Below are 67,891 nucleotides of genomic sequence, written 5' to 3'. Positions count from 1 at the left end.
GAGGCAGGAGGGGAACCCTAAGCTACATGACTCTGCACCTGGAGTCTGATACAGGATGGTTTATTGTAGCCATACGCACAATTTTGGGGGGAAACCATTCTGCTGATAATTAACCCAACTGTGTACAAGGAAGCTTAAGCCATGCTTATACTGAAGCTCTTTACTGAGTACATATGGTCACTTCCATAAAGATGGCTCAGTCCTGTTGACCAAGAGGAAAATGTCCACAGGAAGGACTGACCGGCCTTGCCCTGCAGACAACACAGGTCACCAAGCTGTTAACCACATCCACATTCTGGGTAGGAAACAGTCATACACAGCTTCTGTCCAAGACACTAGCTCACTGTTTCACATTTCCTGAGTGCTTCTGAGTACAGGCACTCTAGTTCTCTATAAAACCCCATCCTGGGTGGCAGCACAGCCTCTGCCGCCCCAACACTGGGGATGCAGAGGCAGGAGGATGACAGTTCCAGCACAATCTAAGCTACACTGGCTGAACACACAAAGATCATAGCTCAGAACTGCTTTGCCTCTAAATTCCCCAGGAACTAGAAACTGGGTTTGCGGGTCTGAGAGTGGGCAAAGGCTCAATGCTGCCAGAGTTCAATTGTCAGTCTTAACCTGATAACCTCAGTGACTCTCAGTGTCCCCTGCCACCCAGCCCATCCCCTGGTCTTTGCTTGGCCAGCAGCCTGGTGCGCAGCCCTCCTCCTTCCTGTGGGAAAGAATGGAGTATGCCCATGGCACAGTCTTCATGGGCCCTGTAGCCATCACAGGGAGTCAGGAAAGGGGTCACTGGAGTGCAGGACCTGGGCATTTCTGGTGTGTCAGACATTTGTAGGGGACAAGCAGCAGGTGGAGCTGACCTCAGAGACTGGGGCACTTGGGGGATGCAGGCTGCTCCAGCATAGAAGCATTAGGACAGCAGAGCTCAATTGTGGGGTGTCATATATTGGGGACCTTGGTGCTGAGGGCTGCATGTCTGAGTCTCTAGGGATCGTGGGGGTTATGTGTGTGTCACTGGCATTTCGGAGACATTGGGGGTCTCCCAATATCTTTGAGGGCTTTGGGGTCTCTGAGAGTCGTTGGATATTTTGGGGTGTCTATGAGCATGCATGGTTATTTGGGTACTCCTAAGGGTCATTGGGAAGTTTGCTATGTCTGGGTATATGAGCCGAGGGCTCTTCTGGCTTCTGGCTGTGATTACATTCAAAGATTTCTGTAGACTGGTTCTTGTCACCATCCATGCCTGACATCTGAGGTCATCCTCTGAGAACACACGGGGGAAGGAGAGAATAGACTCTTGTCAGCTGTCGTCTGTCCTCTGTGTCTGTCACCTCTGCTCCCAGAGTATTCCACTCCCCCAAAAGGAGCCTCAGGTCATGAGCTGAGGCTGCTGGAGCCTAGGGAAGGGAGGCTGCTCATGTCACATCATTGTGTCTGACTTTTTTTTTTCCTTTTTCTTTTCTTCGGAGTTGGGGACAGAACCCAGGGCCTTGCGTTTGCTAGGCAAGCGCTCTACCACTGAGCTAAATCCCCAACCCCTGTGTCTGACTTCTGTCACTCAGTGTCATGAGTCTGGGTTCATCCACATGAGGCATCATGTAACAGACGTATGGGCCGCTGGTGTGAGGCCCACGATTGAGCTGAGCCCAAGCTCTCTCAATTGCTGGGCATTCTCTCCAGCCGCACAGTCTCGCCAGGATCAGGAATACACACGACCCCAGATACCAGCATAAGCCAGGTCCCCATTACCCCCTTCAGTGCTAGGGTTCCTGTACCCCACGGCCCTGCCAGCCTATGTGGTTAGCATCCCCAAGGGGGTCAAGGAGAGAGCTGGCCCCCTGATCCTGTGAACCCACACAACCATGCCACTTCTTTCAGTCTACCTGGATGGGGTCCTCTCCCACAGCCTGGAATGTCTCTCTGCCTCAGGGATCCGGATTCTGTCTTCACACTCCCTTCCCCTGAGCACACACCAGCTGGGCTCCCACTGGTCCTGGGACTTGCTGGCTTGCCCATTTACACCAGTGGGAGGACAACACTTCCAGTTCCTCCTTCAGTTTCCTCTTACCCAGCTGCTCCTCAGACCTCAGGGTCTTAGCTCCTGCTGCCTTGCTGAGGACCGCTCCTGCCTGCCAGGTATTTATCAGCTATATGCCTTCCCTGAGCTGGTCCCCACAGCCCCTCTCCAACAGCCTGCCACAGAAACTTCCACAGAGCTCGGAGAATTAAGGACAGGTTTTAAGACTCTGTGGCAACTCCTAACTATGTGTTGAAGCCCTAACCTTTTTTTTTTTTTTATAAATCTTTTTTTTCCTTCTTTTTTTTTTTTGTAGCTGGGGACCAAACCCAGGGCCTTGCACTTGCTAGGCAAGCGCTCTACCACTGAGCTAAATCCCCAACCCCTTGAAACCCTAACCTTAATGCCTCCTCTTCTAGGATGCCTTGTGAGAGTCTGTCCCTTCTTTCTGTCCTGCCTCCATGCGGACAGACTTCTGATCACTTCTCCATTCGGGGGTTGGACTTCTGATCACTGTCCAGTTCTGATCTTTCCCAGGACCAGATGGCCCCTGAGTACCTGCCCAGAGCTGAGGCATTTTAAGTGATCGTTCGTTGAGTGAATATTTGTAGAGCCCAGCAAAGGTCAGGAAGCGGGTGGAGGGGAAGCTGCGGGCCAAGGAGCTCAGAGTGAGGTCACAGCAAGAGAGAAGTGGGACAGTCCGGCCCCTCCTCCTCTCGTGAGAGCCTGAGGCTCGCAGAGGTCTCTCTGCTGACCCCTCTACTCCTACACCTGCTCCTCTTCCCTCAGGTGCTGGACTCACAGGTGGAGAGCGCCAGAAGCGGTGAACCCCAACCCCTAGGCCCTTGAGGCTTGGGACACCGCAAAGATCAGGAGGTGAGACCCAGGGCTCAGGCAGCTGGCACGGATCCTTCACAGCATCATGTCTGCCTCACTCCAGGGTTGGGCGATGTAGAATAGCAGGGTCTGCAGGAAAGATGGCCAGGACCTGGGCTAGGCTGTTTCCAGGACAACAACTCATTTGCACATAGTTGCGCCTTGGCCAATAGGAGTGTTGCAGATGGTGGGAAGCCCGGGCAGGTAGTCTAGTCTTGTGGGCAGGTGCGGGATGTACCCATTTCACAGACCAGTAGTTGGAGACTCAGGGACCAGGGAAACAGCTCAGCCAGGGGTCATGAGCTTTCATGTCAGGAAACTGATTGGGGTGTTTTATTTGAGCTTTGTTGGGTCTTACTATGTAGACCAGGCTGGCCTCGAAGTCACAGAGACCCACCTGCCCCTGCCAGCCGAGTGCTGGGATTAAAGGTATGCGCCACCACATATAGCCTGGTTTGAATTATTAATTAATCTGTACTTTTTTAAACCCATGGTGTTTAACTCATTTAAACCCACAGTGTTTACCACACAGGTGGCTAGAATGGGGAGCACGGGAGCTGGGCTGCTGTGGTCATGCCTCCCGATGCTGTTGGCCCTCCTGCACGAGTCAGGGAGTCAAGATCTTACCTGCACGGTTTACGCAAGCAACGTGGACTGGACTCAGACATTTAATGACACCTGCCTCAATTTCAGCGGCCTCGGCCTGTCCCTGCCACAGAGTCAGCCCTTGAAGGCCAGGCATGCACAGGTCCTGGACCTGTCTAAGAATAACCTTCGGGTGCTCCCTGGGGTCTTCTTTGCCAACCTGGAAAAGCTGCAAACCCTGATTGTCACCCACAACCATCTGGACAGTGTGGACGGGTCGCTGGCCCTACGCTGCGACCTGGAGCTCAGGGCAGACTGCAGCTGTGGTCTGGCCTCCTGGCAAAATGTTCGGCAGAACAACTGTTCTGGGCAGCAGCAGCTGTGTCTACACCCAGTTACGGCAGCTCCCAGGAACCTCTCCACCTTCCTCCAGGTCAGCTGTCCCCCAGGCTGGGCCCCGGGGTCCATTGGCGCCCTTGTTGCTGGGACTATCTTCCTGGCTTTGGCTGTTGGTGGATCTGTGCTGGCCTGGAGGCTTCGTCGCCGACATGTCGGTAAGCAGGGTCTCAGCAAAGTCCAGAATTCACACGATGGCCCCACACCAGTGACAGACTTCTTGCCAAGGTACAGCAGCCGGCAGCCTCGTCCCAAGGCCCCAGACTTGCCACCCAACAGGTCCACGATGGATTATGAGAATGTCTTCATTGGCCAGGCAGCCGAGGATTGTTCATGGTCTGCAGCCAGGTGAGTGACCCCTGTCCACAATGAGCAATTACTCTGCTTTAGAGAGCATGGAGGCCTGAGAGAGTGGAGTCACCATGAGTATATAGTTGGCCTGAAACTGTCAGCTGGGCCTCGTGAAGCTTCACATGTTCAGATGAGGGCTGCAGGCCTCACCTCACCTCCAGAGGTAGGAGAATAAGAGTTTGGAAAGTTCCCAAGGGGCCAGCCGCCATCTTGTGAGCTGTAAACCCAGCTCATACCTCTGAAGGAACCAGGGTTCCAGGTCAAGTAGGACTTGGCAAAGGGTCAGCAGTCCAGTCTCCTGGCTCACAGATGTCTGTGTCCCCATGCTAGAGGACAACACCCTCATCTCCCTGTGACACTTGGGATGCACAGTAGGTTAAAACTGAGTAGGTGAGTAAGGATGGTGTGCCCACCTATCTTCCCAGCCCTGTGGGGTGGAGGCAGAAGGATTCTGAGTTGGGGACCACAAGAGACTCTGTGGTCTGTGTGTGTGTGTGTGTGTGTGTGTGTGTGTGAGAGAGAGAGAGAGAGAGAGAGAGAGAGAGAGAGAGAGAGAGAGAGAGAATTGGGAAGTTTGTGGGGGGACTGACCAAGAATATGGAATAGGGAAGTCTGCTGGAAGCTGAGGTAGGAGATTTGTGTAACTCGGTTGAGAAGAAATGTATGCAAATGATATGCAAATATTGAGAAAGGGGAAGTGACCGGTGGAGGGGGATGGGGAAGGTCACCAATGTAGGCCGAACCAGTTAGTCAGGAAAAAGGAGAGATGGCCCCACCCTGGCTTCACTGGCCCTGTTCTAGGCCCTGCTCAGCTTCCCAAAAACCGAAAACTGGGGTTTCTTTCTTCCTTGTACTTCACGGAGCCTGTCACAACCTCTTCTGCGATCACAGGCAAATGATAGTGAAAAAAGTTAAAAGTAAACCGGAGGTGGGGCTGGATTGGAGCTGGAGTGCTCTCCCAGACATCCCGTCCCCGCCATCCAGACCATCTGGGGTGAGGGTGGGGGATGTAAAATCCGAGTTCAGGCTAGCCTGGCCTACACAAGACCCTGTCTCAAAACGCAAGGACAAAGGGGTTGGGGATTTAGCTCAGCGGAAGAGCACTTGCCTAACGAGCGCAAGGCCCTGGGTTCGGTCCCCAGCTCCAGAAAAAAAAAAAAAAAGAAAAAAAAAAAAACCGCAAGGACAAGAAGCTGGGTTCTGCACTGGAAAGAAAATATTGGCACATGTGCATGCACACATGAGTATACCCACACAGGCACGTGCATGTGCATGCCCAGACACACATACATGCAGGAGCCATACTAGTACATATGGATGCACACTCACGCGTGTGCGCGCACACACACACACCCACACACGCAAGCACAGACACATATATGCACTCACATGCACACACATGCATGAATTATTCATGCACTCACACGCACAAATACGTCCACACACATACATGGACGCAGACACACATAAATGCACGAACCATACATGCACATATACACCCATGCACACGCACAGACAACACAAATACACACGCTTACATGCTTGCACACACATGCATGCACACGCACACACTCATACCCATGCTTACACGAGTGCACATATACAAGTCAAATCAGGTGTGTGTCTTCCACACATATTTTAATCATGCTGAATCGGTGACTTTCAGAGGAGTGGGAGTCACACAGGAAGTTGGAAAAACAGGTAGGAGCGGAACAGGAGCATATTATCTGTGAGAGCCAGGCCAGCCTGGGCTACACGATGAGACCCTGTCACTGGCCCCTGTCTCTTCGCCTCAGTCACCCGCCTCTGATGTACATCTGCCTCCGCAGAAGCTGCCCTTCTGGAGACAATGACTGCTACATGAACTACAGGAGTGTCGACCTGGACCCTCAGCCCGTCTATTGCAACCTGGAGTCCCTGGGGCGGGCCCCATTGGAGGACGATGAGCGTGTGGTTTCCTGGCGCTGAGCCGGGTCTGGCCCACAGGGACAGACATTTAACCTGAGAATCCGTTCCCCGCAGTACCCCCCGCCCCGCTCCCGCACGCCCAACATCACGGGGAGCAGGAAGACTCCCAAAGAGGAAGAAAGATCAGCAACAACCCTCCGGTCAGTGCGCATGCAGATGGTGCTCCATAAATGCTCTGGGCCACGTGGAACTCTGAGCAGGACTGACCGGTGATTTCCGGAAAGTCCGAACTTTATCTGAATTCACAGTTCTGCTCGCTCTGTGTCCCCTCTGCCTGCTGCTCACCCACCAGCCACTCAGACTCCATAGGAGGCATTCCTGCCTTCTCAGCCCTTAGGGATCTTTCCCCTCCCTTCCTCTCCGCTTCACTCCCCTCCTCTCTCCTACTCGGGTCATCCGGAAGCCCCGAGAGGTCACAACATGGTCTTCATCCGTTCCTCCTCCCACCCCTTATCTTCCTTCCCTTCCCCACCCTCAAGATTCCCGGGTTCCCGATCCTAGGTCTGGGCTCCAGCCTATGTGGCTCTCCCTGCCTCTCTGTCTCCCTGTGTCCCCTTTTCTTTCCTTTTGTCCTTCCCACCAGGATTTACTGCTCACCAGAGTACACTTAAGGCTCCTTCAGTGCTGTGGTGGCTCCAGGTTGTTACTTTGACAGAATCTGGATTTAAACCCAAAACTGGAGGGCGCACACACACCTGTGAGCGACTTCTGCTTACTTTAAAATGGGAAAATCTCTTCTCTCTCTCTCTCTCTCTCTCTCTCTCTGTGTGTGTGTGTGTGTGTGTGTGTGTGTGTGTGTGTGTGGGTGTGTGTGTGTGTAGCCCTGGGTGTTCAGGAACTCACAGAGATCGTCCTGTCTCTACTCCGGGCTCAGACTAAACTGACGGTGGAAGATGCACTTCTTGTCTGGACCTTTGAGAGAAAGCATATGCCCTGCTTTTGATCCTGAATTTTTAAAGTGGGCAGACTCGCCTTTAATCTGGGCCTCACCCTCGGCTGGGAACCTACATAAGGACAATGGAAGAAGAGCTTTTGCGCTTTGCTTGCTGGCACATCCATTCCTTCACTGGCACTGGAGCTCCCTTCAAGACTCCAGCACATACTGAAGAGCAGCCGAGACACCCAGTCTTGTTGACTGAGCAGCCACTGGCTTCTTACACTTTTCATTCCCAGCCAGCCGTTGTCGGACTATCTGGATTGCAGAGGCCCCCTGATTCTGGGATGTTAGGCCTGGCTTGAAATGGGGATGGGAGGAATGTCCAGAGGGAACCTAGAAGGGCGCTGAAGCAGAGGCTGCAGCAATGAACTGCTGACTGTCCTGCTCCTCCTTGCGGCTCAAACATGGCAGGACCACCAGGCCCTGGCTGGTCACTCACATCAGCTGTCAGTCAATAAAATCACCCCAGGCCAGCCTAATGGAGGCCCGTCCTCTGCTCCACTTCTCAGGTGACAAGGGAAACTGAGGCTAGGGTGATGGGAATCATGCCGAGATCACTGAGACGCCGCATAGAAACCAAGCTCACCTTTATTAGCAGAGTTTTAAATAAATACACAATCCACCCACCCAGCCCAACCCCAATAAATTAATAATATTATTAAATAAAAATATAAATAGCATCATGGAAGGGGAGTGTAGGTAAGGAGCAGGGCCCAGTGCTCAAGCGCAGTGGCAGCCCTGGGCTACCAGATCATCATAAGTCTGCAGTGACACGCCGCTGTCTGTCCTGTGCATAAGAACCACCGGGGTGTAGCTGGAGGGGACACAGCACGGGGCCGGCACTCTGTCGGGCTGCAGGCCATGCAGGCGTGCTTTGATCTGCGCATGCGTGTTGGCCGACCGGTAGAGGTGGGGGCACTCGCCCACGCACATGCTCAGTTGCAGCTGACGCGGGGACAGTACCCAGTCGCTCCAACCTAGGTCCTCGAGAGTTGCCTGCACAGTCTCCAGGTGACAGCAGCGCCCGGGACCCAGCGGGCACGAGTCTCTTGGGTGCAAATGCGCGCTTCGGCGCCCCCTGCCGGCGGCCGATCGTAAGTGCAGTTCCAGGCGCGCGCCGCCAGAGGGCAGCACGGCTAGGTCGGGAGGCGGCGCCAGGCGCAAGCGCAGTGCGCGAGCGTGGGGTCCCTGGAGGCTGATCGCACGTTGCAGGGGCCTGGTGATGTCCCAGGGCCTGGACGAAGGCGTCAGCAGGAGCAGCGCTCGGTGCACGCGGTAGGCTTCGGGGAGACCCTGAGTCAGCGACGCCCGGTTGACGCGGAGCAGCAGCCGGCCGTGGGACCCCAATCGCACTGCAGAAGAAACCAGAACGCCCGTTACTCATGTGCTCAGTATGTGCCAGGCACAGGTGTGTCCGTGTGCAAATGTGCCACTCCCACCCACCACAGGGCCTTTGCACAGATGTTAAACATATGTAGCCCAAGGTCTCTCAGGGTAGCCCTGGTTCTCAGTGTAGTTAAATAAATGTAACTCTCGATGTAAGCCAGGCTAGCCTCGAACTCAGAGATCTGCCTGCCTCTGTCTCCCAAGTGCTGGGATTAAAGACTTCCACCAGCACCTTCTGGTTAAAAGCTGATTTTGCTCTTAGCAACAGGGAGATCTCTAAGGTCTGCCCTGTGGAGTACTTCTCAAACCTTTCCCCAAACCTCTGAATAAAGTGTTTTAACAAACAAAAGTTGATTTTCTTTAAAGCAGTGTTTGGTGGCCACCTTTTCACACTTGGGAAATGGAGGCAGAAGGATTGCCCTGAGTTTGCAGTCAACCTGAGCTACAAAGTCCCTATCTCAAAAAGAAAGAAAGAGAGAGAGAGAGAGAGAGAGAGAGAGAGAGAGAGAGAAAGAAAGAAAGAAAGAAAGAAAGAAAGAAAGAAAGAAAGAAAGAAAGGGGGCTAGAGAGATGGCTCAGAGGTTAAGAGCACTGTCTGTTCTTCCAGAGGTCCTGACTTCAATTCCCAGCAACCACACATGATAGTTCACAACCATCTGTAATGGGATCTGATGCCCTCTTCTGGCCTGCAGACAAACATGCAGGCAGAAAGCTGTATGATGTATACATAATGTTAGAAAGAAAGGAAGGAAGAAATGGAAAAAGAAAAAGAGGAAAACAATGAATGGGACGGGGGCTGCAGAAATAGCGCAGCGATTAAGAGAACGCACTCTTCTTCCAGAGGACCTGAGTTCAAATCCCAGCAACCACACGGTGGCTCACAACCGTCTGTAATGGGATCTGATGCCCTCTTCTGGTGTGTCTGAAGACAGCTACAGTGTACTTACATATAATAAATAAATCTTAAAAAAAAAATTGGGACAGGTTCTCACTATGTAGTCCCAGCTGGCCTTGAACTCACGGCAATTTCCCTGCCTCAACCTCTGGAGTAGTTACCATATCCAAGTAAGACTTTGCAGGTCGTCAGAGTGACAGTTCACTGGGATTCACACAAAGCTAGCGGATTTGTGAAGGGGCGTGCCCAAGCGGATTTGTGAGGGGGCGGGGCCAGATCGGCCTGGGTCCTAACGCGGAGCCGAGGCCCAGGGATCCTCCTCCCTCCCATCCAGGCCACTGTCACTTGTTACAGTAGCAGATTCTTGACCAGCGATTGCGTCAGATTCCGGATCCAGTTCCCGCAGGTTCTTTTCCCTCTGGCTCTCAACCTGGCTCTCTTTCCTACCTCCCCTCTCCAGTACCCTCTAACCATCCCCCGTGTCCTCTCCCACTAGAGTGCTGTGCATCTCCAGGAAAGACCTCGACCTCTCTGGACATCATTTGTCCAGCTCCGGTCTGAGGACGGTCGTCCTTCCTACTCTGGCTGAGCCCACTGCACGGGGGACTGCTGGCAACTCCAGAGGTCACAGCAGGGGAAACTGAGGCTCGGAAGCTGGACTGACTGGGTCTCGTGGACTTGAGTGTGTTGGTTAGAGCTTGGAGAGGGTGTTGCTGAAGTGGGTCCCCAGCTGCCACTTACCCTCTGGACTGAGTATCCGGACAGCTGGGTCAGGGGTTGGTTCTGAGTTCGAGTCCTCCCGGCTCTGGTTGGCATGCAGTCGGCTCAGCAGGTCCTGGAAGCGACCCCGTAGCTCGTCCGGGTTGAGTTGGGACTCAGAGAGGGAGCGTCGCTGCTCAGGCACTGCCAGGGCGTCCCCCTGAGATGGCCATGACAGCAGAAGCAGCAAGAGCAGCAGGAACAGCAGGAACCTCAGCTGAGGACCGCCTGTAGGCTGGGCATGGAGCGCGCGCAGGGCCATGTCGCTTGTGTCCTGAGTGTGACTTTGCGTTAAGCCTTCGCAGCTGCCTTTATACCCACTGGACTCTGTCCGCCCCGCCCCCTTGTGCGATGCCAACTCGGGTGACCAGGCTAATCCGGGCGGGAATCCCAGGGCTCCGCAGGGGGGCGGGGGCGGAACCTCTCAGCTCACGAGGGAAAATGCGGGGACTGTGACCTGAGTGAGTGCTGACTGTCCCCACAGAACATGTGATGTAGTCCAGACTGAAGTTCAAGTGGCTTCTTCCTTCCCCTTGGGACCAGGGCTCTCTCTCCCTTTCTTCCTCTCTCCCTCCCTCCCCTTCTCCACCCCCATCGAAGGTAAAGAAGCCAAGGAAAATCTAGAAAAGGCAAGTTCAGGCAAGTCACCCTACGTCTCAGTGTCCCAGGAGTAGACTTTACAACCCTGTCTAAATGGGCTGGGACAGAAGAGCAAACCAGGGAGTACTGCACCCATTCAAGGTTCTCTTCGGAACTCCTACTAATGCTTCAAAACCCTGTGCGAACAGCTCCTGCTTCAGGAACCTTCACTAGATTTCCAGGATGACTGGGTGCTCACACACGCCTGCCCTGTGCCTGCCTCAGTATCCCCAGACCAGGGGTCTCTATTGGGGAGAGAGGCAAGAGGAAATCTGCCCATGGGTCTCCTTCCAGTCGGGAGTCGGTAGGTGGCTGGAGGGTGAGGGCAGTTGGTCTCAGGCTCCAAAGGAAGATAGATGAGGACGAAGTCGCCAGGAGCCCTGTCCACAGTCAGCCTGAGCCTCCGAAGGGTAGTGGCTGTAGCCGGGACTTCTGAGTGAGACCAGAGTGAGCATCTAGGGCACCAGGTGTCACCAAGTTCTCCTGCTGGGATCTGGAGCACCTAGGGTTCCCTCCCAATATCTACGTACTGCTGGGTGGCCTCTGACCTGTGGGGTGACTCCAAGTTATGACTGACTATGGGGCTCCATGTCCCCCTGTGAAGGCCAGGTAGGTGCATGGTAAGTCTTCACCCGCCGCCATCCCTTCTGTCCCTCTGTCCTGGTGCTCACTGGACAGGAGGTAGAAGCCCGGGCTGACCCCAGAACCCACCCCCTGCTGATCCCAGACCCCCCCCCTCAGATCTAAGCCCTGCCCCTTATGCACTAGTCCCCCTCCTCCTGTAGACCCAAGACCTGCCCCCAAAGTTACCTGTCTGGTCTAGGACCCTTTGTCTAAATGATCAGTATGAAGGGAGGTGACCCTGCCCTTGTGCTCCCGTGGGGAGGGGCAGCTTGGTGGACACCCAGCCGGTGAGAGTGGGGATTATTTTCATCTCTGAACGTTTTTCCCCCAAAATTTTTTTTTTTGGTTCTTTTTTTCGGAGCTGGGGACCGAACCCAGGGCCTTGCGCTTCCTAGGTAAGCGCTCTACCACTGAGCTAAATCCCCAGCCCCGTTTTTCCCCCAAATTTAAGTCTCAGAGTCAGATTCTCTGCTGTGGGCAAGCTGCTGACCTCCGATCGGTGGCCTGGATCTCAGGCCAACCATCGACCATCAGTCCCTGTGAAAGGCTACTGTCGTCTACATCTCCAGGGTGGGAGTATGGGGTGGGGGGCGGTGCAGGGGACTCACGATACAAACTGAGGGACTATCCGATGGTCCCATGTGACCTCGAGCAAGTTCCTCAGCCTCTCTGTACTACAGAGCAAAAGCCAGGGATTAGGAGACTGCTTTCTCTCTGCGTGAGATGAGAGGTTGAGGTAGGACCCCTATGAGTCACAAGTGGGGAAACTGAGGCTGGGGGATGGCCCAGGGTCTCTTGGAATACAGGCTGTGTGGCTGCACAGATGTGGGGCATGGGAATGAGCCAAGCGGCTGCTCAGGTCCACGGGGTGGGGGAGCCATGTGCGGTGGCCCTGGGGCCCACCTTTTGAGGCAGATGGTGGGGACATGCCTTGATGTTCTCAGCACTTCTGTGCCCCACCCAACCCTGAAGGCTGCAGATGCAACTTCAGCCAGCCCAGGTTGCCTCTCTGACCCTCGGCGTCTCCTTGTGATGGGCCCCAACTTACCTAGCATACATTGGCCCCTTCAAAAAAGTCGCTGGGGCTTCCTATTTAGGCTCTCTCTCCCTCAGGCTTCCATCCTCCTTCAACACACAGCCGCTGCTCTGTGTGACCAGCCATACCTCCAGCTTCATCCCAACTGGGCCACTACAGGCTATGGTAGAGAACTAAAGACGCCCATGTGACTTGAGTACACAGTAGGCGCTCAGTAAATGCACCTATGCACCTTGATGCCCTTCTAACTCACAGCTGCTTGTTGATGGAGACCCAGGTCCAAAGTCTCAGGGTGTCATCTGGGGGCAGAAATACGTATGTCAGAGGCCTAGGGGACAGTTCTTCCAGGTCCATAACACTCTCACTTTGTGAATCCAAATCCATAATCCCCCTGCCTCGGTCTCCTGGGTGTCAAGATGACAGAATGAGCGGCCAAGCTCTTCCTTGCTATATAGCATTCCACGATTCCTACATTGTGACGACTGTCTCTTTAAGATCAAGATCAATCAGCCATTTACTTTATTCATGGAATGTTCTCCAACAGCAAGACAGGGTCCCCCATCCTCTGATAAGCATCATCACCCCCGAAACACAGATTTCTGGTTCACAAAACTCTGGAATGTGGCATTGTGCCAACTTGGCTCCTCTTTCCTCAAAATCCTCAGCTGATGACCTCATAACCGGTCCCGGGGCCAGAGCCGTGTAAGGGTGGCCTGATTGTGGGCTTCCAGCCAACCATGACCTCAGCAGGCTGGGACCCTGACCAGCTGCTGGGCCAACCCCATCCTCGTGAACACGAGAAGGCACTGGCCTTCCTGCCCCAAGGACAGCACCTTGTGACCCCTGCAGATCAATCTGAAACGTTATGTATGACAGTCCCCAGAGGACAGGGTAACCTGCTGACCTCTTCCCATGATGACCTCGGGGAGTCAGCAGAATCCTAGATTATCTCTGCTTCCGGGGGAGTAGCTGAGGCTTCAATGGCGCTGCTAGCCCAGGATTGACTAACTAAGGTGATTAAAGTCTTGGCAATGATGTTGGTTTCAGGCAGTCAGAGTTCAGATAGGTTTGGGCAAACTCCATGTTGAATTTCTATTCATCTCTTAAGCCTCACTTTCAGTGCCCCTTCCTGTCTAAGCCTTGAGAGTTTTGCTCCTCAGTCCCCTCCAGTCGAGGGGACTCTCTCTGCTACTGAGCCCCATCCTGAGCTGACTTCCTGAGGCATGGCTTTACTTACTGAAATTGTTTTGTTGTTCTTAAGCACACGACACATAAATGTACTATTTATGTAATGCAGACATCTCCCCTCTTGGGTTCTAGAATATTCTATCCCATAGAAAGAACAGCACTCTCATCCTGCCTGCCCACCACTGCCTGCCAGGCTCCTCCAAAGCTGGTGCCCTCATGTGGTGACAATTTTGGTTTCTTTGAAAACCACAGAAATATTGTAAGAATATGTTTCGTTTTAATCCCAGCCGTGGGAGATCAGACGGCTTCCACATATGGTTCCTGACTTCCTCTCCACAGACAGCATTCCTGGGTCCCAAGGCCACACTCTGGGGCAGGTGAGCTGGGACCAGCCCACAGATTGTCCACAGCAGCTGACCATGAATTTGCCCTGTGTCCTGGCAGGGGTCTGGTTTTGCAGCTGCAGATAAGTGTCTGTGCCTGTGTGACATTTGGAATTCTGGGGACCCTTCACAGGGTATAAAAATGCTAGGGTCCAAGAGTAGGTTTTTGGTTGTCGTTGGTCGTGGTTTTGTGTAAAGAAGAAACACCAAGAAAAAGAAATTAGATATCCTGACCACAAAGATCAACCTTGCCTCAATGAACTCAATGCCCCTAACCAGCAGGAAGTAGTCTAACACGATCACCCCATTCCTCACTATCTCTTTCTCTCTCCTCTCTGGTGTTAGGATAGAAGAAAAAAGAACCCACAAAGTAGCCACAGTCCAGCCACACTGGTCCTCTGGCCCTTTTGCCTGCTCTGTCCCCCCAGAGCGACATAGCCACTGTCCCTGTGGGGATTGTAGTGCCCAGCCTTCCTCCAGCCAGGACACCGTGAGTGTGAGCCTACTCCTGTGCTGGGCACACTGAGGGGGAAAATGCTGTGTCATGAGGAGACGGAAGAACTGTTGCCTGCTGCTCCTGTGAAAGCACCCAGGCATGCAAGAGTGAACAGTTAGAGAAAAACAGCCCCTAGGAAGAGAGGAAGGAGGATTGGGGCTCAGCCAGGTCACGCATAGTACCTAACCTACAACATCTTGTCTCAAAATAGACTAAATAGAAGGTTGGAGCTCGCTGGTACAGGGCCTAGAGCTCAGTTTGAATTGTGGCTCTGTTGGAAGGGTGCTTGTAGCTCAGTTGGAAGGGTGCTTGTAGCTCAATTGATACGGGGCTTGTAGCTCAGTTGATAGGGTGCTTGTAGCTCAGTTGATAGGGTGCTTGTAGCTCAGTTGATAGGGTGTTTGTACCTTAGTTGATAGGGTGCTTGTAGTTGAATTGGAAGGGCGCTTGTAGCTCAGTTGATAGGGTGCTTATAGTTCAATTGGAAAGGTGCTTTGCTCTAAGTCTCAGGCCCTCCAGAAATGAGCTCAGGATAGAAGACAGGCCTTCTGGCTGGTAGACAAAAGCCAGGGTTCCTTAAGAACTTGTAAAATGGGTCTTCTGTCCCCAAAAGGAGTCCCTTATAATCGCCAGTTTGCCCACTCGAGCTCGTGATCTCTTGCACAGCCCTGGCCAGGGATAGATTTCTTTCTCTCTGCTCTGCACTCTTCCTGATGCCTCTGGATATATTTTCCTTTGCCCACAATACAAACCTGCCCCCCATAACAAATCAGCCATTTGGCAGTTTCTATACTGCCGTTTCTTTTTTTTTTTTTTTTTTTTTTTTCTTTTCTTTTTTTCCGGAGCCGGGGACCGAACCCAGGACCTTGCGCTTACTAGGCAAGCGCTCTACCACTGAGCTAAATCCCCAACCCCTATACTGCCGTTTCTATACCCCTCTTACTGTATACACTGTATACAGCTCTGGGTAGAGTGCTTGCCTAGCATGCACAAGGCCATAGATTCTATCCTCAACACCACATAAACCAGGATTAGTCCTGAAGACCTGTCACCACAGCACCAGGGAGGCTAGGCTCAGGGATCAGGAGTACAAGGTTATCCTTGGACACTGAGTGAGTTGGAGGCCAGCCTGAATAGTATCTCAAAAAAAAAAAAAAAAAGGAGACATCAGAAGGTGGAGGCTGAGGGTGCTTGTTGGTTATGTTTATTTTATTTCAGTGTATGTTGGAGTCCTGTGTACATGTCTGTGCACCTCATGCGTGTCTGTGTCTCAGCAAGAGCAAAAGCATCAGGCTCCCTGGAGCTGGGGTTATACTTGTGGGAGGGGGAAATTGAACCGGGGTCCACAGGAGGGTACCTTACCTAGCAGAGGGAAGGCGTGTCAACATGTCTGACAGCCCCTCCCCCACGTCTCTATGAAAATAAGGCCCATGTTTCTACCAATTACACAACAGCTATCACGCAAAGGCTCTCAGACCAGGCCCTGTACCTTCTCTTGTGGGCGTGACGCTTTCTGTGGACTGAAAGCTGGGGGCAGGGGAGTGGGGCAGGGAGACACGGATAGAAGCAAAGGACCCAGTACACAATTGCAGGGCAGGCGGGGCCCTGGGCTCACTGGGTAGCAATGTAGGCAAATGGAAGAGTCCAGCCTCAGAGTGGGGCTTCAGCCATGGTTCAGTGGTTAAGACTGCCTGCTGCTCCTGCTGGGACCAAGGTTCAGTTCTCAGCACTCACAGGCGGTCACAACCGGCTGTAACTGAGACCCTTTTCATGTCTCTGTGGGCATTGCTCATGCACATGGAGCACGGACATGCACACAACACTCATCAGATAAAGTAACATGTAGAAAGAGGTAAAGACAACCGCTACCCAAAAGTCTGTCTTCCCTGGGAGTGTGTACCCAGGAGGCCGAGGAGCAGCGCTGAGAGTCCGAGGCCTTGAGATTGACTCAGAAAATAAGCCACCAACTCAAGACGGATGATCAAAATGTGAATGCTTCACTCCTTCTTTAAATGAGGAAAAAGAATACCCTTGGCAGGGAAGAGAGAGGCAAAGATTAAAACAGAGACTGAAGGAACACCCATTCAGAGTCTGCCCCACATGTGGCCCATACATATATAGCCACCCAATTAGACAAGATAGATGAAGCAAAGAAGTGCAGACCGACAGGAGCCGGATGTAGATCGCTCCTAAGAGACACAGCCAGAATACAGCAAATACAGAGGCGAATGCCAGCAGCAAACCACTGAACTGAGAATAGGACCCCCGTTGAAGGAATCAGAGAAAGAACTGGAAGAGCTTGAAGGGGCTCGAGACTCCATATGTACAACAATGCCAAGCAACCAGAGCTTCCAGGGACTAAGCCACTACCTAAAGACTATACATGGACTGACCCTAGACTCTGACCTCATAGGTAGCAATGAATATCCTAGTGAGAGCACCAGTGGAAAGGGAAGCCCTGGGTCCTGCTAAGACTGAACCCCCAGTGAACTAGATTGTTGGGGGGAGGGCGGCAATGGGGGGAGGGTGGGGAGGGGAACACCCATAAGGAAGGGGAGGGGGAGGGGGATGTTTGCCTGGAAACCAGGAAAGGGAATAACACTCGAAATGTATATAAGAAATACTCAAGTTAATAAAAAAAAAAAAAAGAAAAGAAAAAAAAAAAATAAGCCACCAAGGTTGGCAGAGACCGGAGAAACCTGCATGCTAGGCTTACATTCTTTTTTTTTTTTTTAACGTTTATTTATTTATGATATATAAGTACACTGTAGCTGTCTTCAGACACACCAGGAGAGGGCCTCAGATCCCATTACAGATGGTGTTGAGCCACCATGTGATTGCTGAGATTTGAACTCAGGACCTCTGGAAGAGCAGTCGGTGCTCTTTTACAGAGCTGGGGACCGAACCCAGGGCCTTGTGCTTGCTAGGCAAGCGCTCTACCACTGAGCTAAATCCCCAACCCCGCAGTCGGTGCTCTTAACCACTGAACCAACCCCTCCAGCCCTAGGCTTATATTCTTATTTGTTTTCTTTTTTGGCGTCTGGCATTTGTAGAAACTCTCTGTGGAAACATTAACTCCTCAGGGCAAAAGGACCAGAAATATCCGTGACCAAAGCCAGCCGGGCACAGCCTCTATGGCCTGAAATCCTGTCTGCGACCGTGGACCTGTGAATGTACATACCAGTAGACATCGCAGCCCTCATAACACACCAGATCGGCCCAGATGGCGCGCTAGGACTGCGCATGCGCACCTGGACTCAGCCCTAGACCTCACGGTGGAAGCAAAGAACCTACTTCTGCGAGTTGTCCTCTGATCTTTACATCTATTTCATGGCAAGTTTTCCGCCAGGCCAAATAAATGTAAGGGAAAAGTTTGTAAGTTGTAGGCCAGCTCAGTGGGTAGAGTGCTTGTAGCTAGCTGGCTTGGTGGAGTTTTTATAGCTAAGTATTTACTTTAGCCTGCACAGGGCCTTGCCAATCCTCTGTTATTGCAAACAGGGTGTGGTACACTCCTGTCTTTTATCTCGGGAGAGCGGATGCAGGGGGGGTCACGGGTTCATCCTCCACAGGCACGCTAGGGCCTGGAGGAACCATGCGGCAGTTAGGAGCACTGGCTGCTCCTGCAAAGGACAGGAGTTTGGTTCTCAGCACCCACATCAAGTGGCTCACACCCCCTGCAGCTCCAGCCCCAGCAGATCTGACACTTCTAGGCACTCTGACGCTCTGAGGACACCTGCACTCATGGCTCCAGTGCACTGATCTGCACAGACACACAAACTAACCCACCTAATTAAAAATAAATAAAAACAAACACATACGCGGTTACTAGGGCCTTCTATTGAGAGCACACTCAGGCCTGGAGGGAGAAAATAAATAGTTCTACTCATACTGAAGGCTTCAGCCTCTTACGTTTACACTGCCATAGGGTATCACTCTGTAGACCAGGCTAGCCTCTTTCTCACAGAGAGAGCCACTGCCTCCCAGGTGGTGATCTATAACTCCAAGCCTATTGTTGTTGCCTTGGTGTTTGCATTGTTTTACTGAGACAGGATTCTCCTTATACAGTCCAATCTGGGTTCAAGTTCACCATCCTTCTACCTCAGCCTCCTGGAAGTTGGGAGACATCCCCCCACCCCCACATGGTTCAGCAGTATATCAGTTATTTTCTTTTTTTCTTTTTTTTTTTTTTTTCGGAGCTGGGGACCGAACCCAGGGCCTTGTGCTTGCTAGGCAAGCGCTCTACCACTGAGCCAAATCCCCAACCCCCAGTTATTTTCTTTTATGTTTACATATTTACTGTGTGGAGAGGTGCATGTGTGGATTCAGAGGTCAGTGCTCAGGCTAGGATCTCTCGGGTCTCTTCATGGGTCAGAGTCTGGTAGAGGAGGCCACCGATATCCAGTCAGATGTAGGAAGCACAGGCAGGCTCCAGGAACTTGGAATGTAAGGAAAGGATGCAGGAGTGGATGAGGTTAACAGCCTGGTGACCTTGGCAGGAGACCACACTGGACCCTCCCTCCCCAGACCCTTACCATGAGCTTGGTTTCCTCAGTAGATAGCAGCCCTCTTTATGGAAGGTGTCACATGTACTTTACAAAGAGCTTCGATGTAATCACACCTGACCTTTACAGCTTTGGTTTACTGTGTCTTTATTGGGCACACAGAACTGAGTTAGTGATCACCAGGAAAGTTTTCCATAAATTGTGCTCATACATGCCTAAAATAAAGCACTGAGAGTCAGACTCCAAAGTCTGAGCCAAGTACAGAAACACCCTCCCTCCTTCCCTCCCCTCCCCCTCCCCTTCCCCGGAAGATCGTTACTGAGCTGGCCCTGTGGTCACAGAGACAGTCGCAAGGTGAGAGCCTGACACACATCCAGAACCTCCCATGTATCAGAGAGGAGCACCTACGCTTCCTCAGGGCACACAGTACATTCTCCAGGGGTGACCACGAGTTAGGCCATAAAACAAGTCCTAATAAATTTAAAAATAGCAAAATCATAGGAAATATAGTCTCTGGTTTCAACTGAATGAAACCAGCAGAAGGCATGGTGGTGCATACCCAACACCTGGCACTTTGGAGTACAGGTAGAAGATCTGGAGTTCAAGGTCATCTTCAGCTACATAGGGAGTCTGAAGCCAGCCTGGCCTACATGAGACCTTGTGTCAAAAACAGAGAGGGTTGGGGATTTAGCTTAGCGGTAGAGCGCTTGCCTAGCAAGTGCAAGGCCCTGGATTCGGTCCCCAGCTCCGAAAAAAGAAAAGAAAAGAAAAAAAAAACCAGAGGAGCGAATACAACGTTCCACAATACCTGAATAGTGCTGTGACACTGGAAGGAGGGTCTAGAGAAATCATGAGGTAGATTGGAAAGGATTTAACTATGAATGAAAACAAACTCAGTCCAGGTGTGGTAGTACATGCCTTTATCCTCAGGCTTTGAGGAGCGGAGAGGCAAGAGGATCTCTGAGAGTTGGACACCAGCCTGGTCTACATAGGAAGCTTCAGGCCAGGCAGGACTACACAGAGAAACCCCGTCTCAAAAACAGCAGCAACAAACATGTACGTTACTGAATACAAGTATCACAGGTGTTACAGGTGACACACACAGGTGTTACAGGTGACACGCACAGGTGTTACAGGTGACACGCACAGGTGTTACAGGTGACACACACACAGGTGTTACAGGTAACACAGCACAGATATTAGAAGAGATCTGAAATCTGTGGCCTGACCTGTTATCTAGAGGAAGTGGAAGGAGAACCAGGAGAGAGAGGAGACTCTAAAGATCCTGTGGGAGACACAGCAGAGCCACCCTACAGGCAGTGTGGGGAAACAGCTGTAGGAATGGAAGCCTAGGGTGCCAGGCTCAGGAGGCTGAGACAGGAGGATCAGAAGTTCAAGGTTATTCCCTTATATATAGTGACAGGGGCCAGGCTGAGCTACATCTGACCCTGTCTCAAAAACACACATCAGACAGCTAGACCAGTACTGAAGAGAAGGAAAATGTACAACATAAATTATAACTAGAGTTACAACTAGAGTCATGGAGACAGGGAGCCAGCACTAGCGACTCTATAGGTGAGAAAGTGGGAAACCCTAAGACTGGAAGGAAAAAAAAAAATCAGGATGCAGCAGACACAGCCCTGGAAACTCTTGTTACCTAACAGGACTCAGGGAAAAAGGGAAGGGTTTCCTGAGAAGCTCTAGAAAATAGAGCTGGGATCACAGACCAAGATTCTAAAATGCCAGGCATAGCCTAGTGGCCACACCTCCAACCCCAACACCCTGGAACAGAGACAGGTGGATCTCTGTGAGTTGGAGGTCAGCCTGATTTACATAGAGAGGTCTGGGACAGTCAGTTGCACCCAGAACTCTCTATGTAAATCAGGCTGTCTCCAAAACAATAAACAAATAAACAAATCTAAAATCTCAAGGCCTGTATCGAAACAAATACAGGGCTGGAGCTGATAATCAAGATCTGAACCCTGGGCTGAAACTCTAACTTGGTTGGTAGCGTGTTTATAGATCAGCAGAGTGCTTGTAGGTCCGTTGGTAACGTGCTTATAGATAAGTAGAGTGCTTGTAGCTCAGTTGGGAAAGTACTTAAAGATCAGTAGAGTGCTTGTAGCTCAGTTGGGAAAGTACTTATAGATCAGTAGAGTGCTTGTAGCTCAGTTGGGAAAGTACTTATAGATCAGTAGAGTGCTTGTAGCTCAGTTGGGAAAGTACTTATAGATCAGTGGAGTGCTTGTAGCTCAGTTGGTAATGTGCTTATAGATCAGTTGAGTGCTTGTAGCTCAGTTGGGAAAGTACTTATAGATCAGTAGAGTGCTTGTAGCTCAGTTGGGAAAGTACTTATAGATCAGTAGAGTGCTTGTAGCTCAGTTGGTAATGTGCTTATAGCTCAGTTGGTAACGTGTTTATAGATCAGTAGAGTGCTTGTAGCTCAGTTGGGAAAGTGCTTGCTTCACATCCAGGAGGGACTGCATTCAATCCCTAACACTGTCTGAGTGTGGTGCACCCTTAGCTACACATTAAGTTCAAGGGCAGCCTGTGCTACATGAGAACCTGTCTCACAGAACAGAAATGTTGAAATTTCAAAAGTATACTTAGAGGAGCTAGAGAGATCGCTCAGTAGTTAGGTGAACTCACAGCTCTCTCTGGGACCCAAGTTTATTTTTTAACAACAGGTCAGGTAGCTGGCCACCTGTAACTCTAGCTCCAGGAGACCCAGTGCCCCCTCTTGGCCTCTGCAGGTACCTGGGCTCACACATACACACACATATATATACACAGAATTACAAATCAAGTGAGTCTTAACATTTTTCTAATATCTTGAGATCTATAATAAATAAAGAGCTGGAGTCACTAATCAAGAATCTCTCTGTGGGAAAAAAATCTCAAATAAGAATGGTTTACTGGGGGCTGGGGATTTAGCTCAGTGGTAGAGCGCTTACCTAGGAAGCGCAAGGCCCTGGGTTCGGTCCCCAGCTCCGAAAAAAAGAACCAAAAAAAAAAAAAAAAAAAAAAAAAAGAATGGTTTACTGGTGAATTTTACAAAACCTTTACAGAAGAATTAATATCCAGTCTTTGACTGAACTCTTTTCAGAGGGAAACTCAAACAAAGCTGCCACTACCTTTCTTCCTTTTATTTCATTTGAGACAGGGTTTCAGCAAGTAGCCCAGTCTGGTCCAGAACTGGTCATCCTCCTGCCTCAGCCTTCCAAGTGACCACAGGTGTGGACTACCATCATTGCTCTTATTTTCAAGCTAGAAGAAAGACAGGGTGGCATGGAGGTGTGGATCAACGCCCCCACCGCTAGCAATACAGGTTTCCTAAACCAGCCACCAGCGCACCATTGTGTGCTGATTAGTGTGCTTGATTAGTCCCTAGGACCCAGGATCCATCACCCCAGGAATTCAAAAGTGAGTCACCGTTGAAAATCAGTTACGATCATGCAGCCCTTAATACCACAAAGGAGAACCTCACATGACCACATTAATTGACGCAGAAAGGTTGGTCATAAAATCCCAAATTGTTTCCTGTTTTAAAAAATGCATTCAACTAGGAAAAGAAGAAAATTCTGTTCATACCAGAAAGTACATTTATGTCATCTGGGGATGGTGGGTACTGATTCCCCAGCACCACACAAATGGGGGAAACTGAGCCGTGACTGAGGCTGAAGCTCACTGGGCAGAGTGCTTGTATCTCAGTTGTTACAGTGCTTGTGACTCAGTTATTAGAGTGTTTGTAGCTTAGTTGTTAGAGTGCTAGTCTGCCTTAAACCCTGGGTTCCAGCTCCAGCACTGCAGATACCAGTCCTGATGGTGCTCACCTGTCATTCCAGAACTTGCAAAGTGGAGATAGGAGGATTAGGAGTTCAAGGTCATCTTCAGCAATAAAGTGAGTCTATAGCCAGCTGTCTCACAGAAGGGGAAAAAAAAATCAGCGACGGGCCATAAAGGAAAGCCAGAGCTACTGTAAAAGATTATGTCTCCCCTGGAGTAAAAAAAGAGTTATTCTGTTTGCTCTAATAAACTGTGAGAGCTTCTGCTCTGGGATCTTCTGGGCACTTTTACTGCTTCTCAGTGGCTCTGCTGACTTCTTGGGAGTTAGGAGGGATTGAGCTCTCCAGCAGGGAGGGAGCTCAGGGCCTGCCCATCAGACTCCTTCCCCGGGCTGTGGGTGACTCAGCAGAGACTCTGGGGAAAGTGGCCTAGCCCCTGTCTCAGAGGCCATTGGGGAACGGTCGCCGCAGATCCCCACATGCCTCCTGCTGGAACCCTCAGCAAAGCATTTCCCAACATCAGCCCCCCATTCCCTGACCCTGGTTCCCATGGCCACTCCTGTACTCTTGCTGTGCACCCTGTGAAGTGCATGCTGGCAATGGGCTGTGGCTGAACTCAGCGACACCTCAGCAGGCAGATGTATGCTCAGTGGTTATCAGGGAAACTGAGACCCACAGCAGGCCAGACCTGACCTGGGTCACCCCTCATCCCACATCCTCATCTCGACTGACAGGGCTCCCTCTGCCCCTTGGTGTCCTTTAGGTAAAGTCAGACCTTACCTCAGACTTGGCCTGCAGGCAAACGGAGGTTTATAAATGGTGATAAAGGAGAACCCCTGGGTTCATATGAGATCTAATTTTAATTGGGTGTGTTAGTTAGGTGAGCCAAAGGGGCTTTTGGTTGCTGGACTTCCATATTTGGTAGCATTGACCTTGGTGGTCAGCCTCAGGGGAGGAAGTGGCCCAATAAGGGGAGATAAGGGGAGAGACCTTGGGGGTTCACCTTAGGAATGGAATCTAACAATTAGCAAGGGGTAACTGGGAAAGGAAGACAAGGGCCCCCAGGCTGGCTAGAGCCCTCACTAGGACTGTCACAACCATTGTAACTCCAGCTTGAGTATCCAACGTTCCCTTCTGGCCTCCATGCAGGCAAAGCACCCACACCCATAATACATATATAAAAAGTTTAAAAGTCATGAAATCCTTAAGATAAATGTCTAAGACATCCTCCTGCTCTCTCTGCCTTCCCAACTCTGTCTCTGGCTCGATTTTATTGTGCCCCCCCTCCCGCAACCCCCAACGGCCCTTATCAGTATCTCGCAAGGCGAGGCCAGGGCTATCTGGCCCCAACTCCAGTTCCTGGGCACCTGGGACATGTCTGGGCAGGTCTGAGACACTTGAAAAGGATGCATACTCCTTGGAAACAAGTTTCCAGAGGCAGACGCCTGAAGGTGAACTGTGGGGTGGAGGGAGGACTGTTTTAGGTCCATGGGAAGACTGTTTGTCCCCCCTCGATCCCACTCCAGCCAATCACATTAAACAAGTCCCCTTTGTGGCCCTTTCCCTCCCAATGGGGTTTTAAGTGTCATACAGAAGTTTACAGTGTGAACCTGTGTTTGAGAGAGGGTCTTGGCCAGGCATGGTGACACACACCTTTAATCCCAGCACTCAGGAAGCAGAGGACTTCTGTGCATTCAAGAAGAACCCAGGGTAATTCCAGGCTTTGTTCTGCACTCCATTTTACTGCAAACCCTCAAACCCTGGCCTCTTCTCAGCTTCAGAAAAAGCGCCTCGCCTACCTCAGAGAAAACCTCTGCCTTGGCAGAGCAGGCTTGAGCTCCCATTGTACACGGTCTCATCCCAGGACTAGCCCTCCATTTACAAATTTCTTTAGTTTACACTTCAAAAGAGACTGCTCCTGCCCGTCCAGGCCTTTGGACCTCAGGACCCTAGCCAGTGAGAAGCGTTTCCTCATGGTGAACAGTTGCTTTTGGTTTATCTCTGAGGTTCTATGTCCTTTCCTCATTACTTGTGTGCCCGGTGACCCCAACACTCACTGGGGTTCAAATTCAGATTCTCACCTGTTGGGCCATCTCACTGGCCCAAGATTTATTCCATATGGGGGCGGGGGACACAGAGGCACAAGGCACCCCAAGTTCTTTTTTTTTTTTTAAAGATTTATTTATTTATTTATTATATATAAGTACACTGTAGCTGTCTTCAGATACACCAGAAGAGGGCATCGGATCTCTTTACAGATGGTTGTGAGCCACCATGTGGTTGCTGGGAATTGAACTCATGACCTCTGAAAGAGCAGTCGGGTGCTCTTAACTGCTGAGCCATCTCTCCAGCCCGCACCCCAAGTTCTTAATGTGAGGCTTTGGGCTAAGTATGGATGGAGAGTGTGCCTGGCCACACAGTGCCAGCCAGACGGACACCCTCCATCATTACTAACCTATCACTCTCAGCTCTTCTCTCCAGCAAGATGGTCTGACCGGATGTTGGAGCTGTGTGGAAAGTTTGCCAGAAGCAAGTTAAGTTCCTGCTCCAACTGCCCGGGGCTTCACCTTCCTCCTTACAGTATGAGACTCCTGGGGAACTTCTAATGTTTTGGGGTCCCTTGTTTACTATTCTGATAGAGGCCCAGGTGCCCTTCACACATTTCTACCCAAGTCTCACAATGTCTGATGGCCCAGCTGGGAACGTAAGCAGGCCCCTGTAAACCCAACCGGAATCCTTCCTGTGTCCCTACCGCTGACTGTTAGTTTATGACTTCCTAGTTTATGACTTCCTATGACTATAAAAGTTTGCAGCGCGTGACAGGGTGACAGGAATCTGTGTTCCCAGGCCAGGGTCACAAGCCCTGGCTTGGCAAGAAACACCCCGTTTCTTCCTTTTTGTCAGGCAGGGATCAGCTGACCAGAGAAATTTCAGGCAGTGAGGACCATAGGATATGGGGAAGCTGAGGTCTGGCTTCCACCTCGGGATTCTCCAGACCCTTAGAATAATGCTAGGTTTGTATAAAGCTGGGGGTCCATCCCAGTCTACTCCAAAAAGAAGTTAGGGGTGTTGGTTCACACCTTTGACGGCAGGCCCAGGAGAGCTGAGGTAGGAAGATAGCTTTAGGCCAGTAGTCAGAGTCAGCTGTGGTGAACGTAGAGGGATCCCAGTCGTTTGAACCTGCTGTAAGTCCCCCGTGGGTGACACTGGATGCACAATGACAGGTTTCAACAACTTTATTGGTTTCTGGGTAAAGAGTATGGAGTTTCCCAGAGTGCAACCTGGCAGGCCCTTCTCCCTTCTATTCCCAGGGTCCCAGACCCATCAGGGTGTTTGGTGGGTGCTTTGGGGTCAAACAGAAGGCACACTGGGCAAGAAGGGTCTCAGAGGGCAGAAGAGCCCCTGTTGAGAGGATAAAATACCTGAGGTACTGAGGGGTCCCATAAACCAGCCAGGCCCTGAGGGGAGGGCAACCAGGAAGCACTTCCTAAGGTGTGGCTGTAGCTGCCCTGGGTGGGGCCACACCCACCGGGCTTTGAGGGAATAGTGCCACCCAGCACTGGTGAAACCTCTTTTATAAAAGAAGAGCAGAGGTGGTAGCACAGGCTAGCTTTCCTCTACCCTGAGGGCAGAGGCAGGAGGGCTTAGGGGCTTCAAGGCCTACAGAGTAAAATCACTAAAAAACTTCAAAACACAACCAAAATCCTAACCTCTAAACCCAGCTCTGTAAGTCTCCGGAACCAGACCGGGATAGGAAGGCTGTGCTCCAGGGTGACAGGGAGACTGGCCGCCACCACTGCCCTGTGGTAGGGGGCAGCTCACCTCCCAGCTTTTAGGTTTGGTGGCAGCTGACTCCCCACTGAGCTACCCCCCCCACAGCTGGGGACCAAACCCAGGACCTTGCTCTTGCTAGACAGCCGCTCTACCACTGAGCTAAATCCCCAACCCCCCACCACCTCTCTTTCTTACTCTCTTCCTGATGTTTTGTTTTTTAAGACAAAGTCTCTCAGATCCCAACCTGTAGGGGAGGCTGGCCTTGAACTCCTGAGTCTCTGCCTCCACTTCCAGTGCCTGGATGATGTAATCCTTACAGCTTGTGACCAGTGTCCCTGACACTAGGCACAGGCACCACCAACAGGCATGTTTAGTGGCTGTGGCTGCTCAAGATTTAGCTTTTCTTTTTTTTTTTTTTTTTCTTTTTTTCGGAGCTGGGGACCGAACCCAGGGCTTGCACTTCCTAGGCAAGCGCTCTAACACTGAGCTAAATCCCCAGCCCCAAGATTTAGCTTTTCAAACCCAGACACAGACATTGAGATGGTTTGGTTCCCCTACTGCTGCATACAAAGAAAGGGAAAAGAGCCATCTGCCCTCTCTCCTCACAGACACTGTACTTCTTGTGTGTGTGTGTGGGGGGGGGGGATACCAAACCCCTTCTCTTTGTTTGTTCCCTCCAGCCTGTGGGTGCAGAGAGATGGTAGGCTGGGGAGGGGGGCAACCAGCCTGGGCCTGCATTTGAGAAGCCATTGGCACTGGCATAGGGACCCCCACAGCTCCCACACAGAGAATAAGGCTTTGTCTCTTAAGTTCCCAGAGGAGACTTCTGGGCTCAGACACTCCGAGGGGTAGAGAGGTCAAAGGTAAGCTGTCTAGACAGTGGGAGGGAGAGGGGCAGGATGGAGGCACTCTGCTAGCACACAGCAAGGTCATGCCTGGGGCAAAGGAGTGAGCAGCCTACACACTTACACACACACACACACACACACACACACACACACACACACACACACACACACACACACACACACACACGGCAGCTGGCCTGCCTTCCAGCCGAAACTCCTCACACAAAAGCACCTAGAGTCGGCTTCTCTAGCCTTCCCCCAGCCTCCTTTCCTGAAGGTTTCCATGCCAGCAAGTGCAGCACACGAGATTCCCCATTTTCGCTGAAGCTATTAATTTAACTTCAAAGATCTGCCTCCAGAGCAGGCTTGGAGGCTTAACCCTGTCATCCCTGGGACTGACAGTAGGCAGGGGATTCAAGGTCACCCTCAGCTACATAGTGTGAAGCCAGCCCAGACTACACAAGACCCTGGGTCACCAACCACCCCCCCACCCCCGCGCCCACCCAAATCCAAAAGATTGGTACCCACTGTGGTGATTGCAGTCTGGCCCTCCTCATGGCCTTGGGGAACACTGGAGTGGCCCAGGGCACAGCATGTTAGTCTGAAAACTCCATTCCCACGCCTAAGTTGATAGGCGTAAATCACTTTCTCCGGCTGGCTGAGATCCTAGACACCACCTTCGCTGTCCCTGCTCATGGCTTCAGGTTTATGCCAGTGTTGCCTCTCTTCCTCTACTGGCCTAGCTTTCTATTTTGCCATTGCTGGTAAGGGTCAGCCAGGCCCAGGTCAGGCCCCGCCCACACAGTGATCTACCCCTCGAAGCCCCACCCACCTCACCACAAAGGTAAGAATGTGAAACGAAGGTCAGGGTTGGGGTGACCTGGACCTTAAGGGTCAATGTGACCAGCCTAGGCTGACACTTGGCAACTACAGACCCTGAGTCCCAGCAGCCAAGAAACGAGGAGAGAAAACAAAGGGTTTTGGGTCAGGGCAAGGGGTGTGTGTGTTTACACAATGCTTAAATAAATACTACGAGCCCAGCCCCGTGCCCAGGATCCCTCTCAGATCAACAGTGGGAACTAGAAAATGACAATACGCCCTCCCTGTGACCACCCTTCCTGGAGGTCTCTGTCCTTGAGCTGAAGAACATGGTACTCCCAGCAGGGCTGGACCAATGAAAGCCAGAGCTGTGGTGCGGGGTGCAGTGGCTGTGCCCTCCCAGCCCTCCTGCCTCCACCCCCCCTGCCTCCTCTCCAGGGTCCTGCCCGGGACTTTAAGAAAATTGAGAGCGCAAGCGCAAGGCCCTGGGTTCAGTCCCCAGCTCCGAAAAAAAAAAAAAAAAAAGAAAAGAAAATTGAGAGCGGAGCACAGCCCATCGTCCTCCTGTGGAAGTCGTGCCAGGTCCTGGGTACATCTGAGGCAGGAGGACTCAAAACACAAAAAAACCAAGGCGTATTGGAACCAAAATCAGACCCATCTCTGTCATCACGGGGAGGCTGAGGCTAGAGGGCCAGGAGTTCAAGGCCTGCCTTGTCTACATGATGTCTCCAAAGCCCAGGGCCCCACAGGCAGAAGAGCCATACTCCTGCACACAGCTAGCTGGGAAGCTGCAGGGCCTCTCCCTCTGGGAGAAGGTGTTAGCACAGGACTGGAGTGGAACTGCTGACCACACCCATGCTGGGATGATAGTTTGCCCCACCATGCCTGATCTTTCCAGTCATTGTTTATACTAAGCAAGCTATTGTCTTCTTCATCCAAAGATTTTAAAGATTTATTTATTTTATGTGAGTACATGTCACTGTCTTCAGACACACCAGAAGAGGGCATCAGATTCCATTACAGATGGTTGTGAGCCACCATGTGGTTGCTGGGATTTGAACTCAGGGCCTCTGGAAGAACAGTCAGTGCCCTTAACCGCTGAGCCATCTCTCCAGCCCCATCCAAAGATTTTAAACATGGTTAGACATTCTTATACTCAGCTTAATGAAGTGGGGTCGGGGGACATCAAGACATCGTTTCTCTGTGTAGCCCTGGCTTTCCTGGAACTCAGACCATCTCTTGAGTGCTGCGATTATAGTGTGTGCCACCACTAACTAGCTTTGCAGTAATTTCATAAATAGTGAATAGTTTCTTGTTGCAGTAATATTAAAAAGTGGAGGAACCGGTTCCCGGGAGTCCTCATTCAGCGCAGATCTGTGGGAGCCGCGCGCTCCAGCTGTTTCTCTGCCAGCCGCTTTCACACACTGTCCCCTCGGTGAGTAAAGTCAAAGTTCCAGAAACTTGTAATTTAGCAATTAGATTCATATGTTAAATACTCAATCCACAATAGATCCACACAATAAATTCACTGCCAATTAATAAAGACTTAAACCGCCCACCTAGACAAGGTAAAATCGACCCAAATCGACCTAGTCCGCCTGGATCTGGATCGTCTCCATCTTGATTTCTCTCGCTCCTCCTCCTCTTTCTCCCTCCTCCTCCTCTCTCCTTCCTTTTCCTTGACAACCCTTCCTTCTCATCCAATAATAGGCTTCACCTTATCCTGGATCTGCCTTGCTGCAAGCCTTAGTAAGCATTTTATTGTTGTGAACAGACACCATGACCAATATAAGTTTGTTTGTTTTTTTTTTTTTTTTTGCTTTTTTTTTCAGAGCTGGGGACCGAACCCAGGGCCTTGCGCGTGCTAGGCAAGCGCTCTACCATTGAGCTAAATCCCCAACCCCCCAATATAAGTTTTATAAAGGACAACATGTAATTGGTGCTGGCTTACAGGTTCAGAGGTTCAGTCCATCATCATCAAGGAGGAGCATGGCAACATCCAGGCAGGCATGGTGCAGGAAGAGTTGAGTTCTACATCTTCACCCAAAGGAAGCCAGGAACAGACTGAGCATCCTCAGGCAGCTAGGAGGAGGGTCTCCAAGCCCACCCCACAGTGACACACCCTCCAACAAGGCCACACCTTCTAATAGTGCCACTCCCTGGGCCAAGCATATGCAAGCCATCACATTCCAGTCCCTGTCCTCCCTAGGCTTCTTCAAATACAGGAGTCTATGGCGGCCATACCTAAACATAGTATAATGCAAAATACATTTAATCCAACCATCAGTTTCCACAGTCTATAGCAGTATCAACAATGTTAAAAGTCTAAAGTTCAAAGTCTTTTCTTAGATCCATCCAATCACTTAACTGTAATCACCGAGTTAAGACAGGCAACAAACTGGGCACATTCCAAACTCTGCCATCTCCATATCTGATGTCAAAGTGGTCTTCAGATCTTCAACTCCTTTTTCATCTTCGTTGACTATAACAAACTTCTTTCTCCTGGGCCGGTTCCACTCCCTGTTAGCAGCTTTCCTCAGCAGATAGCCGGTGGCTCTGGCATCTTTAACATCTTTGGGTCTCCAAGGCAGCTTCAATGTTACAGCTTCTTGTTTCAGTGTCTGGGATCCACACAGGATCCTCCAAAGGGCTGGCTTCACTTCTCCAGCTCTGCCCTCTGTGACACTCAGGTTGACCCACTCCACTGCCTCAGCTGTTCCTGGTGGTCATCCCAGGGTACTGGCCTCTCCAATACACTGGGGTCTCCCATTGCAACCAGGCTTCACCAATAGCTTCTCATAGGCTCTCTTCATGGTGCCAAGCCTCAACTCCTTTGCGTGACCCCTTCAGTCCTGGGCCATCAACTGAGGGTGCACCTTCACCAGTGGCCTTCCATGGCCTCTCACAGTGCCCAGCCTCAGCTGCTCTTCATGACCCCTTCATGCCTTCAAAACCAGTACCACCTGGGTGATTCTTACACACAACCAAGTCAAACCACAGCATGAGTTACAACCTTGGCATCTCTGGAACACAGCTCTCAAAAAACACTTCCCAGAAGATTTCCCCTCAGTGATGCTTATCTCTTTCTTAGCTTCAGCTGACCAGCATCAATTGTCCCAGTAGCCCCCTTCTCCTCTTGAATATAAAGCCAGAGACACATGGCTGAAGCTGCTGAGTTCTGCTGCTTGCAGGAGCTGGAACATGGCCTCCTTGTTCCATTACATTATCACCAGCTTCTTCTTTTCTAACTCCTTCACTGCCTAAGCTTGGCTGTCCTGGATCTTGCTCTGTAGATTGACCTTGAATTAGAGAGCTGTGTGCCTGTCTCCCGGGAGTAAAGGTTTGTACTAAGTTGCCTGGAGCTGACTTAGCTGCGTGAGATCTGTCCCCAAGGTCATTACTCCCTTAATTCAATTTAATATTCTTGAACACAGGATTCAGCTGTGTCCCTTTAAAACTCGAACCATATGTTTTGTATTTTTTTTCTCAACTTCCCTTTTTTCATTAAAATGATCTTCATGAGACTTAACCAGAGAACAAAGTCTATGATGGGCATTTCTGAGACCTCCTTGTCAATGCACTTAATCTAAGTCTTTTCACCTTAGCTTTAGGCAGACACTTCAAAGAAGGGCAAAAAGCAGCCACATTCTTCACCAAAACACCACAAAAGCAGTCTTTACAGCACATACCAAAATTCTTCTCCTTGGGGTTGGAGATTTAGCTCAGTGGTAGAGCGCTTGCCTAGCAAGGGCAAGGCCCTGGGTTTGCTTGGGGGGGGGGGGGTTCTTCTCCTCTAAAACCTCTTGGGCCAGGCCTGCACAATTCAAATCACTCTCAATAACAAAGACTTCTGCATTCCTACTAAGATAGCCCATTAAGCCCCATTTAAATCGTTCCACTGCTTTCCAAATCCAAAGTCCTAAAACCCACTTTCTGCCAAACAGAAGCACGGTCAGGCCTATCACAGAAATACACCAGTCCCTGGAACCAACTTCTGTCTTAGGGTTTTATTGCTGTGAACAGAGACCATGACCAATGTAAGTTTTTGGTTCTTTTTTTTTTTTTTTCCGGAGCTGGGGACCGAACCCAGGGCCTTGCGCTTCCTAGGTAAGCACTCTACCACTGAGCTAAATCCCCAGCCCCCAATGTAAGTTTTATAAAGGATGACATTTAATTCGGGCTGGCTTACAGGTTCAGAGGTTCAGTCCATTATCGTCAAGGTGGGAGCATGGCAGCATACAGGTGGGCATGGTGCAGGAGGAGCTGAATTCTACATCTTCACCCAAAGGAAGCCAGGAACAGACTGAGCATCCTCAGGCAGCTAGGAGGAGGGTCTCCAAGCCCATCCCCACAGTGACACACCCTCCAACAAGGCCACACCTTCTAATAGTGCCACTCCCTGGGCCAAGCATATGCAAACCATCACAGTGCGTTATGACATCATCCTACATTTTCTATCACTCATTTTAAAAGAAATACTTTTAGTTTTTCTCCAGTCAGTATAATGGATTCTGTAGCTCCTTTTTTTTATTGGTTATTTTATTTACTTACATTTCAAATGTTATCCCCCTCCCAGTTTGCCCTCTGAAAATCCCCTAACCCATCTTATCGCCCTCCCCCTGGTTTTATGAGGCTGCTCCCCATCTATCCATCCACTTCAGCCTCGCTGCCCTAGCATTCCCCTATGCTGGGGAATCAAGCTTTCCCAGGACCAAGGGCCCCTCTCCCATTGATGCCAGACACTGCCCTCCTCTGCAGCATATGCAGCTGGAGCCATGGATCCCTCCATGTGTGCTCTTTGGTTGGTGGTTTAGTCCCTGGGAGCTCTGGGAGTCTGGTTGGTTGATGTTGTTGTTCTTCCTATGGGGTTGCAAACCCTTTCAGCTCCTTCAGTCCTTCCCCTAACTCCTCCATTGGGGTCCCCATGCTCGATCCAATGGTTGGCTGCAAGCATCCTCATCTGTGTCACTAAGGCTCTGGAGAGCCTCTCAGGGGACACCCATATCGGGCTCCTGTCAGCAAGCACTTCTTGGCGTCCATAGTAGTGACTGGGTTTGGTGGCTGCATGTGGGCCACAGATGTTTCTGTGGGGACAGCAAGTCACCCCGGGGCACTCCAGGGTGCCCTTACCCCTGAGACTGCTCAGATCTCCATGTGACGACAGACACAGGATCGACAGGAAGATGACATGAAGAGACCGCTTCTGAACAAGGAACGTTAGAGCTTAAAAAGTAGCCGGGCCCAGCACACATGCGATCATAAGCCCTGCACTGGGTAGGTCGAGGGAGGAGTCAGCCTCAGCTACACAGTGACTTGGAGGCTAGCCTGGGCTATAGGAGACCCAGTCTCACAAACAAAAAGATCCAGGGATGAGAAGTTGCTTCAGAATTCACATCCATCAATCCCATGGGGACAGCGAGGCCTCCGACCACCCATAAAAGAAAGGTGGTGTCTACAATACTGTGGCTTCACTGGCAGGGACTAGACTTGGTCTTGGAAGGAGTCCAGGTCACATGTCACATCCCACCCTTCCTGAGAGCCCCTCCCTCCTGGCCTGGAAGTTCAAAGTCAGCTGGAGACAAAGGCTGGCTGGCGTCCCAGACACACTTCCAAATGCACTTCAACCGATATCCCTGTGGCCGATGCGACATGTTGGGACATGCCTGGGCACCTCAGCTCTGGTCCTAGGTCCCTAACAGGATATTAGAGGCTGTCTACCTCAGGATGCAGAACATCCACAGAGCCTGGGTGACGGTTCACTGTAGGTTCTAGGTCCCCGGTGGGCCATGTGTGTGGCAAACACCTGTCCGACTCCCAGCACTTAGGAAGCTGAGGCCAGAGAATTAGGAGTTCACATGAGGCCAACCTGGATTACAGAATGAGTTCAAATGGCCAGCCTGAGCTACCTGAGACCCTGTCTCAAAAAGAACAACAACAAATACTCTCAAAATTTTAGAGTCTCTAAATTTTTAGTCTAAAAAAAATCAGAGTTCTGGACAGCAGCACGTGTCCTGACGAGCTCTCTCTACCCCCAGTCAGCCAGCCTGATCCCAGCCTGTGATCCCAGCAGCAGCCCGCAGAGCAGCCCCAGCTGCAGCGTCATGGCACGGTGGCAGATGGCACCTGTCAGGACACGGCCATTGGCCATTGTAGGCTACAAGGATTTGCCCTCCATCTGGGCTGCCATCCCTGGGAAGAACTTCGTTAGCATTACACTTGCTGAGTTTGGTCTCATGGTAGGCAAAGACTGGTCAAGTTTTTTCATGAATAGCTTGACGCTTGGGGGCCAAAAAATGTTCTGTGATCCAGGACTCACTGCTGCAAGTCGGGGAATTTACAATGGGTCTTCATACCAAGAGCACTGGAGGAACCCCCACCTTCAATGTCACTGCACCATGACTGCCAAGATGCTCCTGCTGATGGGCAAAGAAGGTACCCACGGTGGTTGGATCAACAACCACGGTGGTTGGATGTTGTGAAATGGCCTCTCACCTGCGGCACCCCCTTTTTTCCACACACACCATTATTTTTTGGGGTCGTTACCCCATTTCCCTTATTGCTGTCAAAACCACATGGGGTCTGGGGCTGGACGGACAGGTACTTCCCCCTACCCAAACCCCCTCTCCTGGGTCTGGAATACCCACACCAAGTTTGCTGACGGACACTCACCATCCGTTTCTAAATACTGAGAATGCACAAAAGCTCAAAACAAAGTTTGAAAAATGCAGGAAAGAAATTGAAGAGAGAGAAAAGAAAGGACCAGGCAAAAACGACAATGTCGAAAAGGCGGCTGAGAAGCTGGAAGCCCTTTCAGTGAGGGAGGCCAGAGACGGGGCTAAAGAGAAGTCTGAGGAGAAGCAGCGAACCACTTTTTCCTTTCCTTTTTAAAAAATTGACCCACCCGTTCAGCCCCCCCTCCCCCCCCAGAGCTGAGGACCGAACTCAGGGCTTTGTGCTTGCTGGGCAAGTGTTCTACCACTGAGCTGAATCCCCAACCCCTGCCCCACCCCTTAAGGTTTGTTTTTATTCTGTTTTGTTTCTACAAGGAACTTTATAAAGAACTGAATTTCAACCTTAAGGTTTTGGGTTTGTTTTTTTTGTTTTTGTTTTTTTTTTTAACTTTTTTTTCCTCCAAGTTTTGACACCATTGAACATGACCTTCAGAAATCCATTCCCCAGTCATGAAAATGTACTGTGCTAACTTTCTTTTCCATACAGGAAACACTTATAGTCATCAAAAATAGTGAATAAAAAATGCCTTTGAAAACCTGGAAAAAAAACTAAAAAAAGAGAACAAGAAAGGTCACGGCAGGGTCAGCTCCCCACAGGCACTGGTGGCCACTGTGGCCAGGCCCTCGGTGGCCACAGCAGCCTGCTCCCCGAGCAAAGGGAGCCCACAATGGAGCCCTAAAGTATGATGGCATTTCAGGATAGGAGGCAAAAGAGGCCTCCCCTCCCAGGAGAAAGAAAAGACACTTGTTGGTTAGGCCTGAAGTCTTAACAATGGGAATATAAATTACTCTGTTCCCTAATCTAGCACAGATGGGGAGGTGGGGACTACAAAGACAGACAGGGACAGAGACACAGATAGGGAGACAGAGACAGAGAGAGGATAGAAAAGGCTGCCGAGTCCCAAGTGGCTTTGGTAGGGACGTCCAGGGTATAGGGGCAGAGATTACAGCCAATCTACTTTATGACACTCTGTGAGGCCCCTGCCACAAAGAATGCTTCAACTCCTCATCCACACAGCTGAAAACACAGTGTGTCAGGGGGTAGCGGCATGGCAGGTGTGCAGGCCTCTGGTCATCTCACCCTAGCCCTGGCCTCGGGGCACAGCAGAAGTGTCCCCAGACACAGGATGATATCCATCACTCCCCTTGTGGTCCACCAAGAGGGGCAGGTAAGTCAGGACCCTCCATGAGCCCAGTTGTGTCCCCTCTCACAGCATGGCACCCAGATGTACATGGCTGTCAGAGCTGGTGGCAGCAGCTGATGTCTCCCTCTGCCTGCTCTAGAACACCCAGCATCTCTTCAATGATGGCCCGTAGTGCCCGGCCTAGCTGGTCAGCATTGTAAGGCTTGCCCAGGGGGGGCACATGGACAAAAGCTGAGCGGCCTCGGCCCCGGTAGAGCGACGTGTAATATGTGAAGTCACACAGGTATCTGAGAGAGACAGGAGGAAAAGTCCCAGTCAGTGAGTCCCAGCCGAAGCCACCAGGCCTCTGAAAAGCCCTCCAAAGTTCTGTGCTATGGGGTGCAGTTGGGAGTGGAGGACCTAGGGGTCAGGAATTTGGGTGACCCTGGACACCTATTCTCCGTTTTCTAAAGATGTATTTTGCTGGGCATGATAATCCCAGCACTCAGCAGGCAGCAGCAGGTAGATGTCAATGTGAGGCCAGCCTGGTCTACGTAATGTAAGTTCCAGGCCAATCTGGGCTACGCAGAGAAACCTAAGGTGAAGCTGATGGAGGAAGTTATTACTGTTGCACCCCAGCCCCTGCTGGAAAGGAAACCCCGTGGCCCCTGGAGCCTACCTGCCAGCATCCTGGGAGATGGTAACAGACACGTCCAGCCCCAGTGTGGTCACCCTTTTGCACACAGCGTCCATGTCGATGATGGAGTCAATGCTCTCTGGACCATCCTCCACGCAGCACTGCGAGCCGGGGCAGAACCGGCAATTATCCAGTCCTTTGTAACCCTTGTTGTGGCCACATTTTTCCAGCGTCACTGTGGTGGCCATGCCTGACACCCCGACATGCACCACGAGCTAGGGACAAGGGGGGCCGTTAGCAGGCGCAGACACCCACCCATGCACAGGGAATAAACACAGTGAATCTCTGTTGTTGCTAAAAGCGAGCTATCACACGGCTACCTAGGAGCCCAGAGCAGGATTTGGCTTTGCCTTTGAGACAGAGTCCCAGTCTTTCATGTGGCCAGGCTGTCCCTGAATTCACGACTGCTGAGATTAGCTATCTGCTACCACTGTGCCTTGCCTGAAGTCTGTTTTGAAAATTATTTTTTATTACTATTTTCTTCGGTGGTGCTGCGTGGACTCCAGGTGGGCACCTCACACACTCCTATTTAACTGTACCGTACTCGAACGCATCCTGACCAGTGCACAAGCACAGAGGGCTTGGCGCCCTGCCAGGTCCCTTGGTCTCTGTCTTCCTCCCTCCCTTCTGTAAGAATCCACAAAAGCTTACATGTGTGGTGTGGCACTGGCCTTATGGCGGATGGGGGTGGTGTAGCAAGGCGACTTGAATGAGAATCACCCAGAGGTTTGATTGGGTGGGTCATTTGAACAGCCCCAGAAGTTCATATATCTGAATGCTTAGTTAGCAGCGGGCAGTGGGACAGATTTGGGAAGGATTAGGAGGTGTGGCCTTGCTGGAGAAGGTGAGTCCCTGGGAGTGGGGCGTGTGTGTGGCATTTTCCAAAGCTCAGGCCAATCTGTGTCACTCTCTGCCTGCCTGCCCGCCTGCTTCCAGAAATGATGATTGGGTGTGGGCTAACCCTTAGAAACTGAGTACACCCCTAAGTCAGATATTGGCCTTTATGAGTGGCCATAGCTGTGGCCATGGTGCCCACTTATAGTGGCAGAACAGTGACCAGGCTGTAGGGAGTGAGGAGTGCTTTGGGGTGCACCTGAGGGCTGCTTACCTGGGGGCTGTGTTTCTCCCACAGCGCTGGGATGAGCCTCTGCACAGTTTGGTACTCCACAGGGATCTCATACACGTGCAGGTCCACGCTGTCCCCAAGGCCCAGTTTCTCTAGCTCCTGTGAGAAGACGGGTATGAGGATGAAGGGGCTATGAGGAGCCTTCCTGTCTCCAGGCACCAGACAGGCAGCTCGGCTGGGTGTGGCACATGGGGGTCACACCACACGTGTGATCAGGAGTTTGAGGTTACAGAAAAACTGAAGGCAGCCTCGGCTACATGAGACTCTGCTCCCCCTCAAAAAACAGCCGTGACTGTACATAACCCACTGAGCACCCCAGTCCATCAGCGGCTTTTCCTCGTGACCACTGCAGGGCTGCCTGGGAAATGCCTTGCTGTAGAGCCCAGGAGCGCAGCAACTGTGTGAGGAGGTCAGAATTAACTCAACTCTGCAAGGTGGCAAAGGCCTGGGGTCAGGGCAAGTTACAAAAAAGTAAGTTAAGAAGGGTATCACTGTCATACTACTGAGAAATGTCTTAACACTTGAGAGGCAGGAGAATGGCTGCTACATTAAGGACAGTCTCCTGTTCTACAAAATAAATTCCAGGCTAGCCTGGGCTATATAGTGAGACACTGTCTCACACAAACGAGAAACAAAAAAGCAAAAACGGTTTGGGGCTGAAGCTCAACTGGCCAGCATAGTGCAGCTCAGTTGGGAGAGTGTTCAACCAGCACGCAGGGAAGGTCTGAGTTCCTTCCCAGCACCGTGAAAACTGGTGTGTCAGTGCATGGTTATCATCCCAAACACTTGGGAGGTGAAGGCAGGGGGATCAGGAGTTCAAAGAGATCCTGTCTCAACAAACATACACCCTAAACTCAAACATAAAGACAGAATCTGAAGAAATTAAAAATCCCAAAGGACTAGTTTCTTTGGGTTTGTGCTGGGGCAGGGGAAGTTCGCCACCTGCTGGGTGAGTGGGTAAGGGGCAAAGGGCCAAAGCCATAGCCATGGCAACTGTATCTGCCAGACTCCGGAACTTCATAATGAACAGGAAAACAAAACAAGCCTCCTCCAGCAGAGCAGAAGTTGTGAAGCTCCCACAGCAGGCATTTACACGTGCACAATTAAAGTAAAAAAATCAAAATAAAACAAAAGGACATGCCATACCCTATTAGGTACATGAAGGCAGGAGGCTCAGGAGTTCAAGGTCAGCCTGGGCTACATAATAAGGGCTTTAGAGGCCAGCCTGGGCTACATAGTAAGGGCTTTGGAGGCCAGCCTGGGCTATATGAGACTCTGTCAAAAAATTAAAAAACAAAAAACAAAACAGATGTAGCAATGCACACATTTAATTTCAGCACTTGAGAGGCAGAGGCAGGAGGATCTCTGTGAATTTGAGGCTAGCCTGGTCTACAGAGCATGTATTGCCAGGCCTATGCAGAGGGACTATTCCAAAAAAGCACTAAAAGCAAAACAAACAAAAACTAAAATAACTAAATCACTCCATAGCCTTCACCCCAGGTCCCTTTTCAGTGTTTGCCCTGGGGATGCCCAGTCGCTCCCACAAGCTGGATTGAATCGGGGTGTAATCTGTAGTCCAGAAAAGCAGGAAACAAAACCAGAGTCCAGGCACCAACATCCCAACTCTTAGGGAGGCACTCAGGGCAGGACAGGGCCACTCCACCCACGGGCACACGCATCAAGCCACCCCAGGTGACCGGCCCTCACCAGCACTAGGGACCACAGTGTTTCACAGTTTGAAGCTGACTGAGCCAACACACACCTGTCATGCCTGCACTGGAGTCTGAGACAGGGCAACAGAGTGTGGGGCAGCCTGGGCTATAGAGCAACAGTATCTCCAAAAGAAAAAAAAGGGTTAAATTTTCTGTTAGGGAATAGTTGTTCCTGTTTCTAGCCAGGATTAAGTATGTCCCATGCCAGTGAAGGCTTCCTAGTAGTCCTGCCTCGGCCTCCCTAGTGCTGGGATGGCAACTGTAGGCCACCACACTGGGCTATCTCACCACCTTGTCTTTGAGGAGCTCCCCAAGAACAAACTCAATGGCACTGGCTCCCTCAGGAGTCTGTGAACACTGCTACGAATGGCTGCCTGCGCCTCCAGAGACTCCTCCTGCTGTTCCCACAGGTCCCACATTGTTCCCAATGGTGGCCTCAGTAAAGTGCCCAAGGCAAGATGGAAGGACAGACACAAGTATATTAATGAAGGTACAAGTATATTAATGAAGGTATAGACCTGTCAGCTCACCATCTCTTGTCTTAAAAACAAACAAACAAACAAACAAACAAACAAACAAAATACCAGGCATGGTGGCACACAGCTTTAAACTCAGCACTTGGGACACAGGGACAGAAGGATCTCTGACTTCAAGGCCAACCTGGTTTACATAGTGAGTTCCAGAATAGCCAGGGATATACAGATAAACTGTGTCTCAAAAAACAGACCAAAGGGGGTTGGGGATTTAGCTCAGTGGTAGAGCGCTTGCCTAGGAAGCGCAAGGCCCTGGGTTCGGTCCCCAGCTCCGAAAAAAAGAACCAAAAAAAAAAAAAAAAAAAAAAAAAAAAAAAAAAAACAGACCAAAGACAACCCCCATACACAAACTTGATGGCTGAGATCTGGCCGGGCGGCTCAGTACTCACCCTCATCCCATGGCTGGCACCTTCAAACCGCAGGACTCACATATGGACAGGGTAAGTGGTGTGGAACTCAGGGCTTCATCTAGGAAATCTTTTTTTTTTTTTTTTTTTTGGTTCTTTTTTTTTTTCGGAGCTGGGGACCGAACCCAGGGCCTTGCGCTTCCTAGGCAAGCGCTCTACCACTGAGCTAAATCCCCAACCCCGAACCCAGGGCCTTGCACTTCCTAGGCAAGTGCTCTACCAGTGCGAGCCGGTATTTAATGTCCCCGTGAAGACTGGGAGCTTCCAGAAGACTAGAGCCCTTCAGTGCTGACACTTTTTGTGAGGGCTCTATGGCTGAAAGGCCAGTGTAGTGGGGACCAGTCGCAGATGTGCAGAAAGTCACGTCACCCTTCACCAGGTTCTGCTTTTTGCCCCTACACACTTGGTTCCGGACCTCCTGGAAGAGGGCTGTGAGCCCCAAATCCTACTTCCTGAATCCTGGCTCAGTACCCAGCACCCTGGAAAGCAGGGGTACAGCTGTGGCATTGTCCTCGGTCATCTACCTGAAAAGACCCTGTCTCAAAAGCAGGCATGGCTGCATCTGACCGATTGATTCCCCTGACCCCAGCACAAAGCCCTCTTTGTTTGCTGTACCCTCAGCAGATCTGTCTAGACTTGTGGTGGCAGGCTGTCACCACGTCTGTACCCCACTGAGGGAGAAACAAGGCAGAGTCAGCCTGGTCCTTGATACCCAGCCTAGGTCTCCCAGGAAGCAGCCTGCCACCCCACTGGGGGGCGATGAAGAGAAAGCTGGTATGAAGGCACTCTCTGAGATCCCAGCACTTGGGAAACCGAGGCAGGAGACTCATTCTGAGTTTGAAACTAGTCAAGATACAGAGTGAAACGTGATTCATTGGTCAATCAACCAAAGAGGGCAGGCAGAACCATGTACACCTGTCACCCCAGTGCTAGGGAGGCTGAGGCAGGAGAAACAGGTGTTCGAGGTCAGCCAGGGTAAGATCTTGTCTCAAAACTTAAAACAAAAAGTAAGGCTCAAGGGTGAGGGATCCGTGGCTGGGCCTGGTCTCCATGCTTCACCCCGAGGACCCACACCGTGGAAGGAGAGAAGTTGGCCCAGCAAGCTGCCCTCTGACCTCACATGTGTGCCTTCCACACACTCAATAATCAAATACATAAACAAATACAGTATTTTAAAGACATAAGTTGAGAAACAGTCTTGGTCTCTTCACAGCATGGAGTTTCCCCTAGCGCCCTAAAGCTCCAAGGGGATATTCGAAAAGATTGTTTAATTGATTTTCTTTCCCATTTACATGCAGATGGTGGTGTCTGGGGCCCAGGAATCCAGACACTGGCTTTGTGTCCACTCAGCCCATGAAGCCTCCTGTCTGTAACTCGCACAAAGCCAGACACACAAGTCTTCTGAGACACACTGGGGCTTTTTGTCTGCTGCTCCCGGGAGTAGATGTGCAAGCAGGGGCCCGGCCACACTCCCATCTGCGAGGTCCCCGGACCCTGGGGTCCTCCATCCGGCCCGCAGAGTGAAGGCAGAAAGAAAGGAGGGTGATGGTAAAGTGGCTGAGACTTCTGAGTGTGGGGAGGGTGACTAGCTGGTGGTGGGGGACATGGGAGGCTTGGGTGAGAAGAAGAGAGAACCCTTAAATCACACAGCTAATGGGCTAAAATTAATCCTGGTCCGGCCGCCATCTCAGTCAGTTATTTATCAAAGAATCAAACGTCTGTCTCTCTCCACTCAATTGTTCCCTAGTCTGTCTGTCTGAATGTCCCATCTGGCAAGCAAATACAAGTTAGTGGAGTCATTTCTTGGATGGGATTCTGGGAAGAGACACCCCCTGGGGTTCCCAGTAAAGAGACTGGGCCTTTGCCCAGGACACCCGGCTCGGCCCGCCTGTTCCCCAGCCTCGGTGGCACCTGCTGGGACACACCCCATCTTTCTTAAATCAGTTTTCTCTGTGTTGCAGCTAGGGTCTCAGTGCCTGGCTGTCGAGGAACTTGCTCTGCAGACCAGGCTGGCTTAGCAAGACACTCAGCTCTGGGAAAGGCTCCCCCAGATCGGAGTTACCTGGACAGCGATCCAGCTGGCATTCACAGCATGCTCCCCAAAAGGGCCGAATCCTGAAAACAGGAAAAGAGGCATTACTGTTACTTTCTCTCCCTACCTCAGAATTCTGAAATCTCATCCCTGGACACACCCCCATTCTAGTTTCTTACCCAGCCCTTTCCGGTCTGCCCCAGCTATGGGCCTTGGCCTACACTTGCTGAGTCCTGAGGTGGCAGGCCCAGGCTGCAGTGCATGGCTTCCTGTTATCCCCCCAACTCGCCCCCCCCTTAGGTCCTTACACCTGGGAAGGCCCAATCAGCCTCTCTCTTCACTGCTCTCCAGCCAAACCCAACTATTATCATTGTCTGGGTTGGCCTGGGGTTGTGGGCCACCATGAGTCACCACTACTTTAAGATTAGCTCACAGAGGCTGGGGGGAAAGGGGGTGTCTCCAGGACAGGCTACCTGGACACCAGGCTGCTTCTGCTTTTGGTCAGTTCAACCTTCAACCTCCAGGCCCTATTGACCAAGACAGACCCCACCCCCACCCCCAAGGCACTGTGGCACTTGGTTTCATTCCCTCTGAAGACAGGGTTTCCAAGGGCCTAACTGTCATGAGCAAGAAGTGATGCAGAGAGAGGGGACTAACTCCATCAGGTCACACAGCACGACTGTGAGGCGGCTGGGATTTAAATCCACTGGGTTGCCAAGAAAAGTTCAATTGAGGAAACAAAGACAAAAAAAAAAAAAAAAAACCAGCCCTCCCGCCTCCGGGTGTACACCTGCAGACTCAGAGTCTGAGACTGCTGCAAGAGAATTGGATGTTAGGCCAGTCCACGCCACATGAGACCCTGCTTCAAAATAAATAAACACAGCTGGAAAAATACTTCAGTAAGTTGCCACACCAGGACCTGAGTTCAGCTCTCTAGAACCACATATTTGCACAGTGCAGTGGTGGCACACGTTCCCCCAGGGCTGGGGAAGTAGAGACAGACAGACTCTCTCAGTCTCAGTCTCTGTCTCTCAGTCTCTCAGTCTCTCAGTCTCTCTCTCTCTCTCTCAGAACCTTGATTAATGTAACTCAGGTGGGTAGGGTCCCACCTGCTGCCAGTGTTTAGAGAGGGCCATCAAACCTCAGGACAGCAGGTAGAGGCCACATGTTGGGGCATCTCATCATGGTGGCGAATGCTGCTCACCCTAACATTTGGAAGGTTGAAGCTAAACAATCACCCTGCGTTTGTAGCCAGCCTTGGTCAGAGTAAGTTAAAGGTCGGCAGGGCGGTGCATTAGAATGAGACTCTATCTTAATAAACCAACCAACCAAATCAACACCCCCCCCCACCCTCACCCCCTCCCCCACCTCGGAAGGCTCAAAGGTATCACCTGTACTGCAGGGAACAGCGGTGAGAAAGGCCCACCCTCCCTCACCTGTAGGAGTGGGAGTTTTCCCTGGCTCACTCCCTGTGGCCTCTCAGGGCAGAGGCTAACCTGAGTGCCCTCCTCCAAGGCCTAGTGGAGTTGACTAAACCAAGTGGCCCCAGGCTGAGTCTCAGGAAATAAGAACAGTTGGCTTCCGGGGGTGTTAGTGATAGTAGAGCTGGTCCCTGGGTCATTCCGGGGTCAGGTGGACGTAGGCCCAACACCTGCCCCTAACCGGGTTGCAGGCCCCTCCAACAATGCAAGGTGCCAGGAGAAGAAGCTGAGTGGATCATATGTCACCGGGACTTTTCCTGGCCGTAAACCAGCCTTTGTCCCCGGGGTCAGAGAGTGGGGACAGGCAGGAGCTCTGGAGGGGTCAAGAGGGACTGCAGTGTGCGAGGTGACCTGTCTGCACCCCAGTCCCCGCGCACTCCGAACTCCCGGCCGCGTGACCCCGGACTTTTCAGGTTACCGGGACCGAACGGTGCTATCGCAGGAGGCGACAACTGCAAACTTGTGGCAACCGCGAGCACCTGCCCCGCCGCCCCCGGTCAGGCCGCACCTACCGGTCACCACTACCGCTTTCCGCGGCTGCTCCATCGCGGGATGCGCTCTCTCGGATCCTGGCGATGGGGACTTAAGCGGACACCGACCCCCGAGCCCCGCCCGGCCACCCGGCCCCGCCCCCTAACGCTGGGCCTGCGCGAACACGCCCCGGACACGCCCCCGACCAGCTGTACGCGTCCCTGCGCGGCCCCGCGGGTTCCGCTGAGCCCCACGCACACCGCTACACCCTAGACCCTGGCTCCCGGGCCAGGCCATTTCTAGACCACGCCCCTTAGAAACCACACCCCAGCCAACCCCTCCCCCAACCTTCCAAAAACCCACTTCCAGGTCCTGTAAGGAACCTACCAAGTCCCCAATAATCACACGCCTCGAGCCTTCCAAACTCTCAGGCCCGGGTCACGCTCCAGCCAGGTCCCAAGCTCCCAAGACACTCCTAAACCCATCCTTGAAACAACTGGGCCCAGGTCACGTACTCCGGCCTCCCCCGACGCAAGTGTAGATTCGCCCTGATCCTTCCAAAGCCCCTCGGCCAGGCCGCAGTCCACGTTCCCACCCGCGACCCAAGATATCCCTGGCTTAGGCCACATCCTCCGAAATTTCTTCCTTCTAAAATCTACTCCGTCCCGAGCCCATCTAGGGCAACGACTCCCTTTCCCTGTTTGCCGCTGAAACGCTGGGCTGGGCGTGCATACAGAATCTCCATCTAGGCTCCGCCCCCAGTCTATCCCCGCCGGGTCCCCAGTGGCCACCGGGCTCTCAAATCTACCTGGAGCCACGCCCCGCCCCAAGCACGGACCAGCCCTGGTCACCTAGTACCCCTGCCTGGCCACGCCCATTCTCAGCCAGGACCCTCCCCCTACTTGCTTTTAAGCCCCGCCTCCAACTCGTAAGGGAGCAATGGGAGTGTTCCCAGCCTTCCCAGCCTCAGTTTCTCTTCCTGTAAGACAGAGACATAGAGTAGGGGAAACAATTTGATTCTGTTCACTCATCACCGTTCACAAACAAGGACGCTGAGGCATGGATCTAAGTTCTTTTGGCCGAGGCCGGAGGAAGAAAGAAGGGTCACTCCAGCAGAAAACTGAGGGAGGGGTTCAAGAGGAAGGAAAAACCGCACAGTGCTTTTGCTCACTGCCAACATGGCTAACTGGCCACTGGCCACAGGGACTGCTTCCTTTCCGTGGCTCCTCGTTGCACATCTAGCTGTTCATGGCCCAGACTACCTCCTCCTGTGGTCCTTCTCCGACTGTCACCTCCTTTATAGGACATTGTTTTTCCACCCCCTATCTAGACATCCTTTGGGCTCATCTTTCCCCTGGCTGCCCCTCCAGCAGGATTTGTCTTTCTTTTGCCTACCAACCCGTTCTCTCGCAGGGACCCTATTTTTTTAATTTGTTTTATGTTTTTAAAAATCTTATTCGTTACTATGGTGTCTGTCACTTAGTCTGCTTTAGGGGTTAGGCTGACAGGGCAGGGCCTTTTGTTGAAGGGTGGTGTTTGGCCTGATGCACCAGTGACCACCACTTGGGCACCTGGGGCATTCCCTGCCTACCTTGTAATCCTTTATTGTGATTTCTGCAAAAACACTAGAAAGAGAAAGCAGAGGCCCGGACTGTGTCCCCAGAGGCTGGTTGGGGCCTTACTGAGCCACAGGCATCTTGTTTCAAGCAGCTGTGACCCCTGTGTTCTAGGACACTGGGGGACACTGGCTCCCATACACCAGCCAAGAACCCTTTCTCGACTGCACAGCGTATAAACAGACATAACCACCATGGTATGTCCTTGGGGGCCGGTTGGAAGGGAGAGAGAAAGACCAGGTCGGGGGAGAGAAATAGAGAAATAGCAGGGTAATAAGGAGAGTGAGTATCTGGGGCGAGGGCTTCATTGGACTGAGTTTAAGCTCGGGGAGAAGGTGGGAAGGGCTAGCAAGCATGGTGAATTGTTGCTTGTGACCTGGAGGCCAGCATGTGCTTCGGTGTGCTGATAGGTGCCACTGGTAGCCATGTGTCCCTTCTGCCAGAGTAAGAGACGTGACTCCTTTTTGTAGATGAGAAATAATTTCCAAGTTCTTGTGGAATTCTGGCATTTACCTAACTGCCAGAAATCTTCCCGTAGCCCAGGTTGAACTCATTTCTGGATATCTGGACTGCCATTTGGGGTTTGGAGAAGTAATCTCCTTTGGACCTGACAGCAGGGTGTCCTGTGTACAAACCTAGGCTGGAAGCCACACTCATCACAGCTTGTTTGAGCTCCTGCAGCCTCAGGAAGGCTTGGAACATCTGAGAGCTCACACAGGTCCTGGGTCAACTACACAGCGCCCTAATACATCCCAGCCACACTCATAACCCAGAGGTACCCAGAAGGCTGCAACCAACTATAACTTTAATTTTTTTAAACTTTATTTTTAAAGATGGTTAGCCCAGCACCCACCGGAGGCAGTGAAAAAGAACGGATACAGTGGGGGGGGGGGGGACAGCAGTGGCCCTGTTTAGAAAGATTCTTTGGAGCAAGTCCAGGCTGTGTTGCCTGGAAATCAGCAGTTCAGTTCAAAGGTCAGCAGCAGCAGCTCCATCCACTCACAAACACTTCACGGATGCACCAGCTCGGTCCAGTTCAGTAGAGTTGGGATAGCAGAGTCAGCATCTGTGGCACAGCCTTGCAGAGACAGCCAGGCCTCAGCCCCCTCAGAAGTCAGCAGGAGGGGCCCAGAGAGACTCCAGAAGTTCTCCACTGTGCCTCTCTCAGGGAAGTGAAGATCAGTGAAAACTAGAGACCCACAAGCGTTGCACAGATAGCTCTGTAAGCAAGCCCAGCTCACTCACTCCGTCAGCCTCCATCACTGTTGGGCCTGTTCATACCCTCCAAACCTCACGTCTCCATGGATCTTGCCTCAGCACGTGCATCTGTCTCAGCCGACATCACTCTGCCAATCAGCAGAGTCCGCTGAAGCGGCAAGAAACTGCAGCACACCACCAGAAGTTTATTGGTGCATTTCTGTGGAGTCCAGACAAATGCAGCTCAACTGTGCAATGTAAGATGGGACAATACATGTGTGTCATTAGTGAAGAATCCCTCATCATGTGCCCTTTCACGTGCTGTTTTAGCAGAACATCCTTTCTCCTGTGTCTGCTTCAGTGGAACGTTTCTTCACTTGTCTTCCCCCTCAAAACACCATCCAAACAACTTTCCAACAAACCCTTAAGTTTCTACTTCAACTAATTGTGGATCAGAACTCCCCAAGGGGAACAAGAATACCCTTGGCAGGGAATAGGGAGGCAAAGTTTAGAACAGAGGCTGAAGGAACGCCCATTCAGAGCCTTCCCCACATGTGGTCCATCCATATACAGCCATCAAACTAGATAAGATGGATGAATCAGGGGGCTGGAGAGATGGCTCAGCGGTTTTATAGGTTTTTGCCTGGTGCCTATGAGTTCAGAAGACAGGATCGGAACTGCTGGAGTTACAGCCGGTTGTGAACCCCTGTGTGGGTGCTGAGACTCCAAGCTAGGCCCTGAAGAACAGCAGTGTTCCTGACTGCTCTCTCCAACATCTCCCGAGAGTGTGGAAACCGGCCTGTGCTGGCCTGACTGAGTGACAGCCAGCTCCTCTGAGGTTGATTCCAGGACAGACTACCATTTCCAGTGTGGGGTTGCTTGGTGACTTTGAGCCTCTTTTCCTGGTCTGATCTGCTGGCTGGTGTGTGCCCATCTTGGGGATATTTAATGGAAGTTCAGACCTCACAGAAACATCAGGTGATGTTTTGGGAGGGGCCTAGGAACTCTGACACCCTCCTGCTCAAAGTCCTTGTGATGAAAGCATCAACCGTGACCGCCTCCTGTGTGTACCAGACTGACCCTTGTTTTCTGTCCAACCAGGTCATTTATGCCTAGACTAGCACATTCCTGGGGCAAGGGCCAAAGCACCCTGGCCTGGGGGTGAGGTAGACTGAGTCCTTAGGCTTATGTGTTTTCTTTTCTTTTGTTTTACTGAGACAGGATCTTTGTGTAGCCTAGGCTAGCCTTAAGTTGATTATGCAGCCTAGGATGCCCTTAAACTAATATCACTTTCTGACTCCGGGGTAACAGGTGGGCATCCGCTGAGTCAGGGGATATCTCTCTTGTTCTTGCCCCAACAGCTAGGTCAGAACTAGTTGACCTGTGAAATTCTGGCAGAGTCCTCAGCCTCCACTTTCCATCTCACCACAGGAAGGATTACAAATATGTGTTGTGAGTCTGGCATTTTTTCTGTGTCCCAGGATTTGATTCTGGTCTGCATGGTAAGACTTTCACCCACTGAGCCATCTCCCTGCCCGGCCCCACCCTCACCCCAACTCCCCTAGACAATGCTGGCAGGGACCTTTAATTATCTGTATGTGGGAGAGTTTGAGCACACAAGTACAAATGTCTGGAGTCAGAACAGAGTGTCAGGTCAAACACCCTGGAACAGAAGTTAGTTTGGGTGGTTGTGAGCTGGTATGTGGGTGCTGCTGGACCAGGTTCTCCGTCTTCACCCCTGAGCCATCTCTCTATCCAGGGAAGCTTTGGGATTCTGTGTATGCAGGTGTCAGACAACCTGTCTTCAGCTCTCTGTTTTCTATATCTGGGTGTGGAGTGGAGACCACACATGCTTTAAGTTCCCTGTCTAAGCTCATTTCCCCAGCAAACCAGTCAGTTGCTCCCTGCAAACCAACAACCAGAACACATCCCTGCTGGATCACACCCCACCAGGCCACGCCCCCACCAGCACTAGCAGTCTGGAACACTCTGACCACAATGAGGAAAACCATTCTAGTGCAGCCAGCAGTCCTGGCTCCCGGGGCTCAGCGGGCCTGTGTGGGACAGTGTGTAACAGATCTTTGCATGTCATGGACCAAGTCACCCAGTCTTGACAGCAAGTGTCTTTACTCACTGGGCCTTCTCACAACCCCCACCTTTTGTTCATTTTACTGTCTGGTCTACTTTCACCGTGAGTCATCTTCCTGACTGCTTAGTGCCAGAACTTGCTATGTAGACCAGGCTAGCCTCCAACTCACAGATCCACCTGGCTCTGTCTTTTGAGTGTTGGGATTAAAGGTGTGGCCATTACACCCAACTCACTTACTTCGTCCTCTGCTTTCAGAAGTGTTTTGCTATGCAAACCAGACTAGCCTCAAATTTGGAGCTGCGGCCTCTGCTCCTGAAGGTGGTAACAGGAGTAAAGAGGTAACAGGCATTGTTAGGGTTGTTATTTTTGGCTTGGCTTATGTTGAGGCAGTTTTCCTTTTTAGCAGAGGCTAGCCTTTTTTTTTTTTTTTTTTTTGGTTCTTTTTTTCGGAGCTGGGGACCGAACCCAGGGCCTTGCGCTTCCTAGGCAAGCGCTCTACCACTGAGCTAAATCCCCAACCCCAAAAGATTTATTTATTTATCATATATAAGTACATTGTAGCTATCTTCAGACACACCAGAAGAGGGCATCAGATCTCATTACAGATGGTTGTGAGCCACCATGTGGTCGCTGGGATTTGAACTCAGGACCTCTGGAAGAGCAGTCAATGCTCTTAACCACTGAGCTATCTCTCCAGCCCTTTAAACCAAATTTTTTTTTTTTGGTTCTTCTTTTTTTCAGAGCTGGGGACCGAACCCAGGGCCTTGCGCTTCCTAGGCAAGCGCTCTACCACTGAGCTAAATCCCCAGCCCCCCGAGGCTAGCCTTTACTTGTGGCAATAACCCTGTCTCTTCCCTAGATGCTATATTAGCATGCGTTCAGTCACAGAATGATGGCTCTCATACACTTCTGACACATTCCCATCACATCTCCTCTCCCCCTTTCCTGTCCATTTAGGCAAACAGTAGCTTCCCCACTGGGCCTATGAGGTCCCCAGCCACAAGTGTGGAGCCACAGCCTTTTGCAGCCACAGACAAGTCTTCCCCTGGTCCAGGACTCCAGTCTATGCAGTAAGTTGTTGGTGATGCCTGTAGCTATCGTGCGGCTGTTGCCCCAGTGGTCCTGTGGCTGCTAGTCCCACACCTCCCTGATGCCCATCCCTGCTAACAGTCATGGTGTCAACCTGACACAAGCTAGAGTCATCAGAGAGGTAGGAGCCTCAGTTGAAGAAATGCCCCCATGAGATCCACCTGTGGGCATTTTCTCAGTTAATGATCAATGGGGGAGGGCCCAGCCCATGGTGGGTGGTGCCGTCCTTGGGCTGGTGGTCCTGGATTCTATAACAAAGCAGGCTGAGCAAGCCATGGGGAGCAAGCCAGTAAGCAGCATCCCTTCATGGCCTTGGTATCAGTTCCTGCCTCAGGTTCTTGCCCTGTGTGAGTTCCTGTCCTGTATCCCTCAGTGATGAACGGGTGATATGGAAATATGAGCCCAATAAACCCTTTCCTCCCTGACTTACTTTTTGGTCATGGTATTTTGTTGCAGCAATAGAAACCCTGACTAAGATAACCGGTATGAGCTGCTATCCCCAGCTACTTGTTTTGTGACCCAAGGGAGATGAACTGGTGGGGAAAAAGCAAATGGATCTGAGTTTAAAAATCCCTATGTAGGGGTTGGGGATTTAGCTCAGTGGTAGAGCCCTTGCCTAGCAAGCGCAAGGCCCTGGGTTCTGTCCCCAGCTCCGAAAAAAAAAAAAAAAGAAAAAAAAATCCCTATGTAAAAGTAAGGCACAGCCATACATGATCAGCATTGGGGAGTCAGAAACACTGAGGTAGTAGGTGATCACTGGCCAGCCAGCCTAGTCAGAAAGGAAAGCCTCCTCAACAAGCAAGGCAGAGAGTGATGGAGGAGCACCTGATGTCACACCTGGTCTCTGAGGCCACAGGAAGCCTCAAGTGCCTCCCTCACACCTACACACAAAGCACAAGTGTTGCAAAACAAAGTGTTAAAAAGTTAAAGAAAGGAGTTAGGGATTTAGCTCAGTGGTAGAGCGCTTGCCTAGTAAACGCAAGGCCCTGGGTTCGGTTCTCAGCCCCCATCCCTCCAAAAAAAGAAAAAAAAAATCGAAAACTTAAAGAAAAAGAACTTTTTATTTATTTATTTTTTTGGTTCTTTTTTTTTTGGAGCTGGGGACCGAACCCAGAGCCTTGCGCTTCGTAGGCGAGCGCTCTACCACTGAGCTAAATCCCCAAGCCCCCAAGAACTTTTTAAAAAAGTTATATTTATTTTAGTTGTATGAGTAGTTGTACAAGTAGTTGTCATTGTTTTCAGACACAAGAGGGCATCAGATCTCATTACAGGTGGTTGTGAGTCACCAGTGATTGCTGAGAATTGAACTTAGGACCTCTGGAAGAGCAGTCAGTGCTCTTAACCACTGAACCATCTCTCCAGCTCAGCTGTTTGTTTTTCAAGACAAGGTTTCTCTGTGTAGCTCTGGTTGTCCTGGAACTCACTCTGTAGACCAGGCTGGCCTCTAACTCACAGAAATCCATCTGCCTCTGGAGTGCTGGGGTTAAAGGTGTGAGAAGCCACAGTCTGTGCCCGGTTTTTCTTTACCCACAGAGTTTGGAACCTGCCCCTATCTTCTTGGAAGAACAGACACTCAAGTGCACCTCTCATGAGGACGCATCAGGTGCTGTTCAGGCTGCACTTGGAAGCTCAGCACTGGCTGCTGTATCACCTGCTGGCATCTGGGAGCTGTAGGCGCAGAGAAGTGAGGTGTGAGGTGCGTTTATTAAGGCTGTTGCTGGGGTTTTCCCCTGGCCATCACGCACACAGGCCCATTTGGCCAATCAGAGACAGCTCCTCTGATAGTGGCTGGAGCCAGGTCAGAGGGACATTTCTCCCTGCAGTGATGGCTTCATTTAATCCTGGATGTCGCCCTGCCTGATGCTTCCCACCCTCCCTGTCTTTTGAACCCAACTGCTGTAACCTCGGGAACTCTCTAAAGGCAAGCTTGTGCAAAACTCACTTAGGTCAGGACAGTGGGGACTGGGGAATGGCTTATGGACAAGGCCCTAGGTTTCATTCCCAGTTGTTGAGGGGAAAACAAAACAAACAAAAACAGGAAAAGAGAAAGAGTGTTGCCATTGCGTGGTGCCCTGAAGCAGAACTTTCAAGCTTGAAAGGAGTATTGGAAATAGGCAAAGAAGTAAGACTCCTCAGAGAACAGTCCACAAGAGGCACAGAGGGGTGGCCCAGACTGGGATGGCCTCCCTACTCCACACTGACACAGATGTTCTTTGTAGCCACCAGGAGCTTCGACCCTTCACCCAGGTGATGTAAGTAACTTGTCACTGAGCAGCAGGACCTCAGGTTTCAAGGCTCCTGCTCCCGCCCAACCCCCCCGCGGGAGTATGGGCTAGTCAAGGTACCCACAAAGGCAGAGGTCAACTTTGCAGGAATTTACCCAGTCTTGCTGTGGGGGTTCAAGTTTCCCATCATAGGGTGCTCCTCCCCTGGGTGTCTCAGTACATCACAAATATAGGTACCATCTCAGAGCTGGATTCTGCGGTGACAGGTGCTCTCTAATCTTAGACGTGACATCAGCGGGTCCCTTGCCACATTTCCCTTTTGTTTTATTAGTGACAGGGTAAAGTGGATCGGGCTGTTCTTAAACTGTACGTGTAGTGGAGGATGGCCTCGAACTCATGGTCCTCCAGCAGCACCTCCTCAGTGCTGAGATGGCAATGCTGCCCACTCTCCTCAGGTTCTCCTCGTCAGTATTTACTGATTTTTATTTTATTTTATTTTTAGCAGTGCGGGGCAGGAGCTCAGGGTCTCCACCCCTCTCGCTGAGCTGCAGTCCTAGTGCGGGAGTCTCACTTCATCACTTAGAAGAGCCCTGGGGGGGCTGGGGATTTAGCTCAGTGGTAGAGCGCTTACCTAGGAAGCGCAAGGCCCTGGGTTCGGTCCCCAGCTCCGGAAAAAAGAACCAAAAAAAAAAAAAAAAAAAAAAAAAAAGAAGAAGAGCCCTGGGTAGTGGCGCCCAGGGAGTCTCCTGGGGCAGAGGAACCGTACAAGTGAGCTCATCACTGACATTCTGCACCAGGCCTTCCAGAAGCTTGGTAAAACAGCTGTCCTGCTCGGGACAGCTCAGGGCAGAGCTCCGATTCCATCGCCAGTAGCCAAAGGAAATAAAAATAAATAGAAGGGCAGGGGAGTTGGATCCATGGGTAAAAAAGGCTGACTGGTGAAAAGGCTAGACTGATTCCATGACAGACTTCAAACTGGCAGTTAAGGAGAGTAGGCCTAAATCAGTTTCCAAGAACTGGGCAATTCCAGGCAAGTCCAGGCCTCAGAAGCTGCCCTGCCACCTGGCCTGAGGCAAGGACAATGGCTGGGTCAACAGCAGTTTCCAGACTTCCTCAGCAGCAGTTTCCAGCCCTCCCCAGTAAGTTTCCAGCCCCCACACCCCAGTAATGGAATGTCTGTAGAGATGGACCCAACAGATTAACATAGAGGTCACCTACCCCAGAATTCCCTAATGTGCTTTAAATCAGACTTCCAAGTTCACTTGGGTGTCTATTCTGGTAATGGGAGACCACAGCATGCTGGACTTCTGCAGAATAAAACATTCATTGCCTTTACATACTATTTGAATCCACGGTATCATTCTTCGGTGGCGAATCATGGACCCTAACACTGGGCAAGCATGAGAACCTAACTTTGTATCTCAAGACGACAGATTAAAACACACCTGCAATCCCAGCACCAAGATCTCAGGAAGTTTGAGACCAGCCTGGTCAACACTGAGTGTTCCAGGCCGGTTAGGGCTGCACAGAGAAACCCTAACCTCTTCCCAAAATGATAACGATTAAAAAAAAACAAAAACAAAAACAAAAAAACAAGGTGCTGGCTTGGTAGCCTACAGCGGCCATGCCAGCACTGAAGAAGTTGCGTACCAGGCTATTGCGAGTTCATGATCAGCTTCAGCTGCCACAAGAACCCATCTCAAAACACGAAAATTCCAGCGATTTGTTTCCTGTCGCCGGGGAACGCTGGCCCTGACGTTCGCGTTCAAGGATTATATTTGGATTGATAAAGAGAAAGAGCTCCATAAGGGCGAGGACGGAAAGATAGGAGCGCGAAGAGGGTATGAAGCGGGTTTCCCCAGCCCAGCGCGATTCACATGCATTAGCCAGTTTCGCCCACAGTGTGGCGCCGAACCAGTCAGGAGTGCACATCTGCGCAGGCGCCATTTCCCAACATACACCATGAGTGGGCATGAAGAGCACCGCGGCCTTTTGCGTCACTCCGGTGTCACGCTTTACGGCCGCTCCTCAATCCCACGGTGGGAATACGACGCGATACGCCGCCGCGTTATGTAGGCACCGCCTTATCCCGTTCCGATTGGATCGGTCCATTTAGTCACTCGCTGATTGGTTATAGTTTCTGCCAGTCTTTTTCAGGCTGGAGCGCGCGGTAGACTGCCGGTGGGAGTGCGAGTGGCTGTGCAGCGGCGGAAGTTATCTCTGCAGGGAAGATGGTGAGGGCCGCGAGGCGGCGGGGCGCGCGCTCAGGGTCTTCGGGCTGCTGAGAGATGGGGAAACCTGAGGCCGGAGGTGACCAGTGTCTCTCTAGGGTCCCAGTCCGCCACCGTTGCGGATTTATCTCTTGAATGGACAAGGTTTTTTGCGGCCGGAAGGACTATGATCGCTTCCGGAGCTTGTCACCGTTTTTGATAGGATTGCTGCGTTTCCGGGAAGTGGGCGGACCTAAGGGCTCACGTGGGTTCCATTGCCCACTTGATGCTTATCAAGTGTCTGACCTCAGCTGCCTACGCCTTTGGCCGAAAGTCCAACCCAGATTGAGGGATGTTTCTCTCCCTTGGACACATAGCAGGTCCTGCTCGGGAGGAAGGAAATTTTTTCTCCTAGTTCAGGCTCAGGCCTTCCCAGTTGTGGGACCTGACATGATGGAATAGAGGAGGCCAGGTTTCCCTGCTGCTCTATCGAGGGGCGCGTTGGCCCAAGTTGGGAGAGCTGGACATGCCCATCTCAGTTCTTGATGGTAGAATATTTGGTTTTGTTTTTTGGTTAGGCTTTCTGATCTGAACTTAACGTAATCCAGGCTAGCCTCAAACTCATCCTCTTGCTTCAATCAGTGGAGTATGGAAAGGACACGTGTATACCTCCATGTTTGGGTTAGGACGGGAGGCAGATCTCATATAGCCCAGGCTGCTTTTGAACTTCCTTTGTAATCACGTATGACTGAACTCCTGATCCTGCCTTTACTCCAGAGCGACCCTGGGTTTTGTGGTGCAGGACCTCAGGGCCTAACACATGCTGTGTAAGCACTCCCCACTAGGTGTACCCTGAGCCCCTGAGACTCCTTCAGTCTATTCCCACCATAAAGCACCCGCCCAGCCTCTGAGCCTCCCTGAAGGGATGGCCAGGTGTGTCCAGGACTGGACACCCTCTCCACGCAGGTACGCACAGACACTCCCATATCTCTGCGGCCCAGCTGGTACAGGAGTGTCCCAGCCGAAAGTTTCTGAATTCGGAGCCCAAGGCTTGATCCTCCAGCCGTCTCATCTACACGCTGGATCCCAGAGAGGCTGGAGGGTGGCTGAGAAGGAATTTCCTTTCCTGAAACTGCTCCTCTGATGGGAGGTGCTGGGACTGGAGCCCAGAGCCAGTGGCCATAACACCTGCAGGTGCAGGTGCTCAGTGTAAAGCTGTATCTCCCCACTCAAAAGCCTGTGACTATCCCAGCTCCACCCTCCCTGTCCACCCTGGCCCGTTTCACTCTGAGCTTTTTTTCCTTCGTTTTGGGAGGCCTGCCCAGCTGGAGCACGGACTAATTACTTCTCTATGAACCCCATTCCTTCCATTCCTCTGTATCCCACTGCATGCGCAGATCTGGGGGTGGCGGCCTGTCCCTACACCACACTTACCTGTGGCTCTGGACAGGATGCACCTGTGCTGGGTATCTCCACCCTGCCTGTTCAGCAAGTGTTTACTGCCCCTCCCTGCTGCAGGAGAGCCCGCGCCCACACTGACCTTCTGTCTAGCCAGGGAGACTGGTGCTGATCACCCTGTAATTAGAGAGCGGCCCCTGCTGTGGTGGGTGGAAACAGGCTGGCAGCCCAGGGTGGCCATTAGGGGCCTAGTCACAGGAGGGGACATGCTCAGCAGGATTGGGCAAAGAAAGTCTGGGGAAGGGCACCCTGGGAGGTGGCTGGGGCCCGGGCAGGAGGGACAAAAGCTCAGTAGTAGGCTGGACCTTACCATGGCTGCCTCACAGCCAGACTAGCCTGTGCTGGCCATAACAGCTCCAGAAGAGCTGTGTATGTGCGCCTGTTCTTGTTTAGTGATGTTTGCCCCTGAGCCTTTGCTGTGCCTTGTCTTCAGGAGTTTGACTGTTCTATTTGTTCCTTTATTGAAACAGGGTCTCATGTAGCCCAGGCTGACCTCACATTGTAGCCAAGGATGACCATGGCTCCAACTCCCTGGAGCTTAGCCACAGGCTGCCAGACTGTGCCTCTTTTTCACTGTTTATTTGAGGGTCAGACTGGACACCATTGTCACTGATCACCAAGGCCACCCTCCCACCACCCATTTTCACAGAAGCCATCCTCTGCCTCCTACCCTTTCAGGAAGTCTCTGCAGGAAATGGGCTCCAGCCTCACTTCCTGCCACTGAACCCCCACCCCCACCCCTAGCTCTTCTCAGGAAGGGCCCTGTGCTGCAGGCTCCCCCAGCCCTCTCGTGACCCAGAGTCACCAGGCTGGGCACGATGGCCCCGAGGATCTGAGTCCTTGATGTTTGTTTCTTCTGTTTTAAATGATTTATTTTTATTTCATGTGCATTGGTGTTTTGCCTGCGTGCATGTCTCTGTGAGTGTGTTGGTTCCCCTGGAACTGGAGTTATAGGCATTTGTGAGCTACCATGTGGGTGCTGGGAATTGAACCCAGGTCATCCAGAAGAGCAGCTGTGCTCTCAACCACTGAGCCCTGTCTCCAGCCCCTTGTGATATTGTTGTTGTTGTTGTTTGTTTGTTTGTTTTGCTGTGTGACCCAGTTACCCTGGAACTTAGATCCTCCTGCCTCTGCCCCTCAGTGCAAAAATTAAGTGCCTGGCTGTATTTTGATTTTTGGGTGAATTTTGGAGACATGTCTAATGTAGTCCAGGCTGACCTCAGACTGTAGCTGAGAATAATCTAAAACTCCTTATTCCCCTGCCTCAGCCTCCCTGGTACTGGGGCAACTGGTATGTTGGTCTTTATGGTGCTGGCACTGGAAGATATAGTGTCACCAGCCTTGCTGTCACCTTGTCCTATACCAGACCTCAGCCCTTCCCACCTGGGACCCGGGGGACTCAAATCATCCCTTTTGGACGCACAGGTACAGGGTGTGGAGCAGAAATGCCAGGCAGGTGTGCAGCCCTGGGCATTCAGAAGGCTGTGGCCAGCATAGGCTGTATGACAAGGCTCTGCCTCAGAAAACCTACCAGGTTGCTACCTCCACACATTGGACTGTGCCCCCTTCTGTGTTTCTAGGTGACAGGAGTTGTGGAGAAATGACCAAAATGGTCCGGGATGTCCAGGTGGCCAACACCTGTAGAATGGGATGATGCGAGGTCACACAGCCGTGTGCATTGGGTAGCCATGCCCAGGTTGTCCCTGAATTGGGGGACACTCCTCACACTGACATTTGCCTTCCAGCTTCCCTTGTCGCTGCTGAAGACAGCCCAGAATCACCCCATGGTAAGCAAGGCTACTCTGGGCCACCTCCCTTCATGTGCCCTCACCCTAGTCCTTTGCAGTTTACGCTTGAAGCCTGGTACGATGGCTCAGTGGGTAGAGGTGCCTGCTGCCAAGCTGCAGGACCTGAATTCAATCCCCAGGACTCACACGATGGTGGAAGGGAGTCATGGCTTCCCTCTCTGCACACAGACAGAAATGCAATACAAAGTAAAATGTCTAAGGAAAATCTTTTAAAAGTAGTGTCAGGAAGAAACTGGGGCACAGTGCAACCCATGTATTCCCTGTCCCATCCCAAGAGTCCCCAGCACAGACAGGTCACCTGTCATCCCAGCTGCCTGGGAGGCTGCAGCAGGAGGATTGCCACTGGTTGAACCATTTTTTTTTTTTTGAAAAGGAGCAGCAGTATGGCTGCGTAGCCAAGACTTGGCCCTGAATGCTACGGGACTGGAGGAACCACAGGAGCGCTGCCTCTGATAGGCAGTGTGTCCCTAGACTTCACACAGCCAGAGCCTAGCCTTACACCTGTCAGCACCCATGTCAAGTTCACCCCAAGCCCTGGCTGCTTGTGTCCTGTGACCACCTACCCTCTGCACCTGCCTTTGCATCTTGTGAACATTTCTGAGTGAGGAGCGTGTGGCTGGCTCCGTGTCACTCAGAGGTTTTGAGTCATCCTTTTCTTGGCTGTGTAATATTCTTCCTATAGGTGACCAGACTGGGCTTGCCCATTGTCCCCTCACTATCCTCCTGTCACAGCCACCAGAGTCCTGGAATCACAGGTGTGTGTCGCCATGCCTACCTAGTGTGGAGTTTTAATTGTCTCTGTCCACACACTAGGTAGGGAACCTGGGTGGTGCCTGCTCATCACAGCACTTGCAGGTGAATGACAGCCCAGCCTCAAAGGTTGATTAGTTGCACAGAAAGCTGTAGTTTGGGATGTGAAGCCGGGTGTGTTTGAGCCCTGGCTGCTTGGCCTAGGCTGACGGGATCTCCTGCAGCTGGTGGAGCTGAAGAATGGGGAGACCTACAACGGGCACCTGGTGAGCTGCGACAACTGGATGAACATCAACCTTCGAGAAGTGATCTGCACATCGAGGGTGAGTGGTTACGCTGGGAAGGTGCATGGCTGGCCTGGATGGACTGTGCCTGCCTGTGACACTTCCCCTCTCCACAGGACGGTGACAAGTTCTGGAGGATGCCCGAGTGCTACATCCGAGGCAGCACCATCAAGTACCTGCGTATCCCGGATGAGATCATTGACATGGTGAGGGAAGAGGCCGCCAAGGGCCGAGGGCGAGGAGGACCGCAGCAGCAGAAGCAGCAGAAAGGCCGAGGCATGGGTGGCGCTGGCAGAGGTAGGGTCACGATGAGGGCGAGGTGGGGAAGGGAGGGATACCTGGACACTCTCCTCTCTGCACCCTGTACAGTCTCCATGGAGGACATAGTGGTGTGGGCTCCTGTTGGGCTGGGGAGGGGAGGGCTCTTTTCCCAGGTTGAGTATAACCTGGCATCTCCCACAGGCCCCTTGCACAGTGGCGTAGGGCATAGAAGGGAAGATCCTTGTCCCTGCCCAGGGAAGCTGGTGTCTACTCTACCTCTTCTGTCCTGTGCAGGTGTGTTTGGTGGCCGGGGCCGGGGTGGCATCCCTGGTGCAGGCCGAGGCCAGCCGGAGAAGAAGCCAGGGCGGCAGGCAGGCAAGCAGTGAGCAGTCCCAGCCTGAACTGAGTCCAGGAAGGTGGGTGAGGAGACCTCCGGGCGCCTTTGCGTGAAGCCCCACTTGGCGTCTGATCCAGTGAAATCCCTGACTGGCCACTTACTCAGTTTCTGGAAGGTTCCCAGTCTGAGTTGACTGTTAAGCCTTGGATGTCCTTTGAAGGGCTGGCTTCTTCCAGGCTTGTTTGAGTTTCATGTTGGAGCTGCAGGCTCCGCACATGGTGGTTTACCTGTCCTTTCCCAGCCCCACCCCCTACGTTTTCTGTTGGAAAAAATAAAGGCAAACACCACAGAAGGAGCCAGCCATCCCTCTGGTTACACGGACCCGACTTACAGTCCTAATCCCTGAGCACGGTTGTCTCACCAGAGGAAGCTGTTCCCTGGGTGTGGGGCTGTCTGTGTGTCCTGCCAGCAGAGGTGAGAGTGCAGCAGACAACACTTTTAGAGGGCAGAGAGGTAGGAGAGCCAGAAGTTTTAGGCCAGCTGGGGCTACAAAGCCCTTAAAAAGCCAAGCCTGTGATGGCTGACCCTCGGGGACAGGCAAGAGTGTGGGAGGTTAAGGCCACGGCTGGCAGGCTGCTCCAGCAAGCAGAACAGCTCTGACCCTGAGTAAACCCAGCACACTGCAGGGAAAGTGCACCTAGGGAGAACACACCATGGGACGTGTGTGAGTGCAAGTGAGAGAGAGACTGTGTGCGTGTGTGTGTGTGTGTGTGTCCATCTGTGTGTGTCCATCTGTGTGTGTCCCCAGCACATGCATACCTGGTTCCCAGAGGGAGCAGAAGATGCTGTTGGAAAGGAAGTTACCCTGGAATGCTTGGGATGGAGCCCAGGGCTTTACGAATGCTTAGCTCCACCACTTGGGCTCTGTCCGCAGTGTCCACAACTGCTCATGAGCCACATGAACACACGGTGAGGATAAACATGTCAGCATAAGCATGATGCATGGCAGCAGATGCAGGGGCCAGCCTGGTCTACAGAGTGAGTTCCAGGTCAGCCAGGGCTGCACAGAGAAACCCTGTCTCCAAATACAGAGTGCAAGCCAGCTAGCTGTAAGGGTCAGTGCTGTTCTGTCTCCTCAGCTGAGCCTGAGTGCCAGGTTGTAGGTGACCCTGGCATTTTGGCCTGAACTTGATGGGGTCTACCACAGGGCCCTGTAGTTTTAGTGACAGCAGCTCCTGGCCCTATCTGTGAGTACCCTCTAGGTCCTAAGTGTCTGTCTCCTGGGTGCCAGTCCATGCCACAGTCCCACCTAAACCAGTGCTTTGCTCCTGTGGCCCTGCAGCTTCCTGCCAGCTCAGCCTGGTCCTAAGTGCTCATTCCATGCTTGTCCCGCCACCCTCCTGCAACACAAGACAGAACAGCCAATTCTGCTTCCTGGGCCCTGCACCGTGGCTTAGGCGCATTGACTTCTAGAAGCTTCTGGGCTGAGTAAGGCTTCTGTGTTCTTCCTAGTGAGTTCCAGGAACCCAACCTCAGCCCCTCACAGAAGAGAGGAAACCAGAAGCCAGACCTAGTTCCTGAAGGCTGCCTTCCAGATCCTTCTAAGCCCGGCCTTCAGGGCTGCTATCCACACCCATCACCTGATCTCAGCTGCTGTCCTGTGGGTGGTTCCTCGCCCAGGACTGAACTGCAGGGTGACTCACCTAGGTCCAGGGACTGCAGAGGGCCACTTTCCATGGTGGGTGTCTTCCCACGGTATTTATGTCCCAGTTACCCCTAGCAGCCAGGCCTGAGTAACACAGCTTAAGGGGCACTAGAAGGCCTGGCTGCTCACCTTAAGGTCGCCAGAACATCTTAACAAAGATTGTCCAATTGTGGGAGGACTGGCACCTAGCCAACAGCGAAGCCCCCGCCCTGCTGCCCTGCCCTTCCCCTAGGGGGAGCCTGCCACTGATAGACCAAATACACCGCAGAAAGAAAGGGCCAGGGAGGAAGTCAGCCGAAGAAGCAGCCAGAGAAGGGGTCAGGTGACATTCAGGACAAGGAGGGCTGACAAGCTGAGTTTGATCTCCAGGACTCATATGATGGAGTTGGAGAAGAAGTTACAAATTGTCCTCTGACCCTCAGGTGCCAGGGAGAGTCATCCAGCACCACTAGTGTGTGCAAAGCCCTGAGTCTGATCTTTGAGTACTCGAAGTCTCAGGTTATTACAGGGCCAGTCACCAAGTTAGTGACTTGGTGGCCCTGTGGCCAGCAGACATGAGCTGCAGGAGTGCACCCTGGGTAAACAGATGAGGAGGTGGTGGGGCTCAGCCAGGGAGAAGGAGGCTCCTCCTTCCCACAGCAAGGAAGAGTAAGGGCAGCTTCACTGGGTGGAGCCTGTCAGTGCCTGAGAGAAGTGCATGGTTCAAACCTGCTGATGGCTAAGCAGCGGCTCCTCCACAACCACCATTCCTCCATCAGAGACCTGAGCCAGGGTCTGTCTGTCCGTCCTATCCATGCCCCAGGCTTGCTCAGCTCTGTGGCTAATTACAACACAGGTCCCCTCGGTACCTCAGATAAAGGAAGACTCCTGGGACCTACCTGTCCCTAGTGCATGGCCAAGGCTCCTGACACCACCCACAGGAGGCGTCCTGTTCACTGCCCAGGAGCAGAGAGAGTAGTTGTTGAACAGGTACTCCCTTTAATCCCAGCACTGGAGGCGGAGGCAAGCCAGCCCAGTCTACAGTGGGATCCCGTCTCAAGACACCACACGTGCATGTGTACACACACATACACGCACATACAGTGGGTAACAGAACTTGATGTGGCCAGTAGCCTCTGGCCTCAGCTTCATCAAAGGTCAGAAAGGAGCCAAACATTAGCCAGGAGCTGGATTGTGAGGCCTGCTCTTGTTAAGACCTTTAATTCTGTGGACTCCTCTGCCTGTGTAGAGCTTGCTGGGATTCTCAAAGATAAACTTGGAAAAAAATCCTCCCCTGGGCAGGGGTGTGGCTCCCTCAGCCTGCACGGAGGCCTGGGGTTCCCTCCCCAGCACGACATAGCAAAACAAACCTCTTCAGCCTAGCCGTGGTACCAGACAGGCTCCGAGGCATTAATTAGGTAAGGTGCTGGACCACTTCAACCCTACCAGGCCTCAGTTTCCACACTGTGCCAGCTCCTCAGTGCATGCTCAGTAAGTGGTGTGCTGATTACCCAAAGGCCTGTCCGCTATGCAGTAAGTGATTAGTAAGTGCACACTGAGGACAACTTACTGGCCTAGTGTCCAGCAAATGTGTGGCACGATGATCATCACTGCTAAGATCAGCCTGGTATGCAGCAGGTGCTAAATTGTGCTGTGAATGAGCCCTCAATCAGCACACAGCATGGACCGAGTACATGTGTAGCATGGCAGTCATCACGCTCACCATTTTGGCATATATAGTATGGCAGACTCCTAAGGCTAGCCTGGTGTACAAGAATACATGGTGGTCATCCTAGGGCCAGCCTAGTAGAAGGTAAGCATTAAGAACTCAATAAATGCGTAGACCCACCCAAGAGTGCCATCTTTGGAACCTTCATGCTGTCCAGACGTTGCTTTTTACAAGCTTGGGAGTCGATGAAGACCGACTGTCGACTGTTGGCTGAGCTTCCCCTGGGCAGCACCAGCCTGCAAGCTCCCTCCCTCACCCGCCTGGCCTCCCAGCCACCAGGCGGTGACTCACGCCCTCCGTCCCATCCCGCCTTTACTGGATCCAGGCTCCTAAACAGCCACCCAGTCTGCCCTCGGGAGGGGCCAAGGACATACTTCAGAGCTTCGTTCAGCGCCTAAAAATACCCGCGTTCCGTAGACTCCACCGCGCCCTCCCGGCCCCGCAGCAGCCCTCTGTGAGGGGAACCATTTCTGATCTCCTTTGCTCCTGGAGACTTTGCTTGGAGAGATCTCTTCTAGCTGAGGCAGGAGGGTTGCCAGTCCCAGGCTCTCACCGTCCTGGTTGCACTCAGCAGCTCCACGTCCATCCCCGCCCCACTCCCCCCCCCCCCCCAGTGGCCCTGTCTGCCCTCACAGGCTAAGCCACAGATCTTTCTGGAGACCTAAGAAACCCGCAAGGGGAGGGACAGGGTGGGGGTGGGAGAAAGCTGGCAGGAAACCTAGGCAGCTTCCCGCACGCACAGGCACCGGCTCTTTTGGCAGCCAAAGCAGCACGTGCAAAGGCCCCGGGGCTGGCACTAGTCGCCTGGGCGCTGGCCTCAGCTGCCACTCAGCAGGTGTCCCATCGGGTCAGGCAGTACCCGGGCCCCACCTGCTTCTCCCTGAGGGAGGGTGAGTCACCCTAGACAATGCAGTTTAAGGAACCGGCCTCCCTGACCCCAGCTTCTTAACAAGGGCAGGGTTTGTTTCATCTCGTTTTTTTTTTTTTTTTTTTTTTTTTAGTTTACTGGGAGAATGCTATTCTTTGATATGCCTTATTTCTGTGTAATTAATCCCTCTGTGTGCGCATGCACGTGCTGAAGTCATCACACAGTCTCTGGGTCATTCCTCAAGAGGTGTTCAATTTGGTCTTCCTTCCTTCCTTTCGTTTTTTTTTTTTTTTTTCTCCAAGACACAGTTTCTCTGGGTAGTTGTGGCTACCTGGAACTCACTCTGTAGACCAGGCTGGCCTCGAATTCAGAGATCCTCCTGCCTCTGTAATGCTGGAATTAAAGGTGTTCGACATCACCTCCTGGCCACTTTGCTTTTTCGAAAATTATTTTATTTCTCTCTCTCTCTCTCTTTCTCTCTCTTTGTGTGTGTGTGTGTGTGTGTGTGTGTGTGTGTGTGTGTGTGTGTGTGTGTGTATTGGAGTCCCCTCCCTTCACCATGTGGGTACCAGGGGACTAAACTCAGGTTGTCGAGCTTGGTGGCAATGGCCTGTAGCTGAGGAGTTATCTCACCCCGCCCAGCTTCCCTTTGCTCTACGTTTTCCAGTAAGCTCAGGGATCCGGCTGTCTCTCCCTCCCCACTTCTTCAGTGACACAGAATTTATGGGTCAAGTTCAGGACCTCATGACCCAGTCATCCAGATTAAGACAGGGTCACTCTGTAGACCAGGCTGATGTGAAACTCAGAGAGACAGCCCTGCCTCCACCTCCTGAGTGCTGGGTGGACGTGCACCACCCATCGCTTTCATATATGCTCTGACCCTTTTATTGTGTCTGGGGACAGTGTCACTGTGTGACCCAGGTGGTTGGCATCAGCCTACCAGGTGCCATCACCTAGGATGGAAGTTGATAAACCAAGAATTCAGAGGCCCAGAGTCCAGCTGAAGAGAAAAGCAGGTCCTGGTGGCAATTGGAGGTGCAAAGGCCCTGGGGCAGAAGTGAGCTGATAATGGCTGCTGGTGGGTGAATGGTGGAAAGGGTGTTAGCTGCAGCTGTTGTGGCTGTGGTGACCTGAGGTGTGGAAATGGAGGGCAGCAGGGGACAGGGACAAAAAAATGAGGAACAGGTGGGGTCTTAGCCAGCACCAGGGATGGGTCCGAGTGACCATGAGGTCACTCAGCACAGCCCCCCACCATGACTGGGGGTACATTGATGCACAGGACATGTTTCGTAAGTGTGAAATGAAGGAATTGACAGGATAGATGAGGGAAGGGTGAGTGGGTGGGCAGACGGTTGCATGTGTGTGCCTCCTGTTGGCCCCACTCATGGTCATTAGAAGCCACAAACCACATCTGTCATCTTCCTGCTGTGACAGGTCAGTGTCTATGGGGAGTGTAGCCCGTGCGCTCTCCCCGCCCCCATAGTGACCTTGTGGGGTGGGTGCTGGGCAGGATGCTGAGGGCTGGCCGTGCAGAGGCGGGCAGTCGGGTACCAGATGCCCCTACCTGCCTCTGCCTGTGAGTCAGCATCACCATGGCAACTGGCTCTGCCGGATGCTCCCTGGGCTCAGCATCATCACTGCAGCCCAGCCACCGTCATAGCTGCCTCCCTGGCAGGGGGCACAGATATTTTTAGCAGGTTTCAGGCATCACCAGAGACAAGAAGTCTGACTTCTGAGCTGTGTCCACCTCAGCACCTCAGTCTCCTGGAACAGGTGGCAGGTCTCATGGGGTGGGCAATCGGTCTGCAAACCAAGAGTAGCCAGGGCTGGGCGACCACATCACAGGGCAGCACAGCTGGGGTTAATGAGCTGAGAGCCCAGGCCTTTCCTGGGGAAATGCACACTGGTGGGGAAACTGAGGCAAGGAGAAAATTACGGGATGGTAAATATTAGTCTCATCCCCTGCTGAGGAGTCTCTGAGGACCCTGAAGGGTTGCTCCTCCCCTTGTGCTCTCCACCGACTCCAGGTCCCCCATTGAAGTCTGTTACATCCCTCACTTTCTGATCCAGAATCTTTGCTCAGGAATACCTCCCTTTGAGCCTTCTGGAACTATCTATCCACCAATGTTACTGACACTAGGAATTTCCCTTCCCGAGCCTCTTTCTTTCTGTTCTGATTTTTTGTTTGTTTTGTTTTTTCCTAGTTAGGGTTTCTTTTTGTAGCCAAGGCTGGCCTTGAACTTACTCTGTAGACCTGGCTCTGCCACCCAGGTGCTGGGACTAAAGGCATGTGCCACCACTGCTGTGATTTTTAGACTATTGGTGTTACCACCCAACTCTAAGGCCCTGCTTTGTTTTGAGCTATTTCTAATCCCAGGATGTGAGGCTATTAGCTAGACCTGTTTTCCCTTGCTCCCTGGAAGCTTCTGGTCACTCAGCCAGGTGTGTCAAAGCAAGGAGAAGAGGTAGGAGTGTTGGAGGTCCCTGGCCTCATCCAGGCTACAGGGACAGGTTGGGCTGACTTGAGAAAAAGTCCCCTGGGCAGAAAAAAAAAAACCCTCCAGGGCCGGTCCAGGTTTAAAGACAACTGACAAGGATAGAAAGACACCCATGCTGAGCATCTCAGGCGAGCGGGGTCCCTATACACTCCCACACACCCATCCATAGATCTGTCTAAGACACGCACACACAGACAGATAGACAGATACACAGACAGACACACACACAGATAGACAGACAGACACACAGACAGATACACACACAGACATACACACAGACACACGCACACAGATAACAGACAGACACACACACACATACAGACACACACATAGACGTGCACACACAGACAGATACACACACACGGATACACACACATAGAGACACACACACACAGAGACACAGACAGACAGACACACAGACAGACACACAGACATGGCACACACAGACACACACAGACACGCACACACAGATACACAAACACATACACAGACACACACACAGACAGATACACATACACACACACAGATACACATAGACAGATACACAGACAGATATACACAGACAGACAGACACGTACACACACAGAAACAGACAGACAGACAGACAGACAGACAGACAGACAGACACACACACACACACACACACACACACACACACTAAAATAATTTAAATTAAAAAAAGACCAGGGTCACAAGTCACCCAGTTGAGATGGGTTCAGGTTTTGGCGAAGCAAGCTAGACTTCTGTGCACAAGTGTTCAGAGTGACCGGGCGCTGGTGAGTCAGCCCTGGGTCATGGCCAGTGGCTTCCCACTGGCTGAGAGTGGGCACAAAAGAAAGATAAGAGAAGGGTCTAAGAGACAGTGCAGTGTCCAGTGAGTCAGAACTACAGAGGAAGAACCTGAAAAGTTCAGGCCAGCCAGGCACACACAACAGTCCTACCTGACGGAAGACCAAGTCCTCACACCTATCTCATTCACAGTCTTTGCATGGTACTCACTGCTTCTGGAAGCTCTAGACTGGGCCACTAACAGGTAAACCAAGTCCGGACTCAAGTTATGACTAAGAGTGTGGGAGAGATTCTTCCTTGTCTTGTGGGCAATTCTTCCAATAGCTGCACGGGCCATGCACCCCGTGCTACTCAACAGGCTGTACTCTGAGACACAGGGCCCTGGATACAGTCCTGTCAGAAACTGTGCTGTGTG

At 51.9% G+C, this 67,891-nt stretch overlaps 5 protein-coding genes and 1 long non-coding RNA gene across 23 annotated transcripts; 3 read left to right on the top strand and 3 right to left on the bottom strand.

The window, feature by feature from the left end:
• Positions 1-2,006: 2,006 nt before the first annotated feature.
• Lrrc25 (leucine rich repeat containing 25) lies at positions 2,007-8,862 on the top strand. 12 transcript variants are annotated; one of them, XM_039094885.2, is made up of 5 exons: positions 2,007-2,142; positions 2,813-2,899; positions 3,265-3,328; positions 3,432-4,228; positions 6,028-7,615. In XM_039094885.2, exons 4-5 carry the CDS (start codon positions 3,441-3,443, stop codon positions 6,197-6,199), a joined length of 960 nt encoding a protein of 319 aa, XP_038950813.1. In that variant the 5' UTR covers positions 2,007-2,142; positions 2,813-2,899; positions 3,265-3,328; positions 3,432-3,440; the 3' UTR covers positions 6,200-7,615. The 12 variants fall into 12 exon arrangements, with proteins under 12 accessions (XP_038950813.1, XP_038950812.1, XP_038950810.1 ...); XM_039094884.2 differs by having other exon boundaries at positions 3,418-4,228; XM_063275638.1 differs by having other exon boundaries at positions 2,012-2,142; positions 6,061-7,764.
• Gdf15 (growth differentiation factor 15) lies at positions 7,707-11,293 on the bottom strand. Of its 2 annotated transcripts, NM_019216.3 has the most exons (3): positions 10,981-11,293; positions 10,159-10,450; positions 7,707-8,488 (listed from the first exon to the last, which is right to left on the bottom strand). In NM_019216.3, exons 2-3 carry the CDS (start codon positions 10,436-10,438, stop codon positions 7,857-7,859), a joined length of 912 nt encoding a protein of 303 aa, NP_062089.2. In that variant the 5' UTR covers positions 10,439-10,450; positions 10,981-11,293; the 3' UTR covers positions 7,707-7,856. The 2 variants fall into 2 exon arrangements, with proteins under 2 accessions (NP_062089.2, NP_001398512.1); NM_001411583.1 differs by lacking the exon at positions 10,981-11,293 and having other exon boundaries at positions 10,159-10,464.
• Positions 11,294-32,262: 20,969 nt separating this feature from the next.
• Pgpep1 (pyroglutamyl-peptidase I) lies at positions 32,263-45,321 on the bottom strand. Of its 3 annotated transcripts, none has more exons than XM_039094320.2 (5): positions 45,100-45,321; positions 42,663-42,715; positions 37,931-38,047; positions 36,805-37,037; positions 32,263-36,433 (listed from the first exon to the last, which is right to left on the bottom strand). In XM_039094320.2, the coding sequence occupies exons 4-5, from the start codon at positions 37,008-37,010 to the stop codon at positions 36,241-36,243; spliced, it is 399 nt and encodes a 132-aa protein (XP_038950248.1). In that variant the 5' UTR covers positions 37,011-37,037; positions 37,931-38,047; positions 42,663-42,715; positions 45,100-45,321; the 3' UTR covers positions 32,263-36,240. The 3 variants fall into 3 exon arrangements, with proteins under 3 accessions (XP_038950248.1, XP_063131229.1, NP_973717.1); XM_063275159.1 differs by lacking the exon at positions 45,100-45,321 and adding an exon at positions 44,972-45,090; NM_201988.2 differs by lacking the exon at positions 45,100-45,321 and adding an exon at positions 44,626-44,677 and having other exon boundaries at positions 35,391-36,433.
• Mk1 (protein) lies at positions 32,436-34,925 on the top strand. Its single transcript, NM_134399.3, has one exon. The coding sequence runs from the start codon at positions 34,372-34,374 to the stop codon at positions 34,747-34,749; it is 378 nt and encodes a 125-aa protein (NP_599226.1). The 5' UTR covers positions 32,436-34,371; the 3' UTR covers positions 34,750-34,925.
• Positions 45,322-47,004: 1,683 nt separating the features above from the next.
• On the bottom strand, positions 47,005-54,589 carry LOC134482471 (uncharacterized). The gene is made up of 2 exons (XR_010058645.1): positions 54,451-54,589; positions 47,005-47,645 (listed from the first exon to the last, which is right to left on the bottom strand). It is a non-coding gene; the product is annotated as an uncharacterized LOC134482471 (long non-coding RNA).
• On the top strand, positions 54,565-60,263 carry Lsm4 (LSM4 homolog, U6 small nuclear RNA and mRNA degradation associated). 4 transcript variants are annotated; one of them, XM_063275158.1, is made up of 6 exons: positions 54,810-54,872; positions 54,948-55,034; positions 58,214-58,255; positions 59,251-59,349; positions 59,427-59,607; positions 59,866-60,263. In XM_063275158.1, the coding sequence occupies exons 2-6, from the start codon at positions 55,032-55,034 to the stop codon at positions 59,955-59,957; spliced, it is 417 nt and encodes a 138-aa protein (XP_063131228.1). In that variant the 5' UTR covers positions 54,810-54,872; positions 54,948-55,031; the 3' UTR covers positions 59,958-60,263. The 4 variants fall into 4 exon arrangements, with proteins under 4 accessions (XP_038950246.1, XP_063131228.1, NP_001099543.1 ...); NM_001106073.1 differs by having other exon boundaries at positions 54,843-55,034; positions 59,866-60,262; XM_039094317.1 differs by lacking the exon at positions 54,810-54,872 and having other exon boundaries at positions 54,937-55,034; positions 59,231-59,349.
• The last annotated feature ends 7,628 nt before the right edge of the window (positions 60,264-67,891 follow it).

The sequence above is a fragment of the Rattus norvegicus genome, chromosome 16 (genome assembly GCF_036323735.1).
Source record: "Rattus norvegicus strain BN/NHsdMcwi chromosome 16, GRCr8, whole genome shotgun sequence".
NCBI classification, from domain to species: domain Eukaryota; kingdom Metazoa; phylum Chordata; class Mammalia; order Rodentia; family Muridae; genus Rattus; species Rattus norvegicus.
The sequence above is the reverse complement of the archived record's forward strand: the minus strand, read 5'-3'. Positions and strand labels throughout refer to the sequence as shown.

What these genes read in the sequence shown, in the direction of transcription:
- Lrrc25 (XM_039094882.2), top strand. Translation starts at nt 3,441, where the DNA reads ATGGGGAGCACGGGAGCTGGGCTGCTGTGGTCATGCCTCCCGATGCTG. An exon ending in TGTTCATGGTCTGCAGCCAG is followed by an intron (nt 4,229 to 6,027) that starts GTGAGTGACCCC and finishes TCTTCGCCTCAG; the next exon opens with TCACCCGCCTCTGATGTACA.
- Gdf15 (NM_019216.3), bottom strand. Translation starts at nt 10,438, where the DNA reads ATGGCCCTGCGCGCGCTCCATGCCCAGCCTACAGGCGGTCCTCAGCTG. An exon ending in CCGGATACTCAGTCCAGAGG is followed by an intron (nt 8,489 to 10,158) that starts GTAAGTGGCAGC and finishes TTTCTTCTGCAG; the next exon opens with TGCGATTGGGGTCCCACGGC.
- Mk1 (NM_134399.3), top strand. Translation starts at nt 34,372, where the DNA reads ATGGCACGGTGGCAGATGGCACCTGTCAGGACACGGCCATTGGCCATT.
- Pgpep1 (NM_201988.2), bottom strand. Translation starts at nt 44,659, where the DNA reads ATGGAGCAGCCGCGGAAAGCGGTAGTGGTGACCG. An exon ending in GAAAGCGGTAGTGGTGACCG is followed by an intron (nt 42,716 to 44,625) that starts GTAGGTGCGGCC and finishes TCCTGTTTTCAG; the next exon opens with GATTCGGCCCTTTTGGGGAG. An exon ending in ATCTCCCAGGATGCTGGCAG is followed by an intron (nt 36,434 to 36,804) that starts GTAGGCTCCAGG and finishes TGTCTCTCTCAG; the next exon opens with ATACCTGTGTGACTTCACAT.
- Lsm4 (XM_063275158.1), top strand. An exon ending in AAGTGATCTGCACATCGAGG is followed by an intron (nt 59,350 to 59,426) that starts GTGAGTGGTTAC and finishes CCCTCTCCACAG; the next exon opens with GACGGTGACAAGTTCTGGAG. An exon ending in CATGGGTGGCGCTGGCAGAG is followed by an intron (nt 59,608 to 59,865) that starts GTAGGGTCACGA and finishes TGTCCTGTGCAG; the next exon opens with GTGTGTTTGGTGGCCGGGGC.